At 28.8% G+C, this 72,089-nt stretch overlaps 3 protein-coding genes and 1 pseudogene across 3 annotated transcripts; all 4 read left to right on the top strand.

Annotated features, from left to right (window-relative positions):
- Positions 1-19,761: 19,761 nt before the first annotated feature.
- Positions 19,762-21,103, top strand: LOC122723859 (receptor-like protein 15; the record flags this gene model as incomplete). The annotated part of the gene is made up of 1 exon (XM_043957755.1): positions 19,762-21,103. A coding segment is annotated over one exon (1,269 nt), but the record flags the coding sequence as incomplete, so codon positions are not given.
- Positions 21,104-38,998: 17,895 nt separating this feature from the next.
- On the top strand, positions 38,999-39,979 carry LOC110617153 (receptor-like protein 9a). Its single transcript, XM_021759764.2, has 4 exons — positions 38,999-39,332; positions 39,428-39,583; positions 39,673-39,747; positions 39,822-39,979. Exons 1-4 carry the CDS (start codon positions 38,999-39,001, stop codon positions 39,977-39,979), a joined length of 723 nt encoding a protein of 240 aa, XP_021615456.2.
- Positions 39,980-43,922: 3,943 nt separating this feature from the next.
- On the top strand, positions 43,923-45,707 carry LOC110617152 (receptor-like protein 15; the record flags this gene model as incomplete). Its single annotated transcript, XM_021759763.2, has 1 exon — positions 43,923-45,707. A coding segment is annotated over one exon (1,701 nt), but the record flags the coding sequence as incomplete, so codon positions are not given.
- A 3,780-nt stretch (positions 45,708-49,487) lies between these two features.
- Positions 49,488-65,293, top strand: LOC122723858 (annotated as a pseudogene).
- Positions 65,294-72,089: the final 6,796 nt, after the last annotated feature.

Raw genomic sequence — 72,089 nt, 5'->3', positions numbered from 1 at the left:
CTAACATGCCCCCCTAAACTATCCAATGTTCGGCGGCCGAACCTGGAAATGCCTCCTTGGTCTTTTTCATTCAAAACTTAATTTCTTTCTTGCTTAAAACCATAAAATATATTAAAACATTTTATAAAAACATAATTTTACTCTTCTAGGGGTCTCCGACATCCGAGATTCCACCGGACGGTAGGAATTCTGATACCGGAGTCTAGCCGGGTATTACATACACCTGAAACTTTGGTCCCATCTTGTGTCGCTCCATGTCCCCAACTTCCATCCACTACCATCGCACCACCCAACTAGAATCATGTCACCACCTAGTCTCAAAATAATATTTTTAAGCCTAAAAAGATTGTTGATTAATTGGCTGTTGTTCACCCACCCATCATTTCTACCAATTGCTTAGCTATCAAATTTTCACAATTGCAACTATCTATAATTAGCCTGCAAATCGCTTCTCCCACTTGACACTTCGCTTGAAAAATCTTTCTCCTTTGTGTCTCATCCTCCTATTTCGTCGAACATAGAATTTTCTTCACCACATAGGTAACCTCCTCATCTTCAGAACCAGTAATAGACCCATCATCTTTATCCATTTTCTCCTCAGATTCAACCACCTCCTCAACCATATTAACCTATCGACGATCATTATTAACTCCTTTGTGTTCTGGACAATTATTCGATCGATGTCCAGGTTGCCTGCAACGATAACATATGTCCCTAGATTATTTTTTATAAGGATTGATTTTGCCTCCTTTGTCTGATGTATTGATGACTGCCTTTCCCTTACTGTCTCTCCTTTCTTCTACAGTATTATAATGATTGTCAGAATTTACAACCTTAGAAGGTTGTCTGCTGTAATTACCTCTATACTGTTGAGTTCCTGTCAAATTAGAATTTCTATAATTAAATTTTTAATTAGACTGATGTTGAGGCTGCCATGCAACACATTCTTTTGCTCTTTTCGCCATCTCAATGACATCTGCTAAAGTGAAAATCACAGCTACTCTTATCATACAATGAATTTTGTGATTCAGTCCCCTCTGATAGTGAGCAACCTGCTAGGCTTCATTCTCACAGTTATCACACCTTATCTGCAACCTCAAAAACTCATCTGTATATTCATTCACCCTTCGACTCTCTTGAATACAGTCATGATATTGGTTATACAAAACCTAGGCGTGATCACTAGGCAAGAACCAATGTTTAATCATCTGTTTCATCACAGCAAGTTTTGTATAGGTTCAAACCTATTGCGATGGCATTCGTTTTGAATAGAATTCTTCCATGTTGCTGCACCACCCTTTAATTTATAAGCCACAATCGAACCTTTCAATCATTCTCTACGTTCATAACTTTAAAAAATCGATCAACCTCCACTAACCAATCAAGGACATATTCTACATCTAACGAACTAAAAAAGTTTTGAAGATCTATCTTTATCTTGTAATCTTCGTGATAATCCTATAGGGATTTGTGACCACTGAATTTGAAACTGGCTGTGGGCGTTCGACTGCAGCGGATTGATTGTTACCAAATTGTAGAGCTAGTTGTATGATCATCTCCCTTAATTCTGCTAAGGATGCCTCAAGCAGCGAGTCGCGCCTCTTGGTTGTCGGCCATGGATGAACTTTGCTTTGATACCAACTAAAATAGGACTGTTTAGACTCCATCACGAGTTTTAATCAATAACGTTTGATTAAGATGAAATTCAAAAAATAAAAGGTTAGAAGTCGAAATTTCTTATTAAATTCTCGAAGATTGAAAAGTGTCTCAAACAGGCAAGAAAATGACTATTTATAATAACAAAAACTCTAATATGAAAAATTATGAAAAAATCCAAAAAAATAATAAAAATATAAAATTGATCCTCTAAACGATTGAATTTGGGTCTTGAACTTTGTGACAGGCCTATAGCTCTTGTCATATTTTTAAAAGTCGTCCATCTTAAAATTTCCTTTCCGAAAAGCTATTGTGGACCTTCGACGGGTATCGACAGCAGAAGTTAAATCCGGTCCAAATCTTCTATAAATTCTAAGGCTAATTGCTCCACATCAATATGTAATACCATTCTCGGCACACCTAAAATATCTAATAATTTACCTTGAAAAGAGTCACTTTAGTCTTCAACATGCCCTAATGAGTGTAAAGTAACCCTAGCATGCCCAAGGTCGTGTTTGCGTCTAAAGGCATTCCAAAGCCACATTTTGAAGGGTCTTTCACCTTCAAAAAAAACTTCCTAATTAGCCCTAAAGATCCTAAAATACATAGATAAATGTTTATTTACCAGGAGAATTTTGGACTGAGATTCAAGGATTCCCATTTAATCAAAGAGATTTTTAGAGAGAGAAATCAAGAGTTTTAAGCCCTAAAGTTTCCATTAAAGAAGCTCTAGCAAAAGTTGTTTTCACTCTTTCTTTCCTTAATTCCTTTATGTCTTAGCTGGTGTTTATTCATTGATTAATTTATTTTTTAAATTTTTTAAATTTATTTTAATTGAGATTATGTGCAACTAAACTCTCTCCAATTTGGCTATGATTTTATTTTGATTTAATTTTGGATAAATTATTACTTTTTCCATTCCATAATTTTTTTCACTTTATTTTTTTATATATATTAAGAAATAATTTTTTTATTAATTTTGTGATTATATCTATATTGAAAATATTAAATTTTACTCCATCTATCCTATAATTTTTATTCACTTTACTTTTTCACATATATTAAAAAATATAATTTCTTTTATTAACTTTTCAATTATACCCATCTTAATTACATTAAATTTTATTAAATATTAAGAGACATTTAGAGTAGTTTCTTGAAAATAAAACAAAATTAAATAGGCCCATAATAGTTCATTTATATGTTACTATAATCTAAAAAAAGAAAGTAGACAATAATTTTGAAACAACTGAAAAAAGAAAAATGAATAAAAATTATAGGACGGAGGGAGTATTAAATACTAATAGATGTTTTGAGAGATTTTTTGTAAATAAAATAAAATTAAATAGGATTATAATAGTTAGTTTATATATTATTATGATAAAAAAAATGAAGAATAATTTTTAAATAACTAAAAAAGAAAAGATAAATAAAAATTATAAGGTGAAAATAGGATTATGATTCATTGTGTTCTATACATAATACTTGCTTTATGTTAGATCCTACAATTGCATATCAAATGATGAATTAAAAAAAAATCAAGACTTTATACCTAGATTCTTAATCTAGAGATGGACAAAAACTCTTTGTGGAGGTTCATAGAATAATCAAAGAGGTTAATGTGTTTTAGTCAAACCAATTCCGTAAAAATATTTAACTAGCTTGAGTTTCGAGAGAAGACAATAAAATAAAATATTTAGGATTGTTCTTTCTTTAAAAAGTAATTTATCCTTAATTAAGTGAGTGAATTAATTCACATGCAATAGTCAAATTGATTTTATGAACTCCGATCTCTAGAGGCTTTCTCCATTCTTAATTTGTTGATTCTTTGCACTAAATTGATTAGTAGTGGTTCATAATTTAGCTTTGAATTCTTATTTTTCGTTTAGTAGATAAGTTTATTAATCTAAATAATTATATTTTTTACAATTTTATTAATAAATTATTTTGACATGCAATTAAATTGAGTAATTAAGAAATAATAACTGAATAATTATTTTTTATAAAATACAAACTTAGAAATAATTAACCCCAAAGTAATTTCAGACCACAAAAAAAAATATTTTTAATCAAAATTGACCAGTTATTAATACAGCAGAATAAAAATTAAGAATCCATTTGAGAATTTACCTGAACATGATTTTTATAATTCGATTTGAAATTTTAATTTTTATCTTAAAATGCTATCCAAGATTATGTACACGATCTAATATCTATCAGATAAAATCTTATCACAAATTAGGTTCACTATTCAGTTCTAATTAAAAAAATAATTAAATTTATTAATTAAGTAATTTCATTTGACTTTTAATAATTTAAATTAATTTTTAAATATTCATTTAATAAAATTAATTATTTCAATTTAATTTAATTTTTATAAAAATAAAATAATGTAATTGAACTAAAACAAAATTCTCTAGAAATTTTTTTTAAAAATTAATTTCCATATCAAATTATATTTTATTCAATTACATTCCGAAGACATTGGAAAAATAAAAAAGTAAAAGATAATTCTAAGATTGATTGAGTTGACTTCCAGTCAAAAGTTTGTATTTAAGGAAAAAAACAAATAATATTAATTATTCTAATAAATTAACGCGTTTTCATGAAAAATTAAAAGATGATAAATTAAAAGTCTCAATCAATATGACTAAATATGCATCTGAATGGCCAACAATTCTGCAACATTTGAATCTTCTTCGCTTCATTTTTTTTTTCCTTTTTCTCAAATTCTTTTAATAGTTATTGTTGAATTTCACAAATTTCAAACTAATTAATTTGAATTTACATTGAGTGAGTCTATTAAGAGGTTAAAAGACTTCTTTCTAAATTTTAAAATACTTCATACTTAATAAAAACCGGAGACCACTAAGCAACAGGAAAAAGAATATAAACGTGGCCTCCTATCTCACATTTAAAAATATAAAAGAATTTTTTTTTTTTAATAGTGAAAGGTGAATATATCCTAATCATGAGTATATGCAACACCACTCTAATCATGCAAAGGCCACGAAGAAACATTCTCCAGGTTATTAAAAAATGAAGCCTAAAAGGAAGACCTTGAACAAAAGATGCCATTCAATCAACTATAAAATTGGTCTCTCCATAAGTGTGCTTTACTCAACAATCTTATGAATTATTTGAATTTGCATAGTTTTAAATTTTATGCAAAACTATTAGCCATTTTCAACCAATTTGAAAACTAGATTTTATAAACAATTAAATCAGTTGATTTATTTTTATTTTTCAATTGCTATACTTGGAATGAAAAATCAAAAATTTTTTTAATTTAAAAAATTTGCTTTAAAAGAAATAATAATTTAATTGGACTTTTTATTTTGTATTTTTTTAAAATAAACAAAATGTAGAATAGCGTCTAATCAACTTGGTGGATGAGGTCTAAACAGAAAGTTTCTCAACTTGTGGAAAATGATGCCATTTGCTTGTGGAAGAAGTAGGCTTGCCACAGAAAGTGATATCATCTAATCAACACGGTACTCATTGATATTTGTTTCTGACTCATTCAATTTTAAAATTAAATTATACTCATAATATTTTGTTATTATTGTAACAGCCCGGAAACCGAACTGCCACCGGCACTAGGATCCAGATCGACTTAAGGTCGCCGGGACCCGTAGTAAGCCTGCTATCCTGTCTGTATACCTGTGAAATCCCATACATGATCATACATTTTCTGTAAAACATAAAACTTTTCTTCATTCCAAGGCTTAACCTGTGCATGCACTCTCTCTGTTCTCTACTAATCCCTACTAGAGCTCCTCATGACTCTAGGCGGATCAAACTCAGAATGTTAAGCCTGGTGTTTCCATATATACAACACATATATGTAAACATAAACTGGGATTACAACTCTTATAGTCAAGCACCATTTTATACACTATACATAAACCTTATCTCTTTACATTTACATGTCCACACTAGCTATTACAATACTCTGTACTCTTCCTGTACCCTGCTGAGTTCTCTCTGACCTCTGAACCTGCACAACTGGAGTTAGGGGAGAGGGATGAGCTACTATAGCCCAGTGAGTAGAATAGTACTAAAATAACAAGTGATAAAACATGCTCTCATGGAATGCATCACATCACAAGTAATCACATCACCTCGGCCGGACGGATCAAAACTCCCTCTATCTCATCTGGGGTACCGGAGTACCATGTGCCTGGTCCCCGTAGGGCTGTTCCAGGTCTTTGTGCCTGGTCCCCGTAGGGCTGTTCCAGGTCTTTCCTCTGAGGGCTAATGAATCCTCACGAAGTCCGTGCCGTCTCATAGAAACAATGTACAAGGAGCAGTGCCAAGTACAAGGATAAATGCAATGCATCATCTTTGTGTACACTAATGCACTCACCCTATAGCATATGCATGATGCATGAAGCATGATAAAAGATTCAGTTCTCATATTAAAACATTAAGTTAAGTTCCACTCACCTGTAGGTCTCTCTGAACTGACTCTGCAGGTTCTGATACTGGACTCACTGCTGACCTCCCTGATTCCTCTGGTCCGTACCTACACAGGTGGACTCAAATGAGGGACCAAACTCACTCAAGAATATCTCTCAGAAACTCCCCAAAACCCCTCTAAACAATCCTAAAACCATCATAGAAAACATGCTAAAGAAAGCTGGACAGGGCACTTTCGGCGGCAAGTTCGGCGGCCGAAACCCCTCTCCAGAGACAAAACTCATGCATGTTCGGCGGCACCTTCGGCGGCCGAAGGTCTCGTCCAGAGACGAAACTCACACACTTTCGGCGGCCGAACTCCCTCTTTCGGCGGCCGAAGTCTGTGTCTAAACCGACAGCCTAGCTTTCGGGGGCAACCTTTGGCAGCCGAAACTGCCTCCACAAGGGGTTCGGCGGCCGAACCTTCCTTCGGAGGCCGAACCTGGTTTTGCCCGAAGGGCAGAACCCTGCTCTGTTTCATGCAAACTTTGCCCAAAAACCTACAAACATGCATATCAACTACTCCCAACGAGCATATACACATATATATGCACAAGGGGTCTAAAACTACCCTAAAACCCCAAACAAACATAACACATAACACTTAAACATGTTTGAACACCACAAATCACCAAAAACCTCACCTAAACCTAAACATGCATACTACCCATACAAACTTCCTAAAACCTTTCAAAATCATCAAAGAAGCTCAGGATCTTCACTTACCTCTTACACAACTTGAGGAATAAGGATCCTAACGTGGAGATATGAAGAAAAGCTCTTCCAAAGCTCCAAGCTTCAAAACTTAGTTCTTTTGCTCAAAACCTTCATAAGTCACCAAAACTCTTAAAACTCTTGAAAGCTTTGATGAAAATCATGGAAAACATGAAAGTCAACGTGGGAGAGGCTGAAACTCACCTCTGGCTGCAAGTGGAGGAGAAATAACCTCCTTCCACCGACCCTTGGCCCTTTTATAGGTGGCTGGCCAGACCACCTTCGGCAGCCGAACGTGAAGCCGCAACCATGCAATGTTCGGCGGCTGAAAGTGACCTTCGGCGGCCGAACCTTTGCAGTTCTCCCTTGTTGCTTTTCTTTCAAAACTCAAGTCTTTTAACACTTCAAAACATGAAAACAAGTGAAAATACCTTGGAAAACATAGGCATTACCCTTCTCGAGGGTTCCGACACCCGAGATTCCACCGGACGACAGGAATGCCGATGCCGGACTCGAGCCGGGTATTACATTCTCCCCCCCTTAAGAACATTCGTCCCCGAATGTCCCTAACACAACATAAACACATAGAAAAGGGGAAAACTAACCTTAAAATAGATATGGGTATTGCTGGAGCATGGACTCCCGAGTCTCCCAAGTGCACTCTTCTAGGTTGTGGTGGTACCACAACACTTTCACCATTGGTATCTCCTTGTTTCTCAGCTTTCTGATCTGGGTGTCAAGGATCCGCACTGGCTGCTCTACATAGGTGAGATCACTTAAGATTTCCACCTCAGGTTCACTAAGAACCTTCTCTGGATCTGACACAAACTTTCTCAACATAGAAACATGGAATACCGGGTGAATTCTTTCCATAGAAGCCGGTAAATCTAGCTTATACGACACAGGTCCGATCTTCTGCAAGATCTCAAAGGGACCAATGTACCGTGGGGCCAGTTTACCCTTCTTCCCAAACCGAACCACTCCTTTCATCGGAGACACCTTGAGCAATACCATATCCCCCTCCTGGAATTCTATCTGCTTCCTACGGATGTCTGCATAGCTTTTCTGTCTGCTTACAGCTGTTCTGATCCGCTCTCTGATGATAGGCACTAACTTGTTGGTTAGCTCAACTAACTCTGGCCCTGCAAGAGTTTTCTCTCCTACCTCTTCCCAGCAAACAGGTGTTCGGCACTTCCTCCCATACAAAGCTTCATAAGGGGCCATCCCTATGCTAGCATGATGGCTGTTGTTGTAGGCAAACTCCACCAGAGGTAGATGCTGCCTCCAAGAACCGCCAAAGTCTAACACACACATTCTCAGCATATCTTCAATGGTCTGGATGGTTCTCTCTGACTGACCGTCTGTCTGTGGATGGAAAGCAGTGCTGAAATCCAACCTTGTGCCCATTTCATGCTGCAGACTCCGCCAAAACCTGGAGGTGAACTGAGGTCCTCGATCTGATACTATCGACACTGGAACTCCATGCAACCTTACTATCTCGTCTACATACACCTGCGCCAACTTGTCCACAGAGTAGTTACTCCTGACTGGAATGAAGTGAGCAGATTTAGTGAGTCTATCCACAATCACCCATATGGAGTCTAATCTGTTAGACGTCGCCGGTAACCCTACTACAAAATCCATCGCTATGTTCTCCCATTTCCATTCTGGAATCGGCAGTGGGTTAAGCATTCCAGCCGGCTTCTGGTGCTCTAGCTTCACCCTTTGACATGTCTCGCAGGCTGACACGAACTGTGCCACTTCTCTCTTCATTGCTGGCCACCAATACACCCTTCTCAGATCTTGATACATCTTGGTGGCTCCCGGGTGAATGCTATACCGCGCATTATGAGCTTCCCTCATAATGTCTGCCTTCAAACTGCTATCATCTGGTACACATAACCTCTTACCGTGCCGAAGAATCCCCTCACCGTCAAATCTGAACTCTGCACTGTTGCCAGACTGAACAGTCCTGGCAATCTTCACTAACTCGAGGTCTTCGTGCTGTTTCAGCGCCACTTGCTCTAGAAACACTGGTGTCACTCTCATCTGTGCGATCAAAGCACCTGTACCAGATAACTGCAACTGTAACCCTTCTTCCACGAGCTTGTAGAAATCCTTCACCACCGGTCTTCTCTCTACTGCAATGTGGGATAAACTGCCAAGTGACTTCCGGCTTAAGGCATCAGCGACAACATTAGCCTTGCCCGGATGATACTGGATCTTACAATCGTAATCACTGAGCAATTCTACCCACCGTCTCTGCCTCAAGTTTAACTCTCTCTGACTTAAGATGTGCTGCAGGCTCTTATGATCCGTATAGATCTCACACTTTACCCCATAGAGGTAATGCCTCCACATCTTAAGTGCAAAGATAACAGCTGCCATCTCCAGATCGTGTGTCGGGTAATTGCGCTCGTGCTTCGTCAGCTGTCTAGAAGCATAAGCTATCACTCTGTCATTCTGCATCAACACACAACCTAATCCCACTCGGGATGCATCACAGAACACTGTGAAATCTTCATCACTGATCGGCAGCGCTAACACCGGTGCTGAAGTTAACCGTCTCTTCAACTCTGCAAAACTCTCCTCACATTCCTCTGACCACACAAACTTCTGATTCTTTCTGGTCAGTCTGGTCATAGGAGCAGCTATCTTCGAGAAGTCCTGAACAAACCTCCGATGGTAGCCTGCCAAACCCAGAAAACTCTTGATTTCTGTCACTGTAGTGGGTGTAAGCCAGTTGGCTACTGCCTCTACCTTTTTGGGATCTACTGCTATGCCTTCCTCTGATACAACATGTCCCAAAAAGGAAATGCTCCTTAGCCAGAACTCGCACTTGGAGAACTTGGCATACAAGCCATGCTCTCTCAAGGTTTGCAGCACTATCCGCAGATGCGGGGCATGGTCCTCTGCATTCCTGGAGTACACCAAGATATCATCAATAAAGACGATCACAAAACGATCCAAGTACTCCCTGAAAACCCTGTTCATGAGATCCATGAATGCTGCAGGGGCGTTAGTCAACCCGAACGGCATCACAAGGAACTCATAATGCCCATATCTGGTTCTGAAAGCAGTCTTGGATACATCTCCTTCCCTGATCTTCAACTGATGGTATCCGGATCTCAGATCTATTTTAGAAAAACAACCTGCTCCTGCCAGCTGGTCGAATAGATCATCGATCCTGGGTAAAGGATACTTGTTTTTGATAGTGACTTTGTTCAACTGTCTGTAGTCGACACAAAGTCTAAGAGGTCCATCCTTCTTTCTGACAAATAATACTGGAGCACCCCAGGGTGAGGTACTCGGGCGGATGAAACCCTTAGCTACCAAATCCTGTAACTGCTGTTTCAACTCTCGCAACTCTGCTGGTGCCATCCTGTAGGGAGGAATAGAGATCGGTCTGGCATTGGGCATCAACTCAATCTCGAACTCTATTTCCCTATCCGGTGGTAGTCCTGGAAGCTCTTCAGGAAACACGTCTGGGAAGTCTCTAACAACTGGTACTGAGGATGGTTCCCCAACCTGACTGTCTAGCTCTCTCACATAAGCTAGGAACCCCTGACACCCCTTCCTTAACATCCTACGAGCCTGGAGGGCTGATATCAAACCCCTAGGTGTCCCTCTCCTGTCTCCTCTGAAAACACACTCTGACCCATCCTGGTCTCTGACACTGACTACCTTGTCTCTGCAGTTCAGGGTTGCATCATACGTAGATAACCAGTCCATCCCTAGAATGACATCAAAATCTGTCAACTCTAGAACCACCAGGTCAGCTGGAAGGTATCTATCCTCTATGCACACTGGACTGAACCGACAGACTGACTCTGCCAAAGATGGATCACATTTGGGTCCACTGACCCATAGAGGACACTCTAACTCAGACACCCTCAGACCCAACCTCTCGGCAGCTCTAGAAGAAATGAAAGAGTGAGAAGCACCGGGGTCCATTAAAGCATACACCTCTGAACACCCAATGATGAGAGTACCTGACACCACCGTGTTCGACGTGTCTGCCTCCTGCTGAGTCAGGGTGAAAATCCATGCTGGGGCTGACGGACCTGCACCTCGGGAACCCATCCCTGATGAAGAGGCTGCCCCTCTTCCTCTTCCTCTGCCACTGCTTGGTGGTATGGCTGAAGCTACGGGCTGTACTACACTGCCCGCACTCATCTGCTGGGATGGTGCAACCAAAGTTGCCTGAGGACATTCCCGTGCATAATGTCTCTCCTGCCCACATCTATAGCAGGCTGTGGATCCCAACTGACAAGCTCCTCTATGCTGTTTGCCACACCTCTTGCACACTGGAAAATCTGCGCCAAAACTGGAGCCACTACTCATTCCCAGACCCGACTTAAGCCTGGTCCAAAACTTGCCTCTCTTTCCTCTGAATTTCTCCCATCTCTTCTTACTTGCACTTGCTGTACTCTGTGAGGAGGAACCTGGTTTAACACTAGAAGACTGTGCCTTGACTACACCTTGACTTATGGCACTGGCCTCCATCTTTCTAGCAGCATCCACAATAGAGTGGAAACTTTCCTTCTCCGCATGAAGAATCAAAGAGAAATACCTGGGATGAAGCCTTGTGGCATATCTCTTTGCCGTCTTCTGATCTGTATCATATGCCTGACCGACATATGGCAACAAGTCCAGGAACTTATCTGTATATTCATCAACGCTCATCTCCTCCGTCTGTCGCAACTGCTCAAACCCCACAACCTTTAGTTCCCTGGAACTGTCAGGAAAAGCCCATCCAGCAAGTTCGTTGGCGAACTCTTCCCATGTCATACGCTCAAGTCTCGGGTCTACATAGTTCTTGAACCATTCTCTAGCTTTTTTACACTTTAAAGTGAACCCTGCCATCTCAATAGCTCTACCATCATCTGCTCCCAACTCACTTGTTATCATTCTGACTGCACTGAGATACTCAAAGGGATCATCTCCTGTATTGAATTTAGGAGCATCCAACTTTAAGTACTCGGTCATCTTCACCTTACTTCCCCCTGAAGAACTGGGTTGCTGTGCTTCCACAACAGGGGCTACTGGTTCAGGAGGTGGTGGTGGAGGAACTGGTTCCTTCACTTCCGGCTGTAATGGACTTGGATAAACAGGTGGGGGTGGATACATGTGATATGGTGGATAAAAGGAAGGATAGGGCATATATGGCATGTAGGGTGGATATGGGGCAAAGCTGGAGTAATCTGACGTGCCTCCCATCGGATACCCTGGGCCCTGTGGAAAGGGTGGATAGCCAAACCCCGAGGCCTGAACGCCTCCCTGGGACTCCCCCATACCTTCTTCTGACCTTCCTACACCCATGCTTACATCTCTACTCTGATCCTCTTCCATCACACCTCTTTCTTCTACTGACCTTCCCCCTCTGCTTACTCCTCTCCTGCTCTCGTCAGAAGACCGTCTAGGGTCTCGTGACGTTCCTTCCTTGCATGACCTGTGCGATCGTGTCCTTGGCAAGGCAGGTGGACGAGCAGCTGTACCCTCACGTACAGGTGGGACTCCAGTCAATCTCGCGGATCGACGAGTTCCTCGCATCTTCACTCTCTGGAAAACAACAAATCACATAACACATCAGCAACACATCAAAAACATACACATGCATAACTCATGGCATTGCACATCAGCATAACATCCTATCCTCATGGACATGTTTGCCTATGATGCTTGACCTGCTAAACCTCTCTATGAGCCCAACTCTCTTTCTATAGGTCCGACCATATGAACCTAGGGCTCTGATACCAATCTGTAACAGCCCGGAAACCGAACTGCCACCGGCACTAGGATCCAGATCGACTTAAGGTCGCCGGGACCCGTAGTAAGCCTGCTATCCTGTCTGTATACCTGTGAAATCCCATACATGATCATACATTTTCTGTAAAACATAAAACTTTTCTTCATTCCAAGGCTTAACCTGTGCATGCACTCTCTCTGTTCTCTACTAATCCCTACTAGAGCTCCTCATGACTCTAGGCGGATCAAACTCAGAATGTTAAGCCTGGTGTTTCCATATATACAACACATATATGTAAACATAAACTGGGATTACAACTCTTATAGTTAAGCACCATTCTATACACTATACATAAACCTTATCTCTTTACATTTACATGTCCACACTAGCTATTACAATACTCTGTACTCTTCCTGTACCCTGCTGAGTTCTCTCTGACCTCTGAACCTGCACAACTGGAGTTAGGGGAGAGGGATGAGCTACTATAGCCCAGTGAGTAGAATAGTACTAAAATAACAGGTGATAAAACATGCTCTCATGGAATGCATCACATCACAAGTAATCACATCACCTCGGCCGGACGGATCAAAACTCCCTCTATCTCATCTGGGGTACCGGAGTACCATGTGCCTGGTCCCCGTAGGGCTGTTCCAGGTCTTTGTGCCTGGTCCCCGTAGGGCTGTTCCAGGTCTTTCCTCTGAGGGCTAATGAATCCTCACGAAGTCTGTGCCGTCTCAAGAAACAATGTACAAGGAGCAGTGCCAAGTACAAGGATAAATGCAATGCATCATCTTTGTGTACACTAATGCACTCACCCTATAGCATATGCATGATGCATGAAGCATGATAAAAGATTCAGTTCTCATATTAAAACATTAAGTTAAGTTCCACTCACCTGTAGGTCTCTCTGAACTGACTCTGCAGGTTCTGACACTGGACTCACTGCTGACCTCCCTGATTCCTCTGGTCCGTACCTACACAGGTGGACTCAAATGAGGGACCAAACTCACTCAAGAATATCTCTCAGAAACTCCCCAAAACCCCTCTAAACAATCCTAAAACCATCACAGAAAACATGCTAAAGAAAGCTGGACAGGGCACTTTCGACGGCAAGTTCGGCGGCCGAAACCCCTCTCCAGAGACGAAACTCATGCATGTTCGGCGGCACCTTCGGCGGCCGAAGGTCTCGTCCAGAGACGAAACTCACACACTTTCGGCGGCCGAACTCCCTCTTTCGGCGGCCGAAAGTCTCTGTCTAAACCGACAGCCTAGCTTTCGGGGGCAACCTTTGGCAGCCGAAACTGCCTCCACAAGGGGTTCGGCGGCCGAACCTTCCTTCGGCGGCCGAACCTGGTTTTGCCCGAAGGGCAGAACCCTGCTCTGTTTCATGCAAACTTTGCCCAAAAACCTACAAACATGCATATCAACTACTCCCAACGAGCATATACACATATATATGCACAAGGGGTCTAAAACTACCCTAAAACCCCAAACAAACATAGCACATAACACTTAAACATGTTTGAACACCACAAATCACCAAAAACCTCACCTAAACCTAAACATGCATACTACCCATACAAACTTCCTAAAACCTTTCAAAATCATCAAAGAAGCTCAGGATCTTCACTTACCTCTTACACAACTTGAGGATGAAGGATCCTAACGTGGAGATATGAAGAAAAGCTCTTCCAAAGCTCCAAGCTTCAAAACTTGGTTCTTTTGCTCAAAACCTTCATAAGTCACCAAAACTCTTAAAACTCTTGAAAGCTTTGATGAAAATCATGGAAAACATGAAAGTCAACGTGGGAGAGGCTGAAACTCACCTCTGGCTGCAAGTGGAGGAGAAATAACCTCCTTCCACCGACCCTTGGCCCTTTTATAGGTGGCTGGCCAGACCACCTTCGGCAGCCGAACGTGAAGCCGCAACCATGCAATGTTCGGCGGCCGAAAGTGACCTTCGGCGGCCGAACCTTTGCAGTTCTCCCTTGTTGCTTTTCTTTCAAAACTCAAGTCTTTTAACACTTCAAAACATGAAAACAAGTGAAAATACCTTGGAAAACATAGGCATTACCCTTCTCGAGGGTTCCGACACCCGAGATTCCACCGGACGACAGGAATGCCGATGCCGGACTCGAGCCGGGTATTACAATTATAATCATAGAATATTAAATTTAATTGACTATTTAAATAGCATATTATAACTACATTATATTATAAACAAAATTAATGCAAAATTATACATATAAAAAATAAATAATAAATATATAAAATGAGTAGGATTGCCAAAAATATTTTTATTATTTATATAATTTCAATTATATTAATTTATTACTTAAATTACACTTTAAAGTTAATAATTTAACTCTGTTTAACTTTTATTTAAAATCACAAATTCAATATTGATATACATTAAGATACCAAGCAGGTTGAGATTAAAAAAAAAAGTATATTAAAAGATCCCTAATTAATAATTAATTCCTCATATGAGCATTAACTTTTATTTCCTTTTTCTTAATATTTTGATGATTATTGTATCTTATGATAGAGAAGTTTTGCAACTTGCATAATTGACTCAGAGGAAATGATAGAACGAATTGATTCAAAATTAATTCATGACTTGTAATTAAAACCAAACAATACGGAATGGTTCCCATTGGGCTGGGATCTGCCTATAAAAGGTTAAAGCATTTATGTATTGGGATGCAAGAGATCATAATGAAGGAGTGTTGGATAATGGTGATGATGATTTTATTATTAAAAGAGAGTTGGTGCTCTGATGGATGTTTGGAGAATGAGAGAATTGCTCTGTTGCAAATCAAATCTCATTTCAATTCTTCTTCTTCTTCTTTTATGTCTGCTTGGGGTATAACTCCACCACAGGGCATGTTGTCAAACTCTATTTTGATGGTGTAAGAAGCTCAGAAGGAGATTATTGGTATTTAAATGCTTCTTTGTTTCTTCCCTTCCAGCAATTGAATTATCTTTCCCTGTGGGGAAATAATATAGCTGGTTGCATCAAGAATGAAGGTTTGGAATTCAATTGGAATTCAATTGAAATTCACTTAATTAGCCTTTTTTTTCACTTTTATTTATTTAATAAATTTGTTAAATGTTTCAACTACATCCTTTTTGCAGGTTTTGAAAGGTTATCAGCACTTGACAATTTGGAGGTTCTTTATTTAGATTACAACAGTTTCACAAAAGTATCTTATCATCTCTAAGTGGTCTTTCATCTTTAAAATTATTATCTCTAGAAGCAAATAAATTGAAAGGGATAATTAACATTGAAGGTAACAGAGCTTGATTTTCTACCCTCCTTATTCATTGCTGTCATCATCATTATCTCATACAAAAATGCCATTTCTATATTATTCAACAGAGCTCAATCATGCAATTGAAGGCTTGTATCTTGAAATGGTAGGAATTTATCTTTTACTTCTTTCATCATTATTTTTCTTAAATTAGGTATAAGCAAATAATAACTTGTACAGGTAATGAAGAAGTACTGAAACTGAGCAATTTGGAGTACCTTTCTTTAAGTTCTAATCATGTTAATATCAGCATTTTATCACCATTCACTAGACTTCCATCTCTCAGATATTTAGATTTAGGATATAATCAATTGGAAGGACCATTCAATTTCAAAGGTTAGATATTATTTTTATTTTTCAATTTTTTTTTACTATTTGATCCTAAAAATTTTATAGTTATATAATTATTTTTGCTTTCTTATTAAATTAGAATTGGACAAAAGCAAGCTAGTGGCAATAACATTACAGAATTTGTAGACTCAAGAGGTATGTTGATTACTTATATAGTGTTTGGTTCAATTCTATCTTACAAAATTATATAAAATTCAATTAAATTCTAAATAAAATTCATTTAAAATGAATTTTATTATTTAATATGATATAATTTAAAGTATAGAATTCAATTAAATTCCACATAACTTATCTTTTCATTTTCTAAATTACCCTTTAGAGTAAAATTAAAAAGTTACACTCTATCAACAAATTTTATATTTAATAAGTTTATAACAATTAATAAAAAAAATAAGCTCATTAAAAATGTATTAATAAATTTAAAATAAATTTTCTTGATTTGATGGTTTACATAATAAAATAAATAGCCTTACTGATTTGAGAAAATAAACTTAAATATTATAAAATTAAAAAATATATATAGTATATAATTATCAATATATAAGTTTATAACCAATTCCATAGAATTGAATTTTAATTCTTATTCAAATTAAATGCATAAAATATAAAACATTAAATCAATGAAGGGTAATTACAGATTTAAAATCCAGTTAGATCAAAGTCAGACTTAACAAGTATATACTATTACATAAATATTTATTTATATATTATAAAATTAAAACTCTCTTAAAACTCATAATAATATATTATCATAATTAGTAGTTCGATATTTTTATAAGTAATTAAATTTTAATACGTAACATTTTTAAAAAATTATTTTGAAATATTTAAATAAAATTAAAATAATAATATTTTATAATAAAATTTCATAATAATAAATTTAAATAAATAGAAACTTCATATATTTTTATAATATAAAAATAGCTAAATTTTGCCTACCGTCAATATCAGTTTAAGTGTTTGTTTCATTATTATGCTTCAATTTATAATTTATATATATATATAAAGCGTCGGTTTTATCATGATCTTATTTAGTTATTTACAATTAAATTTAAATTTTAAAATAAATAATTATTTTATTATTTAAATAATTTTAAATTAATAATTATTCATATATATCGTACAAAATTATTTTAAATTTTTATCATTTAGAATTAATGCATGTTTAAATTTTTTATTTATAAATTTAATTAATTTTATTTAATAAATATGTAGGATAATTATTAAAATTAATAATTTTGATAATATTTAAAATAATTTTTTTGAGATAAGGCTATTAAAATAATAAGTTTAAATATTAAAATAATTATCGTCATATCATATTATTAATTGTTAATTTTTTGAGTTTAATTAATTTTATTTGATAATTAATTATTATTTAAATATATTTTAATAATTATTATTTTAAAAATTTTTAACCTTGATATATTTTAATAATTATTATTTTATATTTTTTAACACATTTATCATTAAATTTATAAGCTTTGATATATATATATATATATATGATAATTAAAAAAATTAAATTTTCATATACGATTATTAAAATAACAAACATAAATATTATTTAAAAATATTAAAAATAATTATCATAATATTAAAATATTAAATAATAAATTCAAATTTACAAAATACAAATTGAAATGTTTATCAACAAATTAATAATTTAAAAAAAAAAAGATACTAAAGAGGTTATTTTAATTTAAATATTAGTAATTTTATTATTATTTAAATACTTAAAAAATATTTAAATGAATAATCTTATTAAAAAATGTATGAAAGAATTTCAAATAAATTATTTTTTTATAAAAAAAATATTTGAAAATTTAAATTTAAAAATATTTAAATAAAATATTAAAATTATTATGATAATAAATAATTATTATCGAATTAAATTATAATTGAAGTAATTAAGTTTCATTCAGAAAAACTCTTTAATGGTTGTTAAAATTATAAATTTAGAGTTTTGTCCAAAAGCAGTCAAGTGGTTGAACTGACTCTTTATTTTTATATATACGCTTATTTTATTTCTTTTATTATTAAAAAATTTTATATTACCGAATATGTATATATATAAATACAATATTTTTACTTATAAAAATTAATTTAATTTTTTTAATATTAAAATAATTTTATCTGACAAATAACACCATATTACGCAATATAATAACTAAATCAGCTGTAATTGAACCAAAATAAATAATATTTTTAATTTCTAATTAAATTTTATTTATATTACGTTGATTAAAAAATATTTTTTAAATAAATTAAAAATAATATAAATATTAATATAGTTATGATTTTTATATATTTTATTTCATAATATATGATATTTAATAATTATAAAATTAATTTATTTAATATTATAAAATTTTTTTATTACAATCTTTATTTAAAGTAAAAAAATATTTATAATATTGTACAAGTGAATATGTTATTAATTTTAAATTTAATAGAATTAAATTACTTATTATATTAAAAATAATTTATTAAGTTTAATAAATTTTAATATTTAAAAATTTCAATTATAAATATATATTATATAGTATACATTTATCTAATTAGTTACAAGTATATAATTAAAATTTAAGGAGACAATGATTTTATTATTTAAATTAATTGAAAGTTAATAAAATTAAAGTTTATATATATTTAAATTTATAAGTGCATGGTAATTTTATAATTAAAATTAATTTTAAAGTAGATATTAACTTCATTATTTAAATTAATTTATCATTTACAAATTTTTGAATTTTGAATCATATATAAATAATAAAAAGTTAAATTTATGGCATAAAATTATTAAAAAAAAGTAATTATAACATTATTAAATAATTATATTTTAATTTTCATTCACATGTTTTAAATTCTTAATTTTTGGATTTTGCTTTTATTGTTGGCTATCAATGAAATGGATTATTTTTTTTTTGTAATTACTTGCAGAAATAAGGGCTTCAAACAATATAAGTGAGCTGTATCTAGATGATATCACCATAGCAAAAGGAAGCAAGTTATTGGAATCATTGGGAGCATTTAGCCACCTTAAAAATCTATCTCTGCAGTCATGTAAATTCGAAGGAGCAATACTCCATCAAGGTAAGCTAATTACTTTATTATTATAATTATTTTTCACTATTTATTTTCAAAGGTTTACTCTACATTTTTTAAATTTAATGTAGACATTAGGTACAATCCTAGCAAATTAGAAATATTTGGCTTTATTAATTATATAATTTTTTTTTTCGAAATGCATTTTTTTAATTATATTTTTATGTTAAATTTTAATAAATAATTAGTTTTGCACTTTTTTATTTAACCTTGATGAAGATTACCAAAATATTATATTTCATATTTTCTCTATTTGATAGGCTTGCCTCATCTGGAGGATTTGGAAGATTTAAAATTGGATTTTTCTATCATCAATAACAACTTTCTACGAAAAATTGGAGTAATGTCTTCTCTTAAGAAATTATCATTGTATGGTTGCAGTGGACTTAAAGACACAGAGTTATTTAAGTGCTTTACTTAAATAACAATTCCCTCTCAGGGCCTCTTCAATTACCGTTTCATTCCTATTTCAATTTGTCATTGTTAGATATCTCAGATAATCTCTTCCACGGAATTATTCCACCAGATATTGGAACACATTTTCCGAGATTGGAATTTGTAGACTTGTCTAAAAATGATTTCAATGGTAGCATTCCTTCTTCATTTCGAAATATGAGCCTATTGAAAATTTTAGACTTATCCAACAATGATATTTCTGGAAGTCTACCCTCTGATTTTAGCTGTTCAAATATGATAGGAGTTCATTTGTCTAGAAATCAGCTTCAAGGATCATTAGAAGATGCATTTTTCGATTGCCTTCGATTGGTTGTGTTAGATCTTAGCCACAATAATATGACTGGAAGCATTCCATCATGGTTTGAAAGATTTTATCAATTGGGCTATATGATTTTGGGTCATAATAATATTGAAGGGGAAATCCCAATTCAGTTGTGCAATTTGACCCAATTAAGCTTGATTGACCTTTCACATAATAATCTGTCTGGTCATATTCCCCCTTGTCTAAGATCTACAAGCAATTTTGCTTCCTTGTCTTTGTCTAGTGGTGAAGAGATAGAATTCACAACGAAGAGAAATATCTATTCTTACCAAACAAGCATGCTGGATTACTTCTCAGGAATTGATCTCTCATGCAACAAGCTGATAGGCCAAATTCCTATCCAAATTGGTTACCTCAATGAGATCCATGTACCAAATTTATCCCACAACAATTTGAATGGAAAAATCCCAGCATCATTTTCTAACTTGAGTCAAATTGAAAGCTTGGATCTTTCACACAACAACTTGCAAGGGAACATTCCTTCTCAACTCACTGAGTTGGATTTTTTGGAAGTCTTCAATGTATCATGCAATGATTTATCTGGTAAAACACCGGAAAAGGTTAAACAGTTTGCAACATTTGATGAAAGCAGCTATCGAGATAACCCTCTTCTTTGTGGATGGCCATTGCAAAAAGATTGTGCTACAATGGAATCTTCTCCATCAATCTCAAGAAATTCAAATGATACTGAAGAAAGTAATTGCTTCATTGACATGGAAGGTTTTTATGTGAGTTTTGGGGTGGCTTACGTTATGGTGTTGTTGACAATTGCTGGAGTTTTATTCATAAATCCATATTGGAGGCAAGTTTGGTTTTACTTCGTTGAGGTTAGTATAGACAAGTGCTACTATTTTCTAATAGACAATCTTGGTTGTTTGTCCAAGTTTAAATTATTTTGATGGTGAAATCAATATCAAGAATTATGTATTTATATACTTTTACTTTCAACATCAATAAATAATGTAAAATGTGCATTTCCTTTACTATATTTGCCTCCAAATTGAGCTTGCAAAAACTTTCTTAATAAAATCCCTGCATATTTCTTCAGTAACATGTAATATTAAAAAAATATCTTAATTCTTTTTATATTTCACAGTTCAGAATTTGTAAAATGTATTAAAACTTAGTTTAAACAGCTTTTATATGAAATAGGATTTAAATAGCTCTTTATGAAATAGGGTTAGGTGAGTAAGTTATTTAAAGAGTTTTAATTTAAAAAAAAATAAATTAAAATTTTATTTATTTACAGAAAATAACTTATATTTAGAAAATTATTGAATTAACTCCTAATTGAATTCTCAATTTTATTCAAATTTGGTTATTTTTAAATTTTATATAAAATAAAATAATTAATAGTCCCTTTTAGTAGGATGGAATCTCGTCGCATAGAGAAGTCTTACAACTTGCATAATTGACTCAAAGAAAATGATAGTAGTAATTGATTCAAAATTAATTCATGACTTAGCTAAATGATTTAACTAAAGTAAAAAATGGTTTTAATTTTATTTATAAAATAAAATATTTTAATGTACATTAACCATAAACTTAAAAATCAAAATATCTCAACGGTGACTATAATTACTATCAGTATTTTAATTTAAATTAAATTTAACATATTAAAATAAATAAAATAATAAGCTAGTTATAATATTTTAATTTGTAAATTAAGGTCATTCCTAATAAATATATTAAAATTTAATTATATATTTGGAGATGACTGGATTAATATTTTGAGATCAATCATATAAAATTATTGAATTCTCAATTTTATTCAAATTTGATTATTTTTATAAAATAAAATAATTAATAGTCCCTTTTAATAGGATGGAATCTCTTCGCATAGAGAAGTCTTGCAATTTGCATAATTGACTAAGAGAAAATGATAGTAATAATTGATCCAAAATTAATTCATGACTTGTAATTATCCAACACTTCTAGGAATGGTTCTCATTGGGCTGGGATCTGCCTATAAAAGGTGAAAGCATTTATGTATTGGGAAGCAAGAGATCATAATGAAGGAGTGTTGGATAATGGTGATGATGATTTCATTATTAAAAGAGAGTTGGTGCTCTGATGGATGTTTGGAGAATGAGAGAATTGCTCTGTTGCAAATCAAATCTCATTTCAATTCTTCTTCTTCTTTTTTTATAGGTGGGTAGGCGTATAATGCAACTCCAGCAATTGAATTATCTTACCCTTGGGATAAATAATATAGCTGGTTGCATCAAGAATGAAGGTTTGGAATTCAATTGAAATTCACTTAATTAGCCTTTTTTTTTCCCTTTATTTATCTAATAAATTTGTTACATCAAGGTTATCAGCACTTGGCAATTTGGAGGTTCTTGATTTAGGTGACAACAGTTTCCACAAAAGCATCTTATCATCTCTAAGTGGTCTTTCATCTTTAAAAATTTTAAGTCTATATGAAAATAGATTGAAAGGGATAATTAAAATTGAAGGTAACAGAGCTTGATTTTCTACCCTCCTTATTCATTGCTGTCATCATCATTATCTCATACAAAAATGTCTTTCTATATTATTCAACAGAGTTCAATCATCTAATAAGTTTGAAAAAGTTGAATTTTTAATTTAATGCAAATGAAGGCTTCATATCTTGTTTTAAGAATTTATCTTTTACTTCTTTCATTATTTTTTTCTTAAATTAGTTATAAGTAAATAATAACTTGTACAGGTAGCGAGGAATTACTGAAACTGAACAGTTTAGAGTAACTTTGTTTGAGTTATAATCATGTTAATATCAGTCTTATCACCACTCGCTAGACTTCCATATCTCAAATATTTAGATTTAGAATATAATCAATTGGAAGAACTATTTAATTTCAAAGGTTAGCTATTATTTTTTATTTTTCTATTCCCTTCCTTTTTATTTTTTCACAATTTCATCGTAAAAGACTTTCTTATTAAATTAGAATTGGGCGTAAACAACTTAGAGACGTTGGTATTGAGTGGCAATAACATTACAGAATTTGTAGACTCAAGAGGTATGTTGATTACCTATATAGTGTTCGGTTCAATTGTCTTGTGGAATTTCATTAAATTTTAAATAAAATTCATTTGAAATGAATTATGACACAATTTAAAATACCAAATTCAATTAAATTTTATATGACTTATTTTTTTATTTTCTAAATTACTCTTAAGAGTAAAATTAAAAAATTATACTCTATCAACAAATTTTATATTTAATAAATTTGTAACAATTAACAAAAATATAAACTCATTAAAAATATATTAATAAATTTTCATGACTTGGTGTTTACATAATAAAATAAATAGTGTTATTAATAAGAGAAAATTAACTTAAATATTATAAAATTAAAAAAATACTCTATCAACAAATTTTATATTTAATAAATTTGTAACAATTAACAAAAATATAAACTCATTAAAAATATATTATTATGTAAATTTTGTGAAATTATTTCAAATTCCATCAAATTTAATAGGAATTGATTTTAATTCGAACCAATTCCATAGAATTAAATTTTAATTTTTATTCAAACTAAATACACAAAATATAAAATTCAATTGAATTACATAAAAATTTAAGAATTGGAATTAAATGCAGTGCTAATCTTTTCTTTTTCTGTTTACTATTTTTAATAATATATAATATAATTTTTTAAAATAATATATATATATATATAAGAAAATTAAATTTAAAAGTAAAGAATTATGAAAAATAAAATTAAATTTCATCGCAATTGTCTTTTATTTTTTGTTTGTCATGTGAATATTGATATAAAGTATTTACATTTTACCAAGGGTTATAACTCGGCTTGAACATTAAATCAATGAAAAATAGATCAAAGTCAGGCTTAACAAGTATATACTATTACATAAATATTAATTTATATATTATAAAATTAAAAATCATAATAATATATTATCATAATTAGTAGTTTGATATTTTTATAAGTAATTAAATTTTAAAAAATTATTTTGAAATATTTAAATACAATTAAAATAATAATATTTTATAATAAAATTTCATAATAATAACAACTTTATTTACATGCATCAATAGAAGATAAATTTCAATAAATAGAAAATTTTCTACGTGTTTATGATATAAAAATAGCTAAATTTTGCCTACCGTCAATATCAACTTAAGTGTTTGTTTCATTATTATGCTTCAATTTATAATTTAAGTAAATGTAAATTCATTACACATTTAAAATATGCACACAACTTAACATTTTGTTTACCGTTTGTTATTTTTAATAATATAATATTATTTTTCAAAATAATATTTACTTAGGAAAATAAAATTTAAAATAAAAGAATTATGAAAAATAAGATTAAATTTCATTATAATTTTCTTTTATCCGAGAATATCAATATGAAGTATTTAATTTTTATTAAGGTTTTTGTTTTAACTTGGCTTGATACTAAATTAATAAAAATAGAGATTCAAGGACTTAACATTCATTTAGAATTAAGATAGAAGTTTTTTTCAAATTTAAAAACACACATATACATACCAAATGTTGAATTGGGACTTAATCGATAATACAAGTAAATTAATAATAATATTTTACTGTAATTAATAATTTTATAAATAATCATTAAAGTAAGTTTAGTTATACTTTAAAATAATTTTTAATATAATAATAAATCCATTCATACAAATAATGATATTTGGAAATATGAGCTTATTGTGAATTTTAGACTTATCCAATAATGATATTTCTGGAAGCCTACCCTCTGATTTTAGCTGTTCACATATGATAAAAGTTCATTTATCCAGAAATCAGCTTCAAGGATCATTGGAAGATACATTTTTCGATTGCCTTCCATTTGTTGTGTTAGATCTTAGCCACAATAATATGACTGGAAGCATTCCATCATGGTTTGAAAGATTTTATCAATTGGACTATATGATTTTGGGTCATAATAATATGAAAGGGGAAATTCCAATTCAGTTGTGCAATTTGACCCGATTAAGCTTGATTGACCTTTCACATAATAATCTATCTGGTCATATTCCCCCTTGTCTAAGATTTACAAGCAATTTGGCTTTCTTTATGTGAGTTTTGGGGTGGCTTACGTTATGGTGTTATTGACAATTGCTGGAGTTTTATTCATAAATCCATATTGGAGGCCAGTTTGGTTTTACTTCGTTCAGGTTAGTATAGACAAGTGCTACTATTTTCTAATAGACAATCTTGATTGTTTGTTCTAAGTTTAAGTTATTTTGATGGTGAAATCAATATCAAGAATTATGTATTTATATACTTTTACTTTCAACATCAATAAATAATGTAAAATGTGCATCTCCTTTACTATATTTAATTTAAAAAAAAATAAATTAAAATTTTATTTATATACGGAAAATAACTTATATTTAGAAAATAATTTTTTTAAAAAAATTAAGCCTTCAATATCAACACCGTTGAATTATATTTATTGACATTAATTAATGAAAAATTAATGAAAAATTATTGACATTAATTAATGAAAAATTAATGAAAAATTAAGCAGATATAGATCCAAATTTCTTAAAGCAACGATTTCCTCTCTTACTCTCTCTATATGTTGTAAAGTAGATGTTAATGAAAGTTTCGCAAATCAAACTTGGTATAAAACTTCAATATCAACACCGTTGAATTATATTTATTGACATTAATTAATGAAAAATTAAAACTAAATACTACAAAAATCTATCAAAATAGTAACAGATATTAATAACAGATTTTATATTTCATTACTAATTTTTATCATTTAGTAATGGATTAATAAATTTATCACTAAATCTGCTACTTAATAAAATTATTTATAAATTTAATAATTCATTTTAAAATCCGTTACAAATCTCTTACTAAATTAGTAATCCGTTAATAAATTCGATACTAAATCGGTTACAAAATAAATAAATTACTTAAATAGTAAATGAATAAAAGTAACGAATTTAATAACAGAATGCAATCTATTAAAAAATTAGTAACGGATTTAATAATGAATTTAATCCGTTATTATTTTTTGACAAAAAATTGACTTTTTATTTTTAGAAATTCCATACTTTCTTTTTAATTTAGTTATGGATATAATTCGTTACTAATTTGAAAATTAGTAACAAATTTCGTTATACGTTACTAGATTTTAGAGACAAAATGTTGCGCTTTTAATTAAAAATCTTGTTTTTTTAAATTTAATAGCGAAAACAAAATCTGTTACTGAATCCGTTACTAATCTAAAAATTAGTAACGGATTAAGATATCTGTTACTAAAATTTGGAGAATAATACCGCCCTTTTATTTTAATTTGCCCGCGTTTTTTTTTAAAATTTAGTAACGGATTCAATCCGTTACTAAATCCATTACTAATTTGCGTATTTATACACTCACCCATTTTATCTGCCTTCATTTTATTCACTTTCTTTCTCCTCTTCTCTCCTCATTCCTTCATTTTCCCCTTATCTTATTTTCTTATCTCATCTCCCTTCATTTCTTTCATTTCTTTCATTTCTTTTTTCCTCATTCCTCTATTTTTCCCTTATGTTATTTTCTTCTCTCAATTATTTTCTTTCATTTTCTCTTCAATTTTCTTTCAATTTTAACCTTCCTTTTATCTCTTAATTTTTGTTTCATTTTCTTTATTTTCTCTCATATTGTTTTTTCTTTCATTTTCTTCCATTTTTTTTTATTTTCTCTCCCACTTTCTATCATTTTTCCCTTCCTTCTTCTTTCATTATTCATTCATTTACTTTCTTTTCTCTCATATATATACTCTAACTTTTTTCTTTCATTCTTTTCTATATCTTCATTTTCTATTTATTTTTCTTCATTTTTTCTTCATCTTTCTCTCATTTTCTTTTCTTTTTCTCTATTTTTTCTTCCTTTTTTCTCTTTTTATTTAATTTCCCCCTTTTCCTTATTCTCTCTTTATTTTTATCACTATTTTTTAAATTTTTTTTTCTTATTTTTTCTTTTGTATCTCTTTTTTTTCCCATTCTCTCACACTTTTTCATTTTTTAGATTTTTCTCATGTAATTTTGTAAGAATTTTCTTATAAAATTAATAAAATTTAAAATATTAAAGTTAATATTTAATGTAAAATACAATGAAAAAATTAATAGTTTACCATAATTAAATTATTATTTAATGTAAAATATAATGAAATAAATTAATAACTTAATATAATTTTTTAAATATTTTTTAAAAATTAACCACAAATTTAATAATGGAATATAAATTTAATATATTTTTTATTTTTTATTTTCTCAAATTAGTAACGGATTAGTAACAGATTTTTATCCGTTACTAAATTTAGTAACTGATTTAATTTATATATATTTATATATTTTTCAAAATTTTTATTAAATTAGTAACAGATTTTGAATCCGTTACTAAATTTCATTACAAATCCGTTACTAAATCCGTTACAAAATTAGTAACGGATTGCTAATCGGTTACTATTGCATTAGCAACGAGGTTTATAGTAACGGATATAAATCCGTTACTAAACATATTAGTAACGAAATTTTCATTGATTAGTAACAGAAAAATCCGTTACTAATCCGGAAAAATCTTGTGGTGACTGATGTCGAGGTTGCCATGCAGCACATTCTTTCGCACTTTTTACCATCTTAATGATATTTGTCAAAGTGAAAATCATAGTTACTCCCATCATACAATGAATTTTGTGATTCAGTCCCCTTTGATAGTGAGCAATCTGCTAGACTTCATTCTCATAGTTATCACACCTTGCCTACAACCTCAAAAACTCCTCTGTATATTTATTCACTCTTCGACTCCCTTGAATACAGTCATGATATCGGTTATACAAAATCTGAGCGTGATCGCTAGACAATAACCGATAGTCAATCATCTGTTTCATCACAACAAGTTTTGTATAGGTTCAAACCTCTTGCAATAGCATTCGTTTTGAACAGAATTCTACCATGCTACTGTATCACCCTTTAATTTATAAGCCACAATCGAACCTTTCGATCCTCATCCACATTCATAACTTCAAAAAATCGATCAACCTCCACTAACTAATCAATGATAGATTCTACATTCAACGAACCAAAAAAGTTTTAAAAATCTATTTTTATCTTGTAACCTTCGTGATAATCTTATTGGAGATTTGTGACCACTGAATATGAAACTGGCTGTGGGCATTTGGCTGCAGCGGATTGGTTGTTACCCCATTGTAGGACTAGTTTTCCGATCATCTCCCTCAATTTTGCTAAGGATGCCTCAATTGCAGCAAGTCGCGCCTCTTGGTTATCGGCCATGGATAAACTTCGCTTTGATACCAACTAAAATAGGACTGTTTAGACTCCATCAAGAGTTTTAATCAATAACGTTTGATTAAGACGAAATTCAGAAAATAAAAGGCTAGAAGCCGAAATTTCTTATTGAATTCTCGAAGATTGAAAAGTGTCTCAAACAAGCAAGAAAATGACTATTTATAATAACAAAAACTCTAGTGTGAAAAATTATGAAAAAATCCAAAAAAATAATAAAAATACAAAATTAATCCCCTAAACGATTGAATTTGGGTCTGAACTTTGTGACAGGCCTATGGCTTTTATCACATTTTTAAAAGTCGTTCGTCTTGAAATTCCATTTCCGAAAAGCTATTATGGGCCTTCAACGAATATCGGTAGCAATAATTAAGTCTGGTGCAAGTTTTTCATAAATTCTAAGGCTAATTGTTCCACATCAATATGTAATACCATTTTCAGCATACCTGAAGTATCTAATAATTTACCTTGAAAAGAGTCTCTTTATTCTTCAACATGCCCTAGTGAGCGTAAAGTAACCTTATCGTGCCAAGGTCATGTTTGCATTTAAAGGCATTCTAAAGCCACATTTTGAAGGGTTTTCGACTTCCAAAAAACTTCCTAATTAGCCCTAAAGGTCCTAAAATTTATATATAAATATTTATTTATTTGAAAAATTTTGGACTGAGATTCAAGAATTCCCATTTAATCACATAGATTTTTAGAGAGAGAAATCAAGAGTTTTAAGCCCTAAATTTTCCATCGAATAAGCTCTAGCAAAAAGAGTTAGTTTTCATTAGGGCTGTAAATGAGCCAAGCTATTCGTGAGCTACTCGAGACTCGACTCGATAAAAGTTCGACCGAGTTCGGCTCGTTTTTTTAAACGAGCCAAGCTCGAGCTCAATTTTGAGGCTCGTCACTTAAACGAGCTGAGCTTGAGCTCCATAGTATTCGGCTCGTTAAGGCTTGCGAGCTGGCTCGTTTTTAGGCTTGCGAGCTAGCTCGTTTTTAGGCTCGCAAGCTGGCTCGTTGAGAAGGCTCGCGAGCAGGCTCGTTGAGAAGGCTCACGAGCAGACTCGTTAAATAGGCTCGTGAGTAATATTGTTTGAATAAATTGGTGAACCAATTCGTTAAATAAATTTATGAACAAGTTCATATATTATTAAAAAAATAAAAATAACTATAAAGTTATAAAATTTAAACTATTATAAATACTTGAAAATTATAGTATTGAGAATTACAAATAATTAAGATTAATTATTATAATTAATATTCTTTAAAATTAAATTATAAAAATCTTTTGTATATAATTATTATAATAAGATTCCATAAAATTAATGTATAATCACAAATAATTAATATTAATTATTATAATAAGTATTCTTTAAAATTATAGTACTACATGATAAATTGAGTTGTAAAAATTATATACATTTTAAAATTAAAGTATAATTATAAAAAAAATTTTGTATATAATTAAGCATACAATATAAAAGATGATAATAATTATCAAAGTATATTAATAATAATTAATTAAGGTTATATGGATGTTGAAGTTGAAATTCAAGTTAACTAATTGAACAAGCATGAAGATGATTATGAAGATAATTAAATTATATTAGCTTGTTTCAACTGTTGGAAGTTGGAATCAACTTTATTCGTTTGATATTAAACTTTGTGTGTAATCTAATTTTATTATGTTGTTGAATTTATATTTATTTGTATTATTTTAGTTATAAATTGTGTTACGTAATTATTTTTTATATACACTATCTTTTTTTATATTATTTAAATTAATAATGATTAAAAACTTATTAAAGTGTAATTATTAATTCGAGCTCGAGTCTGAACTTGAGCTCAAACCAAACTTTTTAATTTTGAGCTCGGTCTCGAGTTTTTTTAACGAGTTTCTTAATCGAGCTTTCCGAGTTCGAGCTCGAGTTTTATTAACGAGCTTCTTAATCGAGCTTTTCGAGCTCGAGCTCGAATTAGGCTCGTTATTAAATCGAACGAGCCTTTCACGAGTCGAGCTCGAATCGAGCTTGATTATAATATTTAATTCTCGAGCCGAGCTCGAATCAAATATTAGAGCTCGAGTCGAGCTCGAGCTCGAGCTCGAGCTCGAGCTTCCAAACTTTTTTTAATAAACGAGTTTGAACTTTACAAAACTCAGCTTGGCTCGGCTCGATTACATCCCTTGTTTTCATTCTTTCTTTTCTTAATTCTTTTGTCCCTTATCTGGTGTTTATTCATTGATTAATTTGTTTTTTTAATTTCTTTAATTTATTTTAATTGAGATTATGTGCAACTAAACTCTCTCTCCAATTTAGCTATGATTTTATTTTAATTTAATTCTGAATAAATTATTATTTCCTCCATTCCATAATTTTTTCTACTTTATTTTTTTACATATATTAAGAAATAATTTTTTTTTAACTTTGTGATTATATCTATATTAAAAATATTAAATTTTATTCCATTCATTCTATAATTTTTATTCACTTTACTTTTTCACATATATTAAAAAAAAGACTTTGAATAAAAAGAAGACTTTTAATTGAGTACTCAATGTTATGAATTATTTGAATTTGCATAGTTTTAAATTTTATGCAAAACTATTAGCCACTTTCAACCAACTTGAAAACTAGATTTTATAAACAATTAAATCAGCTGATTTATTTTTATTTTTTTCTATACTTGGAATGAAAATTTTTTTTTTTTAATTTAAAAAATTTACTTTAAAAGAAATACAAATCTATTTGGTTGTATGAGAATTTAATTGAATTTTTTATTTTTTTTTTACAAAAAACATGTAGAATAACATTTAATTAACTTGGAGTATGAGGCCTTAAAAAAAAGTCTCAACTTGTGGAAAATGATGTCATTTGGTTGTTAAAATCTTGACAGTGTTTAAACTGTATCTTATTTTTTATAATATAATAATAATTATACCGATTGAATCAATTAACTCGATTTGATATATTTATTATACATGTTACATGTCGATATATAATCGCGAACTCGTTTTAATTCATAATTCTTAATTATATTATTAAAAAAATATATTATTCAATATAAATATTAATTTTTTTAAATATTTTCTTTTTATTTATTAAAAATTTATTTAATATATATATTTATATAATATTATATTATCTGGTAAATTTTTTATTAAAATATTAATTTATTAAATATTAAACTATCTTTAATATTAAATAATTAAATTTTATATTTTAATATATTACTAAATTTATGAATGTTAAAAATAAATATATAAATATTAAATTTATATATATCAAATAAGTAATATTGAGTAGTATTAAAATATATTAAATGTATTAAATTATATTAAATCATATTAATAAATTTATGGTGTCAAATCGCATTAATAGGTTTATTCGTATCAAATCGTATTAAATAAATAGTGTCGTATTAATTTAAAATAATTAAATTAATTTTATTATATTGCATAACAAATATAATAAAAGAGTCATATTAGTATTTAGATTTTTGATACGATTCAATAATTATATTGCGTTTGTATCGATATTTTGTATTGAATTTGTATCAACAGCGAATTCAAATTGTCACTCCTAAAATTAACTAAATAAATTGTATCATCTATCTTTCAACTTTAAGTGTAATTTTATACTTATCACTCAATCTCATTTTATCACTAAAATATATCCCTCAACTTTAAAAATAGTCTTATTACTAAAATATTCATCAACTTTAAAGATAATTTTATTTCCATCCTTCAACTGCATTTGTCATCAAAATATCTTTCAAGTTTAATTTTATCTCAACAAAAACTCTCTTATCTATAACGTAAGTTTGCAGGTGAAAAAGATTGAAATTACATTTTTCTTCTTTTCCTTTTATTTTTCTCTTATTGTATAATATTTATTTATTTATGTAATTTTTTAATTAAGGGTATTAATGTTAATTTATTTAAAATATTAAAAATCTTAATTAAAATATTTCATAAAGAAATAAATATTAAGAATTTCATTATTTTGAAAAATATTCATAATTAATATAAGAGCTACAATATTTATTTTGATATTAAAAATAATAATTAATTTTATTAGTAAATATAATAAAATATAATATAAAATTTTATCTTTTTAATTGTAAAAATAAAGAAAAGATAATGTCAATATTTCTGACTCGGAAACCTGCCATTGCAAGTGAGGAAGACTTTTGTTTAAACAAAATTAAAAAAGCAATGCACTGTAGCCCGCTCATCCACTGAAGGGGAATATTGCGCTGTGGCTGCTGCAGTAGCCTAGACAAATTGGTTGAGGAATTTACTTGGTGAATTACATGTTAAATTGTCTTTGGTCCCTAACATTTATTGTGAGAACATAGACACTACTTATCTTTGTCAACATCCAATCTTTCATAGTCGGATGAAGCACATTGCTATTGATTTTTATTTTGTTAGAGATCAAGTTCAGCACCACAAACTCAAAATCCATTGGTATATAATTTATATTAATTGATGAAGGTTTTGATAAAAAGCTCAACAATATTATTTACATTCAAGAGTGCTAAGATTGGCTCTCACAGAGTCATTCCAAGGATTTGTTTATTTTTTATTTTTTTATGGCTATAGCAAGTTATTCCAAGGATTTGACTTGTTATTTATGTATTTTTATTTTGAACTTTGGAATGAATCTTATATGGTTATTTTTTATATCTGGATTTTGCTTCATCATTAAAAGGCTAATTGAAAAAGCTACAAAATGGGAATCCATGGATACTAGAAACATACACCCTTGAATCTATTTAAAACCACTTATAAAGTTGATTATTATCGGAGAAATTGTAGAGATTCTGCAATAGATAGAATGGGTGGTAATGTCGCGTATCTTTTAAGTTTGTAAGACCTATAAAGTAAACAATAATTGACCAGAACTTATATGACTTTTTGAAAATTTTTTATGAATTCAAAAAGACGTTTGCCGTAGTTAGTGATTCAAAGTCTCGATTTAATTCAAGCCATAGTAAGGAAACTACTATTAAAATGGAGAGAAACTAAGATATAAAGAGTATAAACAATTCATAGAAGACCTTACCAGAGGTGGTTTTAGTTTCAAACTCTAAGGCAAGGGATTAACCGAACACAATTGATGAGCCTATATTTTACATGATAATAAGGTCACTTTTGCATATATTTAATTAGGACTTATGTTTTGATTCATTATATTTAGTAATATTTTAGTTAGCTTTCATTTTATTTGTTATTTTTGTTAGTTAATCTCAATTTTAGCTAATTTGGAATGAAATAGATCCAAAAACTCTCTAGAATGGAATTATATGATAAAGCATGAAGATAAACTATGGAGAAATTAAGAGCACGAAAAGAGCATGTCAAGAAGAGCGGACCACACCCTAGGGTGAATAGGAAGAGCTGCAGACACCCAAAGGTGTGCTGTAGTCAGGATGGCAATGGGTATGTGAAATATGACTGTTTAGATTCCGTCAGCAGTTTTAATCAATAATGTTTGATTAAGATGAAATTTAGAAAATAAAAAGCTAAAAGCCAAAATTTCTTATTGAATTCTCCAAAATTAAAAAATATCTCAAACAGTTAAGAAAATGGCTATTTATAATAAAAAACACTAATGTGGAAAATTATAAAAAAAATCTAAAAAATTAATAAAAATATAAAATTAATTCACTAAATGATTAAATTTGGGCCTTGAACTTTGTGATTGACTTTTGGCTTTTGTCACACTTTTGAAAGTAGCTCGTCTTGAAAAGCTATTATGAGTTTTCAACGAATGTCGACAGTATATATTAAGTTCGATCCAAGTCTTCCCTACAATTTATGGTTAATTGCTCCACATCAATATGTAATACCATTCTCAGCACACCTGAAATATCTAATATTTTATCTTGAAAAAAAATCTCTTTAGTCTTCAACATGCACCAGTGAATGTATAGTAATCCTAGCATGCCTCAGTGAATGTATAGTAATCCTAGCATGCCTGAGATTCTGTTTGCGTCTAAAGGCATTCCAAAGACACATTTTGAAGAGTCTTCCACATTTAATCAAAGAGATTTTTAGAGAGAGAAATCAAGAGTTTGAACCCTAAAGTTTCCATTAAAGAAGCTCCAGCAAAAGAGTTGTTCATTCTTTCTTTCCTTAGCGGGTGTTTATTTATTGATTAATTTATTTTAATTAAGATTATGCGCAACTAAACTCTCTCTCCAATTTAGCAATGCTTTTATTTTGATTTAATTCTGGATATTTTATTACTTCCTCCTTTTCATAATTTTTTTCACTTTAATTTTTCACATATATTAAGAAATAAATTTTTTTTATTAACTTTATGATTATATCTATTTTAAAAATATTAAATTTTACTCTCCCCGTTGTATAATTTTTATTCACGGTAGTTTTTTACGTATATTAAAAATATAATTTTTTTAATTAATTTTCAATTATACTCATCTTAAATGCATTAAATTTTATTAAACACCAAGAGACATTTAGAGTAGTTTTTTGAAAATAAAACAAAATTAAATAGAGTTATAATAGTTAATTCATATGTTACTATAATCTAAAGAATAAAAGTAAATAATAATTTTAAGACAACTAAAAAAATGATAAAAATTATAGAACGGATGGAACATTAAATACTAATATATGTTTAGTGAGATTTTTTATAAATAAGATAAAATTAAATAGAATTATAATAGTTAATTTTAAAAAAAGTGAACAATAATTTTTGAATAGCTAAAAAAGAAAAAATAGATAAAAATTATAAAAGGAAAAGAATATTATGATTCATTGTGTTTTGTACATAATACTTGCTTTGTGATTTGTACATAATACTTGCTTTATGTTTGGATCGTACAATTGCATGATTATATATATCAAATGATGAATTAAAAAAAAATGATGTTGTGATGTAGGAAAAGAATATACCTAGATTCTTAACTAGAGATGGACAAAAACTCTTTGCCGAGGTTCATAGAATAATCAAAGAGGTTAATAGGTTTTAGTCAAACCAATTCCGTGAGAATAGGTAACTAGCTTGATTAGAAAATAATTTATGAGTTTCGAGAGAAGACATTAAAATAAAATATTAAGATTGTTCTTTCTTTAAAAAGTAATTTATCCCTAATTAAGTGAGTGAATTAATTCATATGCAATAGTTAAATTGATTTTATGAACTCCGATCCCTAGAGGCTTTCTCCGTTCTTCATTTGTTAACTCTTTGCACTAAATTGATTAGTAGTAGTTCATAATTTATCTTTGAATTCTTATTCTTCGTTTAATGGATAAGTTTATTTGTCTAAATAAGTATAGTTTCTACATTTTTGTTAATAAATTATAGAGACGTACAATTAAATTAAGTAATTAAGAAATAATAACTAAATAATTATTTTTCATAAAATACAAATTTAGAAATAATTAACCCCCAAAGTAATTTCAGACCACAAGAAAAATTGTCTTTAATCAAAATTGACCAGTTATTAATATATAGCAGAATAAAAATTAAGAATCCATTTGAGAATTTACCTGAATATGATTTCTATAATTCGATTTGAAATTTTAATTTTTATCTTAAAATGCTATCCAAGTACATTAGGTAATATCTATTGGATAAAACCTTATCACAAACTAGGCTCACTATTCAGTTCTAATTAAAATAAATAAATTTATTAATTAATTAATTCAGTTTGATTTTTAATAATTTAAATTAATTTTTAAGTATTCATTTAATAAAATCAATTATTTTGATTTAATTTAATTTTTATAAAAATAAAATAATATAATTGAACCGAAACAAAATTCTCTAAAAATCTTTTTTAAGAATCAATTTCCATATCAAATTATATTTTATTCAATTACATAGCAAGAAATTAGAAAAAATAGAAAAATAAAGGATAATTCTAAAATTAATTAAGTTGACTTCCGGTCAAAGTTTCTACTTAAAAAAAATAAATAACATGGTTTATTCTAGTAAATTAACGCGTTTTCATAGAAAATTAAAAGATAATAAGCTAAAAGTTAAAACTGAAAATAAAAGATAACAAGTTAAAAGTCTCAATGAATGAAGATTGAAGATGCATATGAGTGGCCAATAGTTCTGAAAAAAAAAAAAAAATTGTAGGATAGCATCTAATCAACTTGGAGGATGAGGTCTAAAAAGAAAGTCTCTCAACTTGTGGAAAATGATGCCATTTGCTTGTGGAAGAAGTAGACTTGTCACAGAAAGTGATAGCATAAATAAAGTTATGACAGTTAAAACCAAACAACACGTACTCATGGATATTTGTTTCTGACTCATTCAATTTTAAAATTAAATTATACTCATAATATTTTATTTTTATAATCATATTTAAATAGCATATTATAACCCATCTAAAAAAAAGAAAAAAGCATATTATAACCACATTATATTATAAACAAAATTAATGCAAAATTGTACCTATGAAAAATAAATCTTGTCGACGGACATTTTGTGAATAATCAATATTGCCTTTAAAAAAAATTAATTTCTATATGATATTATTTTTTATATTTACATGCAAATGACATTATGTATTGAAAATGTATTTATAATAAATAATTTATTAAACATGATAAATTCATTATCTTTAATTTATTAATTATTTAAATCAAATAGAAGATAATTTTAAATATGATCTATAAACATAACAAGGTAATTTTAAATATGATTTATAAACATAACATGAAAATGACACGAAAAATTAAATATTATGATTAAATTTATTCGTACCCGTATCAAAATTATGTCAACTCGTTTATAGTACGATAATAATTATACTGTGTCACATGTCACAGGTTGATTTGATAACTCAATTTGACACATTTTATTATTTGTGTCACATATTAAATCTGACACCCGCAAACTCTTAATTATATTATTAAAAAAATATATTATTTAATATAAATATTAATTTTTTTAATAAATGGTTTCTATTTTGTTTATTAAAAATTTATTTAATATATATGTTTATATAATATTATATTATCTGGTAAATTTTTTATTAAAATATTAATTTATTAAATATTAAACTTTCAATTAAGCTTCATATTTTGATATATTCCTAAATGTATAAATATTAAAAATAAATATATAAATTTTATATAATATATTATTTTAAAAATATTAAAATATTAAATTTATATTAACATATAAATCAAATAAATAATATTGAGTTTTGTCAAAATATATTAAATATAGTGAATTATATCAAATTATGTTAATAGATTTATCGTTTATTCGTGTCAAATCGTATTAAATAGATCGTATCATATAATGTTAGCCCAATATGATTAAATTAATTATATTATTTCGTATAATAGATATAATAAAGGAGTCTTGTTAATATTTAGATTTTTTAACCGATTTAATAATTATATCGTATTTATATCGATTTTTAATTATATTTGTATTAAATTCGTATCGACGTAAATATTAACCGCAAACTCAAATTATCACTCCTAAAATTAATTCCATATATAAATTGTATCATCTATCTCTCAACGTTAAAAGTAATTTCATTATTTGTCTCTCAATTTTATTTTATTACCAAAACTAGTTTTATTTTCAACTTTATGTGTCATTAAAATATCTTTGAACTTTAATTTTACCTCAACAAAAACTCTTTTATCTGTAAAGCAAGTTCGCAGTGAAAAAGTTTGAAATTACCTTTTTCTTCTCTTTCCTTTTATCTTTTTATTATTGTATAATATTTATTTATGTAATCTTTTAATGAAGGTTGTTAATATTAATTTATTTAAAATATTAAAAATCTTAATTAAAATATTACATAAATAAATAAATATTGAGAATTTCATTATTTTGAAAAAAATTCATAAATTAATATAAAAGCTACAATATTTATTTTGATATTAAAAATAATAATTAATTTTATTAGTAAATATAATAAAATATAATATAAAATTTTATCTATTTAATTGTAAAAATAAGAAAAAATACAAATAATAAGGAAAAAAAAAAAAAGAAGATAATGTCAATATTTCTAACTCAGAAACCTGCCATTGCAAGTGAGGAAAACTTTTGTTTAAACTAAATTAAAGTTGAAAGATATTTTGCCGAAAAAATAGAATTGAGGAATAAATATGAACTCCTAATTGAATTGAATTGATGGATAAATATGAAAAAATAAAATTGAGGGATAAATATGAACACCTGATAAATTGAGATCATTCCTAATAAATATATTAAATTTAATTATATATTTTGAGATGACTGAAGTAATATTTTGAGATAATTTTATAAAATTATTGAATTTACTCCTAATTGAATTCTTAATTTTATTTAAATTTAGTTATTTTTAAATTTTATATAAAATAAAATAATTAATAGTCCCTTTTAGTAGGATGGAATTTTGTCGCAAAGAGAAGTCTTGCAACTTGCATAATTGACTCATGGAAAATGATAGTACTAATTGATTCAAAATTAATTAATTCATGACTTATAATTAAAACCAAACAATACGGTATCCTAGGCTTGGTCCTCATTGGGCTGGGATCTGGCTATAAAAGGTGAAAGCATTTATGTATTGGGATGCAAGAGATCATAATGAAGGAGTGTTGGATAATGGTGATGATGATTTTATTATTAAAAGAGAGTTGGTGCTCTGATGGATGTTTGGAGAATGAGAGAATTGCTCTGTTGCAAATCAAATCTCATTTCAATTCTTCTTCTTCTTCTTTTTTTATGTCTGCTTTGGATATAACTGCTGACTGTTGTAATTGGAAACGCGTAGACTGCAACGCCACCACAGGGCATGTTGTCCAACTCTCTCTTGATGGTGTAAGAAGCACAGAAGGAGATTATTGGTATCTAAATGCTTCTTTGTTTCTTCCCTTCCAGCAATTGAATTCTCTTTCCCTGTTGGGAAATAATATAGCTGGTTGCATCAAGAATGAAGGTTTGGAATTCAATTGAAATTCACTTAATTAGCATTTTTTTTCCTTTATTTATTTAATAAATTTGTTAAATGTTTTAACTACATCCTTTTTGCAGGTTTTGAAAGGTTATCAGCACTTGGCAATTTGGAGGTTCTTAATTTAGGTGACAACAGTTTCCACAAAAGCATCTTATCATCTCTAAGTGGTCTTTCATCTTTAAAATATTTATATCTATATGGAAATAGATTGAAAGGGATAATTAACATTGAAGGTAACAGAGCTTGATTTTCTACCCTCCTTATTCATTGCTGTCAGCATCATTATCTCATACAAAAATGCCATTTCTATATTATTCAACAGAGTTCAATCATCTAATAAGTTTGAAGGATTTGAGTTTATCGGATAATGCAATTGAAGGCTTTATATCTTCAAATGGTAGGAATTTATCTTTTACTTCTTTCATCATTATTTTTCTTAAATTAGGTATAAGCAAATAATAACTTGTACAGGTAATGAAGAACTGAAACTGAGCAATTTGGAGTACCTTTCTTTAAGTTCTAATCATGTTAATATCAGCCTTTTATCACCACTCACTAGACTTCCATCTCTCAAATATTTAGATTTAGAATATAATCAACTGGAAGGACCATTCAATTTCAAAGGTTAGATATTATTTTTTATTTTTCAATTTTTTTTTACTATTTGATCTAAAAAATTTTATAATTATATAATTATTTTTGCTTTCTCATTAAATTAGAATTGGGCAAAAGCAAGCTAGTGACATTGAACTTGAGTGGCAATAACATTACAAAATTTGTAGACTCAAGAGGTATGTTTAATAAGTGTTTGGTTCAATTCTATCTTACAAAATTATATAAAATTCAATTAAATTCTAAATAAAATTCATTTAAAATGAATTTTATTATTTAGTATGACATAATTTAAAATATAAAATTCAATTAAATTCCACATAACTTATCTTTTCATTTTCTAAATTACCCTTTAGAGTAAAATTAAAAAGTTACACTCTATCAACAAATTTTATATTTAATAAGTTTATAACAATTAATAAAAAAATAAGCTCATTAAAAATGTATTAATAAATTTAAAATAAATTTTCTTGATTTGATGGTTTACATAATAAAATAAATAGCCTTACTGATTTGAGAAAATAAACTTAAATATTATAAAATTAAGAAAAATATATAGTATATAATTATCAATATATAAGTTTATAACCAATTCCATAGAATTGAATTTTAATTCTTATTCAAATTAAATGCATAAAATATAAAACATTAAATCAATGAAAAATAAAGGGTAAATTTATAAAATATATACTATTACATAAATATTTATTTATATATTATAAAATTAAAACTCTCTTAAAACTCATAATAATATATTATCATAATTAGTAGTTCGATATTTTTATAAGTAATTAAATTTTAATACGTAGCATTTTTAAAAAATTATTTTGAAATATTTAAATAAAATTAAAATAATAATATAAAAATAGCTAAATTTTGCCTACCGTCAATATCAGTTTAAGTGTTTGTTTCATTATTATGCTTCAATTTATAATTTATATATATAGAAAGCGTCGGTTTTATCATGATCTTATTTAGTTATTTACAATTAAATTTAAATTTTAAAATAAATAATTATTTTATTATTTAAATAATTTTAAATTAATAATTATTCATATATATCGTACAAAATGATTTTAAATTTTTATCATTTAGAATTAATGCATGTTTAAATTTTTTATTTATAAATTTAATTAATTTTATTTAATAAATATGTAGGATAATTATTAAAATTAATAATTTTGATAATATTTAAAATAATTTTTTTGAGATAAGGCTATTAAAATAATAAGTTTAAATATTAAAATAATTATCGTCATATCATATTATTAATTGTTAATTTTTTGAGTTTAATTAATTTTATTTGATAATTAATTATTATTTAAATATATTTTAATAATTATTATTTTATATTTTTTAACACATTTATCATTAAATTTATAGGCTTTGATATATATATATATATATATATATATGATAATTAAAAAAATTAAATTTTCATATACGATTATTAAAATAACAAACATAAATATTATTTAAAAATATTAAAAATAATTATCATAATATTAAAATATTAAATAATAAATTCAAATTTACAAAATACAAATTGAAATGTTTATCAACAAATTAATAATTTAAAAAAAATAAGATACTAAAGAGGTTATTTTAATTTAAATATTAGTAATTTTATTATTATTTAAATACTTAAAAAATATTTAAATGAATAATCTTATTAAAAAATGGATGAAAAAATTTCAAATAAATTATTTTTTATAAAAAAATAATTTGAAAATTTAAATTTAAAAATATTTAAATAAAATATTAAAATTATTATGATAATAAATAATTATTATCGAATTAAATTATAATTGAAGTAATTAAGTTTCATTCAGAAAAACTCTTTAATGGTTGTTAAAATTATAAATTTAGAGTTTTGTCCAAAAGCAGTCAAGTGGTTGAACTGACTCTTTATTTTTATATGTACGCTTATTTTATTTATTTTATTATTAAAAAATTTTATATTACCGAATATGTATATATATAAATACAATATTTTTATTTATAAAAAATAATTTTATTTTTTTAATATTAAAATAATTTTATCTCACAAATAACACCATATTACGCAATATAACAACTAAATCAGCTGTAATTGAACCAAAATAAATAATATTTTTAATTTCTAATTAAATTTTATTTATATTACGTTAATTAAAAAATATTTTTTAAATAAATTAAAAATAATATAAATATTAATATAGTTATGATTTTTACATATTTTATTTCATAATATATGATATTTAATAATTATAAAATTAATTTATTTAATATTATAAAATTTTTTATTACAATCTTTATTTAAAGTAAAAAAATATTTATAATATTGTACAAGTGAATATGTTATTAATTTTAAATTTAATAGAATTAAATTACTTATTATATTAAAAATAATTTATTAAGATTATTTTTCATATTATAATTCACATTTAATAATATAATATTATTTTTCAAAATAATATTTATTTAGGAAAAATAAGATTTAAAATAAAAGAATTATGAAAAATAAGATTAAATTTCATTATAATTTTTTTTATTTCTTTTATCCGCTAATATCAATATGAAGTATACATTTCACAATTAATATATTTACATAACTTAACCTTTTGTTTATTGTTTGTTAAATATTATTCAAAATAATATTTATTTAGGAAAAAGAAAATTTAAAATAAAAGAATTATGAAAAATAAGATTAAATTTCATTATAATTTTTTTTATTTCTTTTATCCGTTAATATCAATATGAAGTATTTAATTTTTATTAATTCTTTTTTTAACTTGGCTTGATATTAAATTAATAGAGATTCAAAGATGAAAGAAAAATAATAATAATAATGTTGAATCGGGACTAACATAAGAAAAATAATAATAATATTTTACTGCAACTAATAATTTTATATATTTTATAAATAATTATTAAAGTAAGTTTAGTTAACTTTAATATTAATATTAATATTCGAAAATACTTAAAAATAATTTTAATATATTAAAATTATATAAAAAATTTTATCGTGTATTTTTTTTATTCTGTAACATATAATAAAATAAAGAATCATTTAATTTAATGTATACATAATAAATTTTACTATTAATTATTCAACACAAACTTTTATTTTATTTTTTAATTTTCATTCACATGTTTTAAATTCTTAATTTTTGGATTTTGCTTTTATTGTTGGCTATCAATGAAATGGATGGTTTTTTTTTTGTAATTACTTGCAGAAATAAGGGCTTCAAACAATATAAGTGAGCTGTATTTAGATGATATCACCATAACAAAAGGAAGCAAGTTATTGGAATCATTGGTAGCATTTAGCCACCTTAAAAGTCTATCTCTGGAGTCATGCAAATTCGAAGGAGCAATACTCAATCAAGGTAAGCTAATTACTTTATTATTATAATTATTTTTCACTATTTATTTTCAAAAGATATATTTCATTAAAACTCTAAATGTTTATGTTCACATATTTAAATTTTGAAGTTATAGATTCTATCAAAAACAAAGGATTACATCATAATTTACTCTGCATTTTTTAAATTTAATGTAGACATTAGGTATAATTCTAGCAAATTAGAAATATTTGGCTTTATTAATTATATTTCGTTTTAACAAATATCTAACTCTGCATTTTAACAAATAATTAGTTTTGCGTTTTTTATTTAAACTTGATGAAGATTACCAAAAGATTATATTTCGTATTTTCCCTATTTGATAGGCTTGCCTCATCTGAAGGATTTGGAAGATTTAAAATTGGATTTTTCTATCATCAATGACAACTTTCTACAAAAAGTTGAAGTAATGTCGTCTCTTAAGAAATTATCATTGCATGGTTGCAGTGGACTTAATGATACGAAGTTTCTAAACCAAGGTAAAATTAATATTAATCTCTCTTTATTTGAGATTTATTTCATTTTGGAGATTCTGGCTAAAACTTTTGCAAATGAATTTACAGGTGTGTGCAAATTAAAGCAACTTCAAGAGTTAGATATTTCCAGTAATTATATCATTGGTAACTTACCTTCATGTCTGGCTAATATGACATTTCTTCAATCGTTAGATCTCTCTTCCAATAATTTTGTCGGAAATATCTCTTTATCTCCACTTACGGATTTAACAAATCTCGAACATTTGGATCTCTCACACAATCTTTTCCAAATTCCAATTTCGTTGGGTCTATTTTTCAACCATTCAAAGTTCAAACACTTTAAAAGTCAGGGTAACAATGAAATATATGGAGAAAAAACTGAACAAAATTTGACCCCAATGTTTCAACTAGAGACTCTTTATATCGATAGTTATGCATGTATTGAAGCATTTCCCAAATTCCTTTATTATCAGCATAACTTACGAGTAGCCAGTCTGCAAAGCTTGAAATTGAGAGGAAGATTTCCATATTGGTTGTTACAAAACAACACAAAACTAGAAGAACTTTACTTAAATAACAATTCTCTCTCAGGGCCTCTTCAATTACCGCTTCATTCCCATTTGAATTTGTCATTCTTAGATATCTCAGATAATCTCTTCCATGGAATTATTCCACCAGATATTGGAACACATTTGTCGAGATTGGAACTTGTAGACTTGTCTAAAAATGATTTCAATGGTAGCATTCCTTCATTTCGAAATATGAGCCTATTGCAAATTTTAGACTTATCCAATAATGATATTTCTGGAAGCTTACCCTCTGATTTTAGCTGTTCACATATGATAGAAGTTCATTTGTCCAGAAATCAGCTTCAAGGATCATTAGAAGATGCATTTTTCGATTGCCTTCAATTGGTTGTGTTAGATCTTAGCCACAATAATATGACTGGAAGCATTCCATCATGGTTTGAAAGGTTTTATCAATTGGCCTATATGATTTTGGGTCATAATAATATTGAAGGGGAAATCCCAATTCAGTTGTGCAATTTGACCCAATTAAGCTTGATTGACCTTTCACATAATAATCTGTCTGGTCATATTCCCCCTTGTCTAAGATCTACAAGCAATTTTGCTCGCTTGTCTGATCATGAAAAGATAGAGTTCACAACGAAGAGGAATATCTATTCTTACCAACCAAGCATGCTGTATTACTTCTCAGGAATTGATCTCTCATGCAACAAGCTGATAGGCCAAATTCCTATCCAAATTGGTAACCTCAATGAGATCCATGTACTAAATTTATCCCACAACAATTTGAATGGAAAAATTCCAGCATCATTTTCTAACTTGAGTCAAATTGAGAGCTTGGATCTTTCACACAACAACTTGCAAGGGAACATTCCTTCTCAACTCACTGAGTTGGATTTTTTGGAAGTCTTCAATGTGTCATGCAATAATTTATCTGGTAGAACACCGGAAAAGGTTAAACAGTTTGCAACATTTGATGAAAGCAGTTATCGAGATAACCATCTTCTTTGTGGATGGCCATTGCAAAAAGATTGTGATCCTCCATCAATCTCAAGAAGTTCAAATGATGCTGAAGAAAGTAATTGCTTCATTGACATGGAAGATTTTTATGTGAGTTTTGGGGTGGCTTACGTTATGGTGTTGTTGACAATTGCTGGAGTTTTATTCATAAATCCATATTGGAGGCAAGTTTGGTTTTACTTCGTTGAGGTTAGTATAGACAAGTGCTACTATTTTCTAATAGACAATCTTGGTAAGTTTAAATTATTTTGATGGTGAAATCAATATCAAGAATTATGTATTTATGTACTTTTACTTTCAACATCAATAAATAATGTAAAATATGCATTTCCTTTACCATGTTTGCCTCCAGCGACCTGTAATATTAAAAAAAAAATCTTAATTCTTTTTATATTTCACAATTTAGAAATTGTAAAATATATTAAAGATTAGTTTAAATAGGTTTTATATGAAATAGAGTTTAAACAACTTTTTTATGAAGTAGGGTTCGGTGAGTATGTTATTTAAAGAGTCTTGATTTTTTTAAAAAAATAAATTTAAATTTTATTTATTTACGGAAAATAATTTATATTTAAAAAATAATTTTTTTTAAAAAAATACTTTGTAATTAACTTTTTTTTATTGTTGGCAAAAGGTCTTTTTAAACTCCTGGTAAATTTTAAAAAATTTACTTAAAAAATTTACTTTTACTTTCAACATCAATGAATAATGTAAATTGTGCATTTCCTTTACTATATTTGCCTCCAAATTCAGCTTGCGAAAACTTTCTTAATAAAATCCCTACATATTTCTTCAGTAACATGTAATATTAAAAAAATATCTTAATTCTTTTTATATTTCACAGTTTAGAATTTATAAAATATATTAAAACTTAGTTTAAACAGCTTTTATATGAAATAGGATTTAAACAGCTTTTTTATGAAATTGGGTTAGGTGAGTAAGTTATTTAAAGAGTTTTGATTTAAAAATAAATAAATTAAAATTTTATTTATTTACGGAAAATAACTTATATTTAAAAAATTATTGAATTAACTCCTAATTGAATTCTCAATTTTATTCAAATTTGGTTATTTTTAAAAGATTATATAAAATAAAATAATTAACAGTCCCTTTTAGTAGGATGGAATCTCGTCGCATAGAGAAGTCTTACAACTTGCATAATTGATTCAAAAAAAATGATAGTACTAATTGATTCAAAATTAATTCATGACTTATAATTAAAACCAAACAATACGGTATCCTAGGCATGGTCCTCACTGGGCTGGGATCTACCTATAAAAGGTGAAAGCATTTATGTATTGGGATGCAAGAGATCATAATGAAGGAGTGTTGGATAATGGTGATGATGATTTTATTATTAAAAGAGAGTTGGTGCTCTGATGGATGTTTGGAGAATGAGAGTATTGCTCTGTTGCAAATCAAATCTCATTTCAATTCTTCTTCTTCTTCTTTTATGTCTGCTTGGGGTATAACTGCTGACTGTTGTAGTTGGGTATGCGTATACTGCAACTCCACCACAGGGCATGTTGTCCAACTCTCTCTTGATGGTGTAAGAAGCACAGAAGGAGATTATTGGTATCTAAATGCTTCTTTGTTTCTTCCCTTCCAGCAATTGAGTTATCTTTCCTTGGTGGGAAATAATATAGCTGGTTGCATCAAGAATGAAGGGATAAATTTGTTAGCGTTTTTTTTTTTCCTTTATTTATTTAATAAATTTATTAAATGTTTAAACTACATTCTTTTGCAGGTTTTGAAAGATTATCAGCACTTGGCAATTTGGAGTTTCTTGATTTAACTAACAACAGTTTCCACAAAAGCATCTTATCATCTCTAAGTGGTCTTTCATCTTTAAAATACTTAAATCTGAATGCAAATAGATTGAAAGGGATAATTAACATTGAGGATAAGAGCTTGATTTTCTACCCTCCTTATTCATTGCTGTCATCATCATTATCTCATACAAAAATGTCATTTCTATATTATTCAACAGAGTTCAATCATCTAATAAGTTTGAAGAAGTTGCATTTTTCATTTAATGCAAATGAAGGCTTCATATCTTCAAATGGTAGGAATTTATCTTTTACTTCTTTCATTATTTTTTTCTTAAATTAGTTATAAGTAAATAATAACTTGTACAGGTAGCGAGGAATTACTGAAACTGAACAGTTTAGAGTAACTTTGTTTGAGTTATAATCATGTTAATATCAGTCTTATCACCACTCGCTAGACTTCCATATCTCAAATATTTAGATTTAGAATATAATCAATTGGAAGAACTATTTAATTTCAAAGGTTAGCTATTATTTTTTATTTTTCTATTCCCTTCCTTTTTATTTTTTCACAATTTCATCGTAAAAGACTTTCTTATTAAATTAGAATTGGGCGTAAACAACTTAGAGACGTTGGTATTGAGTGGCAATAACATTACAGAATTTGTAGACTCAAGAGGTATGTTGATTACCTATATAGTGTTCGGTTCAATTGTCTTGTGGAATTTCATTAAATTTTAAATAAAATTCATTTGAAATGAATTATGACACAATTTAAAATACCAAATTCAATTAAATTTTATATGACTTATTTTTTTATTTTCTAAATTACTCTTAAGAGTAAAATTAAAAAATTATACTCTATCAACAAATTTTATATTTAATAAATTTGTAACAATTAACAAAAATATAAACTCATTAAAAATATATTAATAAATTTTCATGACTTGGTGTTTACATAATAAAATAAATAGTGTTATTAATAAGAGAAAATTAACTTAAATATTATAAAATTAAAAAAATACTCTATCAACAAATTTTATATTTAATAAATTTGTAACAATTAACAAAAATATAAACTCATTAAAAATATATTATTATGTAAATTTTGTGAAATTATTTCAAATTCCATCAAATTTAATAGGAATTGATTTTAATTGGAACCAATTCCATAGAATTAAATTTTAATTTTTATTCAAACTAAATACACAAAATATAAAATTCAATTGAATTACATAAAAATTTAAGAATTGGAATTAAATGCAGTGCTAAACTTTTCTTTTTCTGTTTATTATTTTTAATAATATATAGAATATAATTTTTTAAAATAATATATATATATATAAGAAAATTAAATTTAAAAGTAAAGAATTATGAAAAATAAAATTAAATTTCATCGCAATTGTCTTTTATTTTTTGTTTGTCATGTGAATATTGATATAAAGTATTTACATTTTACCAAGGGTTATAACTCGGCTTGAACATTAAATCAATGAAAAATAGATCAAAGTCAGGCTTAACAAGTATATACTATTACATAAATATTAATTTATATATTATAAAATTAAAAATCATAATAATATATTATCATAATTAGTAGTTTGATATTTTTATAAGTAATTAAATTTTAAAAAATTATTTTGAAATATTTAAATACAATTAAAATAATAATATTTTATAATAAAATTTCATAATAATAACAACTTTATTTACATGCATCAATAGAAGATAAATTTCAATAAATAGAAAATTTTCTACGTGTTTATGATATAAAAATAGCTAAATTTTGCCTACCGTCAATATCAACTTAAGTGTTTGTTTCATTATTATGCTTCAATTTATAATTTAAGTAAATGTAAAATCATTACACATTTAAAATATGCACACAACTTAACATTTTGTTTACCGTTTGTTATTTTTAATAATATAATATTATTTTTCAAAATAATATTTACTTAGGAAAATAAAATTTAAAATAAAAGAATTATGAAAAATAAGATTAAATTTCATTATAATTTTCTTTTATCCGAGAATATCAATATGAAGTATTTAATTTTTATTAAGGTTTTTGTTTTAACTTGGCTTGATACTAAATTAATAAAAATAGAGATTCAAGGACTTAACATTCATTTAGAATTAAGATATAAGTTTTTTTAAAATTTAAAAACACACATATACATACCAAATGTTGAATTGGGACTTAATCGATAATACAAGTAAATTAATAATAATATTTTACTGTAATTTATAATTTTATAAATAATTATTAAAGTAAGTTTAGTTATACTTTAAAGTAATTTTTAATATAATAATAAATTCATTCATATAAATAATGATATTTGGAAATATGAGCTTATTGTGGATTTTAGACTTATCCAATAATGATATTTTTGGAAGCCTACCCTCTGATTTTAGCCGTTAACATATGATAGAAGTTCATTTGTCCAGAAATTAGCTCCAAGGATCATTAGAAGATGCATTTTTCGATTGCCTTCAATTGGTTGTGTTAGATCTTAGCCACAATAATATGACTGGAAGTATTCCATCATGGTTTGAAAGATTTTATCAATTGGACTATATGATTTTGGGTCATAATAATATTAAAGGGGAAATCCCAATTCAGTTGTGCAATTTGACCCAATTAAGCTTGATTGACCTTTCACATAATAATCTATCTGGTCATATTCCCCCTTGTCTAAGATCTACAAGCAATTTGGCTTTCTTTATGTGAGTTTTGGGGTGGCTTATGTTATGGTGTTATTGACAATTGCTGGAGTTTTATTCATAAATCCATATTGGAGGGAAGTTTGGTTTTACTTAGTTGAGGTTAGTATAGACAAGTGCTACTATTTTCTAATAGACAATCTTGGTTGTTTGTCCAAGTTTAAATTATTTTGATGGTGAAATCAATATCAAGAATTATGTATTTATATACTTTTACTTTCAACATCAATAAATAATGTAAAATGTGCATTTCCTTTACTATATTTGCCTCCAAATTGAGCTTGCGAAAACGTTTTTAATAAAATTGCTACATATTTCTTCACTAACCTGTAATATTAAAAAATAAATTAATTCTTTTTATATTTCACAGTTGTATTTGTAAAATGTATTAAAACTTAGTTTAAACAGCTTTTATATGAAATAGGATTTAAACAGCTCTTTTATGAAATAGGGTTAGGTGAGTAAGTTATTTAAAGAGTTTTGATTTTAAAAAAAAAATAAATTAAAATTTTATTTATTTACGGAAAATAAATTATATTTAGAAAATAATTTTTTTTTTAAAAAAATACTTTGTAACTTATTTTTACTGATAAATTTTAAAAAATTCACTTAAATCCTCAATAAAACTTTTGATCCATTAAATCCCTAAACTAAATAATAGTGACAAATTAAACCATAAATTAACTAAAAAATACCTAACTTAAGCAGATATAGATCATGTGGCTAATAGACATTAAGGAACATTCAAATTTCTTAAAGCAACGATTTCCTCTCTTACTCTCTCTATATGTTGTAAAGTAGATGTTAATGAAAGTTTCACAAATCAAACTTGGTATAAAACTTCAATATCAACAACGTTGAATTATATTTGTTGACATTAATTAATGAAAAATTAAAACCAAATACTACAAAAATCTATCTTAATAGTAACGGATATTAATAACTATTTTATATTTCATTACTAATTTTTATCATTTAGTAATGAATTAATAAATTTATTACTAAATCTGCTACTTAATAAAATTATTTGTAAATTTAATAATTTATTTTAAAATCTGTTACAAATCTCTTACTAAATTAGTAAAAATTTAATAATGGATCCCAATCCATTAATAAATTCGATACTAAATCGGTTACTAAATAAATAAATTACTTAAATAGTAAATGATTAAAAATAACGAATTTAATAACAGAATGCAATCTATTAAAAAATTAGTAACAGATTTAATAATGAATTTAATCTGTTATTATTTTTTGACAAAAAATTGACTTTTTATTTTTAGAAATTCCATATTTTCTTTTTAATTTAGTTATGGATATAATTCGTTATTAATTTGAAAATGTTAGAATTTGCTATTTGTTTCAGTCAATAAATCTCTATTGCTAAGGGATTCTCAAGTTGTTTTGATTTACTAAATTATTTTACAGATTTTTAGTTTTTGCTGTTTTTGTAAGGCTATATAAAGCCAGCTACTGCAATTCAATAAGATATATTTTTCTCTCATCTGTTTTCTATATTTCTTTCTTTGTTCTTTAAACATTTTGGTATCAGAGCCTCCTTGAGAGGTGAGAAGTAGCAATCTTCTGAGATTTTATTTTTTCTTTCAACATGACGGAATCCTCTTCTTTTGTCCAACTAGCCATTCCAAAATTTGATGGGCATTATGATCACTGGTCAATGCTCATGGAGAATTTTCTACGCTCAAAGGAGTACTGGAGTTTGGTGGAGAATGGAGTCCCTGCAGCAGCAGAAGGAGAGACTCTGACAGATGTACAAAGAAGTCCATCGACGATCAAAAGTTGAAAGATTTGAAGGCAAAGAATTTTCTGTTTCAAGCATTTGATCGTTCTGTTCTGGAAACAATTCTGGAAAAGGATACAGCAAAGGACATATGGGACTCAATGAAGCAGAAATGTCAAGGTACAACTCGGGTTAAGCGAGCACAGTTGCAAGCTCTTCGCAAAGAGTTTAAAGTTCTCCAAATGAAAAGTGGAGAAACAGTAAATGAATACATTGCCCGAACTCTTTCCATTGCTAATAAAATGAAAGCAAATGGCGAAGACAAGGGAGATGTTGCTGTAGTTGAGAAAATTTTAAGGTCCATGACTCCTAAATTTAATTATGTTGTTTGTTCCATTGAAGAGTCCAATGATACAAGCAAATTAACCATTGATGAGCTGCAAAGTAGCTTGCTTGTACATGAACAGCGTATGAGCATGCAAATTGAAGAGGAACATGCCTTAAAAATTTCTTATGGAGATCAATATGGAGGACGAGGTCGCGGTAGTGGACGAGGTGGTCGCAGAAGAGGACGAGGCCGACAAAATTTTGACAAGTCAACAGTAGAATGCTTCCGGTGTCACAAGCTTGGACATTTTCAATGGGAATGTTTGCAGAAGGAAGCTAATTTTGTCTAGGGACAAGAAGAATTATTGTTGATGGCATATACAGCTACAGGTATTGCCAACAATGAAGACATATGGTTTCTTGAATCCCGGTGCAGTAATCACATGTGTGGGAAGAAAGAATATTTCTTTGATTTTGATGCAAATTTCAGAGATTCTGTGAAACTTGGCAACAATTCCAGCTTGCTTGTCAAAGGCAAGGGTAACATACGGTTAGTAATGCATGGAATAGCACAAATAATCACAAGTGTGTTTTTTGTTCCTGAACTGAAAAATAATCTGCTGAGCATTGGACAACTACAAGAGAAGGGTCTTGCCATTCTATTTCAACATAACAAATGCAAGGTTTACCACTCTGAAAAAGGCCTAATTATGGACACAACAATGTGCTCCAATCGAATGTTTCTTTTGAATGCAGTCTCTCAACCTATAGACTCTGCTTGTTTCAACACAATTACAGAGGATACAACACAACTTTGGCATCATCGATATGGGCACCTAAGCTTTCAAGGCTTGAATCTTCTTCAACAAAAAGACATGGTTCATGGCTTACCACAGCTCAAAACTCCTTTAAGGCTATGCAAAGATTGTCTAGTGGGCAAGCAACACAGAGATCCATTTCCGAAAAGGAGCAATTGGAGAGCTTCCCGAATTCTACAACTAGTCCATGCTGATATTTGTGGGCCAATCACGCTAATTTTTAACAGCAACAAGAGGTATTTGCTCACTTTTATTGATGATTTCAGCAGAAAATTATGGGTGTATTTTTTGATTGAAAAGTCAGAAGCTCTTGATGTTTTTAAGAAATTTAAAGCTAAGGTTGAAAAAGAAACAAATCAGTTTCTTCAAGGCTTGCGCATTGACCGTGGTGGGGAATTTACATCACAAGATTTCACTAATTTTTGTGATGTAAATGGTATGAATAGACAATTGACAGCTGCATACTCGCCGCAACAAAATGGAGTCGCTGAACGGAAGAATAGGACCATCATGAACATGGTTCGCAATATGCTTTCAGGAAAGGATATTCCAAAGACCTTCTGGCCTGAAGCTGTTAATTGGGCAGCACATGTTTTGAACCGGAGTCCAACCTTAATAGTGAAAGATCAAACACCCGAGGAAGCATGGAGTGGGGTGAAACCTTCAATTGATTATTTTAGAGTTTTTGGTTGCATTTCACATGTTCATGTTGCAGATAATAAAAGAACTAAGCTGGACAACAAGAGTTTGCCTTGGGTTTTGTTAGGTGTAAGTGAAGAATCAAAGGCTTACCGCCTTTATGATCCTACTTCAAATAAAATCATTGTACGCCGTGATGTTGTGTTTGAAGAAGACAAAAGCTGGGAATGGAACAAGAAAAATGAAAAAATTGTTGTACGTGATTTGGAATGAGGTGTTGATGAAGAGGAGCTCAATGATGACACAGAAGCTGATCCTATTGTCAACACTACAGAAGGAAGTGAATCTGATCCTAATGAAGCAGATCTTCTCTCTGATTCAGATCAAGCAAGAACAAGGGTCCCACCAATCTGGATGAGAGATTATGAAACGGGTGAAGGACTTTCTAAAGGAGAAGCTGATATGGTCATATTTACAAGTTCCAATAGCGTTGACCCAATCCATTTTGATGATGCTGTACAAAATGAGAATTGGAAACAAGCTATGGATGCAGAAATGGCAGCAATTAAAAGGAATGATATGTGGGAATTAATAGATTTACCGAAAGGAGCAAAAACAATTGGGGTTAAATGGGTCTATAAGATAAAATTTGATGAAAAATGGAGAAGTGAATAAATACAAGGCCAGACTCGTCGTGAAAGGCTATGCCCAACAACACGGAGTAGATTATAATGAAGTATTTGCACCTGTGGCACGAATGGAGACGATTCGATTGATCCTGGCACTTGCAGCTCAAAAAGGGTGGCCCATTTATCAGCTGGACGTGAAATCGGCATTTCTACATGGTGAGTTAAATGAGAATGTCTTTGTAGATCAACCTTGTGGGTATGTGCTGAAGGGAGCTGAACAGAAGGTGTAAAAGCTGAAGAAGGCTCTTTACGGGCTAAAACAGGCGCCACGTGCCTGGTACAGTCGAGTAGAAGCTTATTTTTTGAAAGAAGGCTTTGCTAAATATGATTATGAACACACTCTGTTCGTCAAAAGGGAGACTAATGGTAAAGTATTGATTGTCAGTTTGTACGTGGATGATCTTATTTTTACCGGAAATGATGACATGATGTTTGAAAATTTCAAAAAATCCATGAAACAAGAGTTTGATATGATAGATCTTGGGAAGATGAGCTATTTTCTTGGTTTGGAAATTTCACAAAGCTCAAGAGGAATTTTCATTAATCAGAGGAAATACGCTCTGGACATTTTACAGAAATTTGGTATGTGTGATAGCAATTCTGTTCTTAATCCCATTGTTCCTGGTTCTAAACTTGTGAAAGATGACGATGGCATCAAAGTGGACAAGACTTACTACAAACAGATTGTCGGTAGTCTTATGTACCTCACAGCGACTCGACCTGATATGATGTTTATAGTTAGTCTAATTAGCAGGTTCATGGAGAATCCTACACAGCTCCACTTACAAGCTGCAAAGAGGGTGCTGAGATATTTGAAGGGGACAACTGATTTTGGGATTTTTTATAGAAAGAGAGGAGATGATGAGCTTATTGGTTATAGTGACAGCGATTATGCAGGAGACTTGGAAGACAGAAAAAGCACTTCAGGTTATGTTTTTTTATTGAGTTCAGGGGCTGTGTCTTGGTCCTCAAAGAAACAACCTGTTGTCAGTTTATCTACTACCGAAGCGGAATTTATTGCAGCTGCATCTTGTGCTTGCCAAGCTGTCTGGTTGAAAAGAGTGTTGAAAAATTTGGATTTGGTTCAAGGTAGAACTATTATTGTTCGTTGTGACAATAGTTCTGCAATCAAGCTCTCAAAAAATCCAGTAATGCATGGGCGAAGTAAGCACATTGATGTGCGTTTTTATTTTTTGAGAGAGCTTACTAAAGAAGGCACGGTGAAGCTGGTTCATTGTGTTTCAAAAGAACAATTGGCTGATTTAATGACTAAGCCACTCAAGATAGATGCTTTCTTGAAGCTACGTGAGCTCTTAGGAGTTTGCTCCAAGTCTGATATAAACTGTAAGCTGTAAGCTTTCAGTTTAAGGGAGGAATTGTTAGAATTTGCTATTTGTTTCAGTCAATAAATCCCTATTGCTAAGAAATTCTCAAGTTATTTTGATTTACTGAATTATTTTACAGATTTTTAGTTTTTGCTATTTTTGTAAGGCTATATAAAGCCAGCTACTGCAATTCAATAAGATATCTTTTCTCTCATCTGTTTTCTATATTTCTTTTCTTTGTTCTTTAAATAGAAAATTAGTAACAAATTTTGTAATACGTTACAAGATTTTAGAGACAAAATATTGTGCTTTTAATTTAAAATCTTGCTTTTTTTAATTTAATAACAGAAAAAAATCGTTATTGAATTTGTTACTAATCTAAAAATTAGAATTTAGAGAATAATGCCGCCTTTTTATTTTTATCCATACGCGTTTTTCTTTTAAATTTAGTAACGGATTTAATCTGTTATTAATTGGCTTATTTACACACTCACAAACCTTATCTCCCTTCACCATTTCATTCATTTTCTTTCTACTCTTCTCTTCTCATTCATTCATTTTTCTTTTATTTTATTTTCTTCTCCTCATTACTATATATATTTTTTTCATTTTCTCCAAATTTCTCAACTGCGTCTGATAGCCTTTTCACTCCCGTAAAAACAGCAACAACAGTTTTCCCTTTCACTTTAGAAAGTTTCATAGAACCAGAAGGCAAAGTAGTAACATTCTTCCTATTCCACGTAAACATATACAAATTCTCCTTCCTCCTATGCAAAGCATCAATATTAAACTGCCAAGGATGGCCTAACAAACTTCTATAGTAATCCATACCCATAACGTCACAATTAACAGATTCAGTATAAGATTTACCAATAGAAATAGGTGCACTGCAAATTCTGTTGACTTCAATTGTCAGACCTTTGTTAATCCACCTAACTTTTATGGCGAAAGGTGAGGCTGTGTCGGCAGATGCAGTTTTTCCACCAATTACTTAGCAATCAGATTTTCACAACTACAACTATCTATAATTAGCCTGCAAATTGCTTCTCCCACTCGACACTTCGCTTGAAAAATCTTCCTCCTTTGTGTCCCATCCTCCTATTTCGTTGAACATAGATATTTCTTCACCACATAAGTAACCTCCTTATCTTTAGAACCAGCAATAGACCCACCATCTTCATCCATTTTCTCCTCATATTCAACCACCTCCTCAACCACATTAACCAATTGATGATCATTATTAACTCCTCTGTGTTCTGGACAATTATTCGATCGATGTCTAGGTTGCCTGCAATGATGACATATGTCCTAGTTTATTTTTTATAAGAATTGGTTTTGCCTCCTTTATCTGATGTATTGATGACTGCCTTTCCCTTACTGTCTCTGCTTTCTTCTAAAGTATTCTGATGATTGTCAAAATTTATAACCCTAGAAGGTTGTCTGCTGTAATTACTTTTATACTACTGAGTTCCTGTCGAATCAGAATTTCTATACTTAAAATTTTGATTTGACTGATGTCGAGGTTGCCATGCAACACATTCTTTCGCACTTTTTACCATCTCAATGACATCTGTCAAAGTGAAAATCACAGTTACTCCCATCATACAATGAATTTTGTGATTCAGTCCCCTCTGATAGTGAGCAACTTGCCAGACTTCATTCTCACAGTTATCACACCTTGCCTACAACCTCAAAAACTCCTCTGTATATTTATTCACTCTTCGACTCCCTTGAATACAGTCATGATATCGGTTATACAAAATCTGAGCGTGATCACTAGGCAAGAACCGATATTCAATCATCTGTTTCATTACAACAAGTTTTGTATAGGTTTAAACCTCTTGCGATAGCATTCGTTTTGAACAAAATTCTACCATGCTACTGCATCACCCTTTAATATATAAGCCACAATCGAACCTTTCGATCCTCTTCCACATTCATAACTTCAAAAAATCGATCAACCTCTACTAACCAATCAATGACAGATTCTACATTCAACGAACCAAAAAAGTTTTAAAGATCTATTTTTATCTTGTAACCTTAGTGATAATCCTATTGGAGATTTGCGACTACTGAATTTGAAACTGGCTGTGGGCATTTGGCTGTAGCAGGTTGATTGTTACCCCATTGTAGGATTAGTTGTCCGATCATCTCCCTCAATTCTGCTAAGGATGCCTCAATTGCAGTGAGTCGCGTCTCTTGGTTGTCGACCATGGATAAACTTCGCTCTGATACCAACTAAAATAGGACTGTTTCAACTCCATCAAAAGTTTTAATCAATAACGTTTGATTAAGACGAAATTCAGAAAATAAAAGGCTAGAAGCTGAAATTTCTTATTTAATTCTCGAAGATTGAAAAGTGTTTCAAACAGGCAAGAAAATGGCTATTTATAATAACAAAAACTCTAGTGTGAAAAATTATGAAAAAATCCAAAAAAATAATAAAAATACAAAATTAATCCCCTAAACGATTGAATTTGGGTCTCGAACTTTGTGACAGGCCTATGGCTTTTATCAATTTTTTAAAGTCGTTCATCTTGAAATTTCATTTCCAAAAAGCTATTGTGGGCCTTCAATGGATATCGGCAGCAAAAATTAAGTCTGGTCTAAGTTTTTCATAAATTCTAAGGCTAATTGTTCCAGATCAATATATAATACCATTCTTAGCACACCTGAAGTATCTGATAATTTACCTTGAAAAGAGTCTCTTTAGTCTTCAACATGCCCTAATGAGCGTAAAGTAACCTTATCGTGCCCAAGGTCATGTTTGCATTTAAAGGCATTCTAAAGCCACATTTTGAAGGGTTTTCGACTTCCAAAAAACTTTATAATTAGCCCTAAAGGTCCTAAAATTTATAGATAAATGTTTATTTATTTGGAAAATTTTGGACTGAAATTTAAGAATTCCCATTTAATCACAGAGATTTTTAGAGAGAGAAATCAAGAGTTTTAAGCCCTAAAGTTTCCATCGAAGAAGCTCCAGCAAAAAGAGTTAGTTTTCATTCTTTCTTTTCTTAATTCTTTTGTCTCTTATGTGGTGTTTATTCATTGATTAATTTGTTTTTTTAATTTCTTTAATTTATTTTAATTGAGATTATGTGCAACTAAACTCTCTCTCCAATTTAGCTATGATTTTATTTTAATTTAATTCTGGATAAATTATTACTTCCTCCATTTCATAATTTTTTCTACTTTATTTTTTACATATATTAAGAAATAATTTTTTTATTAACTTTGTGATTATATCTATATTAAAAATATTAAATTTTACTCCATTCGTTCTATTATTTTTATTCACTTTACTTTTTTACGTATATTAAAAAATATATTTTTTTATTAACTTTTCAATTATACTTGTCTTAAATACATTAAATTTTATTAAATATCAAGAGATATTTGAAATAGTTTCTTGAAAATAAGACAAAATTAAATAGGGGTAAAATAGTTAATTCATATGTTACTATAATTTAAAAAAGGAAAGTAGACAATATTTTTGAGAGATTTTTAATAAATAAAATAAAATTAAATAGGGTTATAATAGTTAATTTATATATTATTATGGTGAAAAAAGAAAACAAATAATATGAATAGAACTGTGTTTAAACTGTTGGAGGATGAGGCCTTAAAAAAAAGTCTCAACTTGTGGAAAATGATGTCATTTGGTTGTTAAAATCTTGACCGTGTTTAAACTGTATCTTATTATTTATAATATAATAATAATTATACCGATTGAATCAATTAACTCGATTTGATATATTTATTATACATGTTACATGTCGATATATAATCGCCAACTCATTTTAATTCATAATTCTTAATTATATTATTAAAAAAATATATTATTCAATATAAATATTAATTTTTTTAAATAGTTTCTTTTTATTTATTAAAATTTTATTTAATATATATATTTATATAATATTATATTATCGGGTAAATTTTTTATTAAAATATTAATTTATTAAATATTAAACTATCTTTAATATTAAATAATTAAGTTTTATATTTTAATATATTACTAAATTTATGAATGTTAAAAATAAATAGATAAATATTAAATTTATATAAGTCAAATAAGTAATATTGAGTAGTATTAAAATATATTAAATGTATTGAATTATATTAAATCATATTAATAAATTTATCATGTCAAATCACATTAATAGATTTATTTGTGTCAAATCGTATTAAATAAATAGTGTCGTGTTAATTTAATACAATTAAATTAATTGTATTATATTGCATAACAAATATAATAAAAGAGTCAAATTAGTATTTAGATTTTTGATATGATTCAATAATTATATTGCGTTTGTATCGATCATTTGTATTGAATTCGTATCAACAGCGAATTCGAATCGTCACTCCTAAAATTAACTAAATAAATTGTATCATCTATCTATCAACTTTAAACGTAATTTTATACTTATCACTCAATTTCATTTTATCACTAAAATATATTTCAACTTTAAGAGTAATTGTATATTTATTCCTTGTTTATCTTGTCACTAAAACATCCCTCAACTTTAAGAGTAATTTTATGTTCATTTCTTAACTTTATTTTATTACTAAAATATTCTTAAACTGCATTTGTCATAAAAATATCTTTCAAGTTTAATTTTATCTCAACAAAAACTCTCTTATCTGTAAAGTAAGTTTGCAGGTGAAAAAGATTGAAATTACATTTTTTTTCTTTTTCCTTTTATTTTTCTCTTATTGTATAATATTTATTTATTTATGTAATTTTTTAATTAAGATTATTAATGTTAATTTATTTAAAATATTAAAAATCTTAATTAAAATATTTCATAAAGAAATAAATATTGAGAATTTCATTATTTTGAAAAATATTCATAATTAATATAAGAGCTACAATATTTATTTTGATATTAAAAATAATAATTAATTTTATTAGTAAATATAATAAAATTTAATATAAAATTTTATCTTTTTAATTATAAAAATAAAGAAAAGATAATGTCAATATTCACTTGGCTGTGGCTGTGAAGGGGAATATTGCGCTGTGGCTGCTGCAGTAATATTTACTTGGTGAATTACATGTTAAATTGTCTCTGGTCCCTAACATTTATTGTGACAACATAGACACTACTTATCTTTGTCAACATCCAATCTTTCATATGAAAGTCGGATGAAGCACATTGCTATTAATTTTTATTTTGTTAGAGAACAAGTTCAGCGCCACAAACTCAAAATCCATCATATTCACTTGGCAGATCAGCTGGCAGATTCACTCACCAAAGCACATTCCAAGGACTTTTTTCTTCATCATCTTCTCAAGTTAGGAGTTATTGAGCTGCCTCCTAATTTAGGGGAGCGTAATAACGTACTTTTATCAAAATCTCAGCATGATTAACCACATCTCATATCTTCTAGCAGTAAACTATAACTAGAAATCCTATCAGTATTTATATTTAAACTCTTCCTTATATCCCTTCTGGTATATAATTTATATTAATTGATGAAGATTGGCTCTCACAGAGTCATTCCAAGGATTTATTTATTTTTTATTTTTTTATGGCTATAGCAAGTTATTCCAAGGATTTGACTTGTTATTTATGTATTTTGATTTTGAACTTTGGAATGAATCTTATATGGTTTTTTTTATATCTGGATTTTGCTTCATCATTAAAAGGCTAATTGAAAAGCTACAAAATGGGAATCCATGGATACTAGAAACATACACCCTTGGATCTATTTAAAACCACTTATAAAGTTGATTATTATCGGAGAAATTGTAGAGATTCTGCAATTGATAGAATGGGTGGTAATGTCGCGACCTTTTAAGTTTGTAAGACCTATAAAGTAAACAATAATTGACCAGAACTTATATGACTTTTTGAAAATTTTTCATGAATTCAAAAAGACGTTTGCCGTAGTTAGTGATTCAAAGACTCAATTTAATTCAAGCCATAGTTAGTGATTCAAAGACTCAATTTAATTCAAGCCATAGTAAGGAAACTACTATTAAAATGGAGAGAAACTAAGATATAAAGAGTATAAACAATTCATAGAAGACCTTACCAGAGGTGGTTTTAGTTTCAAACTCTAAGGCAAGGGATTAACCGAACAATTGATGAGCCTATATTTTACATGATAATAAGGTCACTTTTGCATATATTTAATTAGGACTTATATTTTGATTCATTATATTTAGTAATATTTTATTTAGCTTTCATTTTATTTGTTGTTTTTGTTAGTTAATCTCAATTTTAGCTAATTTGGAATGAAATAGATCCAAAAACTCTCTAGAATGGAATTATATGATAAAGCATGAAGATAAACTATGGAGAAATTAAGAGCACGAAAAGAGCATGTCAAGAAGAGCGGACCACACCCTAGGGTGAATAGGAAGAGCTCCAGACACCCAAAGGTGAGCTATAGTAAGGATGGCCAAAGAAAATATTATCATATACCGAACTCATCTATGGGTATGTGAAATAGGACTGTTTAGATTCCATCAGGAATTTTAATCAATAACGTTTGATTAAAATGAAATTTGGAAAATAAAAAGCTACAAGCCAAAATTTCTTATTGAATTCTCCAAAATTAAAAAGTATTTCAAAAAGTTAAGAAAATGGCTATTTATAATAAAAAAACACTAATGTGGAAAATTATAAAAAGAATCTAAAAAAATAATAAAAGTATAAAATTAATTCACTAAATGATTGAATTTGGGCCTCGAACTTTGTGATTGACTTTTGGCTTTTGTCACACTTTTAAAAGTAGCTCGTCTCAAAATTTCTTTTTCGAAAAGCTATTGTGAGTTTTCAACGAACGTTGACAGTATATATTAAGTTCGATCCAAGTCTTCCCTAAAATTTATGGTTAATTGCTCCACATCAATATGTAATACCATTCTCAGCACACCTGAAGTATCTAATATTTTATCTTGAAAAAAAATCTCTTTAGTCTTCAACATGCTCCAGTGAATCTATGGTAATCCTAGCATGCCTAAGATTCTGTTTGCGTCTAAAGGCATTCCAAAGACACATTTTGGAATTATAATCGATACAAGTGGAGAGATATTGTAGTCATCATTAATCATCTAAATTAAGACCTTCTTGTACTCCACATAACACAGTCATATTAATTCAACATTGTCTGAAATTGATAGCAAACCCTGACTTCCAAACACTATTCATGTTACAGATAAATTTTCCTGCAGTAATTTTCTCTGTATGTCCATTTCGAGCATTAACTTTTTTAATTTTTTTATGTTATAATTCAAGTTAATTTATGAACTTGAGATCGAATTTTATAAACTACTAATTTAACTTTTAATTGAGTACTCAATTTTATGAATTATTTGAATTTGTATAGTTTTAAATTTTATGCAAAACTATTAGCCATTTTCAACCAATTTGAAAACTAGATTTTATAAACAATTAAATCAGTTGATTTATTTTTATTTTTCAATTGCTATACTTGGAATGAAAAATCAATTTTTTTTTAATTTAAAAAATTTACTTTTAAAAAATAATAATTTAATTGGACTTTTTATTTTGTATTTTTTTTTTTAAAAAAAAAAAACAAAATGTAGGATAGGATCTAAGGGCTTTTTTTTTTTTTTGTAATTACTTGCAGAAATAAGGGCTTCAAACAATATAAGTGAGCTGTATTTAGATTATATCAACATAACAAAAGGAAGCAAGTTATTGGAATCATTGGGAGCATTTAGCCACCTTAAAAATCTATCTCTGGAGTCATGTAAATTCGAAGGAGCAATACCTCATCTGCAAATAATTGGAGCAATGTCTTCTCCTAAGAAATTATCATTGGGTAGTTGTGGACTTAATGACACAGAGTTTCTAAACCAAGGTAAAATTAATATTAATCCCTCTTTATTTGAGATTTGTTTCATCTTGAAGATTTAGGCTAAACCTTTTGCAAATGAATTTACAGGTGTGTTCAAATTAAAACAACTTCAAGAGTTAGATATTTCCTATAATGACATAAGTGGTAGCTTGCCTTCATGTCTGGCTAACATGACATCTCTTCAATCGTTACATCTCTCTTCCAATAATTTTGTTGGAAACATCTCTCTATATCCATTTAATAGATTAACAAATCTCGAATATTTGGATCTTTCACACAATCTTTTCCAAATTCCAGTCTCGTTGGGTCTATTTTTACCAACCAAGCATGCTGTATTACTTCTCAGGAATTGATCTCTCATGCAACAAGCTGATAGGCCAAATTCCTATCCAAATTGGTTACCTCAATGAGATCCATGTACTAAATTTATCCCACAACAATTTGAATGGGAAAATCCCAGCATCATTTTCTAACTTGAGTCAAATTGAAAGCTTGGATCTTTCACACAACAACTTGCAAGGGAACATTCCTTCTCAACTCACTGAGTTGGATTTTTTGGAAGTCTTCAATGTATCATGCAATGATTTATCTGGTAAAACACCGGAAAAGGTTAAACAGTTTGCAACATTTGATGAAAGCAGCTATCGAGATAACCCTCTTCTTTGTGGATGGCCATTGCAAAAAGATTGTGCTACAATGGAATCTTCTCCATCAATCTCAAGAAGTTCAAATGATACTGAAGAAAGTAATTGTTTTGGGGTAGATTTTTATGTGAGTTTTGGGGTAGCTTACGCTATGGTGTTGTTGACAATTGCTGGAGTTTTATTCATAAATCCATATTGGAGGCAAGTTTGGTTTTACTTTGTTGAGATTAGTATAGACAATCTTGGTTGTTTGTCCAAGTTTAAATTATTTTGATGGTGAAATCAATATCAAGAATTATGTATTTATATACTTTTACTTTCAACATCAATAAATAATGTAAAATGTGCATTTCCTTTACTATATTTGCCTCCAAATTAAGCTTGCGAAAACTTTCTTAATAAAATCCCTACATATATCTTCAGTAACATGTAATATTAAAAAAATATCTTAATTCTTTTTACATTTCACAGTTCAGAATTTGTAAAATGTATTAAAACTTAATTTAAACAGGTTTTATATGAAATAGGATTTAAACAGCTCTTTTATGAAATAGGGTTAGGTGAGTAAGTTATTTAAAGAGTTTTGATTTAAAAAAAAATAAATTAAAATTTTATTTATTTATAGAAAATAACTTATATTTAAAAAAATTATTGAATTAACTCCTAATTGAATTCTCAATTTTATTCAAATTTAGTTATTTTTAAACTTTTATATAAAATAAAATAATTAACAGTCCCTTTTAGTAGGATGGAATCTCGTCGCAAAGAGAAGTCTTACAACTTGCATATCAAATCTCATTTCATTTCTTCTTCTTCTTCCTTTATGTCTGCTTGGGGTGTAACTGCTGACTGTTGTAGTTGGGTAAACATAGACTGCAACGCCACCTCAGGGCATGTTGTCAAACTCTCTCTTTATGGTGTAAGAAGCACCTAAGGAGATTATTGGTATCTAAATGCTTCTTTGTTACAATTGAGTTATCTTTCCTTGTTGGAAAATAATATAGATGGTTGCATCAAGAATGAAAGTTTGGAATTCAACTGAAATTCACTTAATTAGCTTTTTTTTTCCTTTATTTATTTAATAAATTTGTTAAATGTTTTAACTACAAATGTTTTTTGTTTTTCCTTTATTTATCAGCACTCGGCAATATGGAGTTTCTTGATTTAAGTGACAACAGTTTCCACAAAAACATCTTATCATCTCTAAGTGGTCTTTCATCTTTAAAAATTTTAAGTCTATATGGAAATAGATTGAAAGGGATAATTAACATTGAAGTAACAGAGCTTGATTTTCTACCCTCCTTATTCATTGCTGTCATCATCATTATCTCATACAAAAATACCATTTCTATATTATTCAACAGAGCTCAATCATCTAATAAGTTTGGAGGACTTGGGTTTATGAAATAATGCAATTGAAGGCTTCATATCTTCAAATGGTAGGAATTTATCGTTTACTTCTTTCATAATTTTTTTTTTTAAATTAGCTATAAGCAAATAATAACTTTTATAGATAGTGAGGAATTACTGAAACTGAGCAATTTGGAGTACCTTGATTTAGATTATAATCATATTAATATCAGTCTTTTATCATCACTCGCTAGACTTTCATCTCTCAAATATTTAGATTTAAAATATAATCAATTGAAAGGACCATAAAATTTCAAAGGTTATATATTATTTTTTATTTTTTTATTTTTTTCTTTTTATTTTTTCACAATTTGATCTTAAAAATTTTGTAGTTATATAATTATTTTTGCCTTCTTATTAAATTAGAATTGAACAAAAGCAAGCCAGTGGCATTGGACTTGAGTGGCAATAACATTACAGAATTTGTAGACACAAGAAGTATGTTGATTACTTATATAGTGTTTGATTCAATTCTATTTTATAAAATTATATGAAATTTAATTAAATTCTAAATAAAATTAAACCAAACTTATATTTAGAAAATATTTTTTATAAAAAAAATACTTTATAACTTATTTTTTATTGTTGGCAAAAGACCTCTTTCAACTCCTGACGAATTTTGAAAAATTCACTTAAATCCTTAATAAAATTTTTGGTCCATTGAATCTCTTAACAAAAATTAAACCATAAATCAACTAAAAAATGATCAAGTTAAGCAGATATAGATCATGTTACTAACAGACATTAAGGAATATCCAAATTTCTTAAAGCAACAATTCTCTCTGTAGATGTTAATAAAAGCCTCACAAATCAAATTTGGTATATAATTTCAATATCAACAATGTTGAATTTTGTTTATTGATATTAATTAATGAAAAGCTAAAACCAAAATAGTATATATGTTGACAGTATCCCTTATTCTATATTATTTCATACTGTGCAAATTTGCCTTTTTTTTTTATCTTGTTATAATGGATTGTTCTTAGTAGAAAAGCATGCAAAAATTGTAGCTCTTAAAATGAAGCTCCTTGTCCATGGGCTAAAAATTACCAATTTCCTCATATATTATAAATTATTATATTAAGCTTTTTCTTCGATAATAGTTTTCCATTATTATTCGCTAAGTTCTATTGTTAACTGAGGTATGTCAAAAATGAAGGAAAAAAAATGAAGAAAGAAAGTGAAAGAAAAAGAGAAAAAGAAAAAAAATAAAAAATAATAGAATCTCAGCATTTTCCTTAGCTCCCCTGTTTCTTGAATTTATGAATACTTTATTTTGTATCCTAGTGAAAACTCCTAGGAAGATGAGGTGGGAATTTAAAGAAAGAAAAAGAGTCAATAGGAAGAGAGAGGCAGATTGTGCACTTTAAATGCATAGAAAATGTAGATTGTAAAACAAAGGTTTTTATGAGAAGTGAAAGAGAGAGGGAAGGAAGAAGAGGAAAGAGAGGTGAATGAGAGAAATTTCAAAAAAAATTGGAGCAACCCATAATCAATCTTGTAATTATAGATAGAAAAATGGTTACAGAGGACAAAGCAATTAAAATAGATTATGCTTTTATTTGGGATGGAAATGAGAAGAATTTCTTTCCATTTAACGGAAGAGTAAATGACAATTAACTTTTTAAATTAATTGATTAATATTATTTACTTTAAGTGGTTCAATGGACCAAAAATTTTATTGAGGATTTAAGTAAACTTTTCAAAGTCTTTAAGCCAACTAGGTTTTATTAGTTGCCTAGTGGATCTTCTTTGTGTGTGGTGGAATGGTTGAAGCTCTTATTGAGTAGGGAGACATTTTTTATGAGCAAGAATAACCCAATAAAATAGATTTTATTCCCCTTTGATCCATTTTATTTTTATTAGATGCAACATTATAAGCATAAGATAAGCACCTAATCACTCTCAAATGATCATATTTAGATTTTCTTTTATGCAACATTTCATAAGGGGTAAACCAGTTTAATTTTTTTGCAGGCAATCTATTAATAACATATGTGGCAAGAAGCACACATTCTCTATCAACATTATAAGCATGAATTTTTTGAGTAATTGAGCATGAAATTTGAATGCTCTATCAACTTCTAATAAACACCTATGTTTTCTTTTAACTACTCTATTTTATCGTGGAGTATATGGACAGTAAGTTTGGTGAATTATCCCCTTTTCTATAGATAAATTCTCACATTGTATGTTAAGAAACTCTCTACCATTATAACTTCTAATAACCTTAACTACTATTTCAAATTAATTATGCACCATGACAAGAATTTTTCTATTAGATTAGAATATTGAGATTTATGTTGCATCATGAAAGTCTAGGTAATTTTACTATAATCATCTATCATAGTTAAGTATTTAGTCCTAGTGACAAACTGAACTTGATATGGGCCCCATAGGTCCATATGAACCAATCCAAAGGCTGTAGTAGTGTGAATTTATGAAAGATGAAAAGACAATCTATGTTACTTAGCTAAAGGACAAATTAAGCATTAAAAACTATTTTCCATATCAACATTCAATTTTGAAATATGTAACATTTTGTGAACTAAAGTATGTTCTAGTTTAGCATGTAGAGTAGAGAAAAAAGAGTTTGAAGTAAGACTTTCTTTATTAGTAGAATGATTAAAACACATGGTATTTACAATTGGTATAGAAGTTTTGTGTAAAAACTGACCAACATACACATTATTTAAGTTTTGCAGATTTTGATTTATGAAAAAGGATAAGAAGCTCAACTTATCCATTCTATATAGATCTACTTCGTCCTTTCCAACTGCTATAATATTATCAATATGTTGGTTCTGGAAGACACAACATGTGGGATAAAAATGAGTTGAAACTGAGTATTTTTTAGGAGTTTACTAACTGATAGTAAGCTATACTAAAAGTTAAGAATTTATAGAACATTTTGTAGAGTGAGGTTTCAATTCAAAGTTATGTTTCCATTATGAGAAACCTTAGTGGTTATGCCATTAGGTAAATGAATAAGAGTAGGAGTGAGCAAGAAAGTCAAAGAGTCAAAACAGTATTTAGTGGGTGACATGTAATCTGTAGCACCAGTATCTATAATCCATAAATTGATATCATAAATAGTAGCAACAAGAATACTAATAGAATGAGAATTATCAGCAAAATCATGTATGTTTGTGAACAGTCCTTTAATGGATCCCACACAAGCAATACTCTTGCTCTTGACCATCCTACTGAATTCAGTTTGAAGAGTATTCAATAGAATGCCAAATTCTTTCAGCCTACCATTCTCTAGAGGGAAATCAAATAGATTTCACAATGTGTACAATGACCGAATCTTTCTTATGCTCTCTTTTATAGCTTGAAAAATTAGGCTGTGTCTTATTGAAAAGAGCCACAGATTCAAAACTCCCAAAAAAGGTGGATGAAATTTGCTTCTGAGCTTCAAATTTCATCACTATGGAATAAGCCTTACTAACTGATGGTAAGGGACCCATCATCAGCACTCGGTCCTTCACCGACTCAAAAGTATTATTAAGCCCCATCAAGAATCGCATAACCTTCTGCTTATTATAGATCCCATCCATTATCTTTGAAACGTCACAAGTACAAGGTGGTAAAACCTCCATAGTACTCAACTCATCCCATATCTGCTTTAATCTGGTAAAATACATGGATATAAAAGTATTTTCTTGCGAGATGGCGGCTATTCTCCTTTGGATTTCATAAATCATAAGTTCGTTGCACTCATTATATCGCTTAGTGATTTCTAGCCACAGTTCTCTGTCAGAGGTGGTGATTTAAATCCTTCTATCAGGTCTTTGGATATCATATTCAATATCCACAATGTGACCATATAGTCACACCATTGCTAGACCTTGTAGGTTTCAAACTCTATTTCTGATACTTTCACCGTACCATCTACAAACCTAACTTCTGTTTAGCGCCTAAAGCAATCCTCATCGCTCTTGACCAGGATTAATAATTCGTTTCAACTAGACATGCGGAGACTAGAATCATACTTGGATGATCGGAGTGGTGCAATTTTATCAGATCTCCATCCATTAGCTCTTCTCGTACAGTAAAACTATTATCTTTTCCTCGAATTCATTTGAGATGAAGATTCTTCCATCTATTCCTTGATTCAAGTGCTTCATTCTCTAAAGGGTCATCGATGATTAAGGGAGATATAGATCAGATCTAGGGTTTTCTTGGCGATTACCCTCTCTGATACCATGTAGAAAGTATGAAGAAGACTCGAGAGAGAGAGAAAGAGATTTGAAGAAATGTATTCAGATGATATTATTGAGTTTTAGGAGAAAATGAATTTATAGCCTCTGTAATGAGAGCAGTAAAAGCAGTAAAAGAATAACTTATCTATCATTTGCAACTATAATAGAAAATCTAGATAAATAATTTTAATAATGAAAATAACTTCTCTAATATTAATGATGGAATCTGAATTCACCAACATAGCAGGTAAAATACCCGCAGATTTGTAAAATTAAATGTGAATAGCCAAAATACTAAAATCCACAAGTGTATCTTTTGGCAATTCTTTGGATCACCTTAGAAAAGGCATAACCCTTGAGTTTGTCCCTTACTGTTTTCGCACATTAAGCTAAAGACTACATTCACTTGTTAATTTGTTCATCGGCCATAGTTCACTAAAGATTTTAAGTGGGTTCGCTTGGTATTAATGATTTTTTCCATTTCTTTGTAGTTCTTACATTGAGTTGCTTTTGAATCTTATCCTTTTATAGACATCTTTCTTTTTCAAATTAGATTTCTTTTCTCACTCTATGATTTGTGTGAACTACATTTTAGTGTTTAAACGGTAGTATCTTAATAATGATTGTGAAAATTATTATTTTAATATTATTAAGATAATAGTTTAACCGTAATTTAAAATTATTGTAAAACAATTCAACTTTTTTTATAATATATTTTAATAGATTAGTCTTTTTATTTTTAATAAGATTATAATTTTATTCATTTTTTTATCCGCTATAAAAAAAATAAGGAAACCATGACTCTATACTGCAACGGTTGAAGCAATTCAATGGTTATCAAACCGTTACTATTAACTTATAGTTATAATTTAAGTATACAAAGCAACTCCTATAAATACAGAATCCATTATCCATTAGTCAATAAGGTCAGATTTCAATAGAAAATTGACAATCAATCTTATCCTATAACAGTTTATAAAGCAACCCCTATAAATACAAATCCATTATCCATTAGTATATTTATAATATATTGACTTGAGTATTGAAGTAGTTACTAACAAGGCATCAACCATTTCATCTTTACTTCTTTGCAGGTTGGCACACAGTCAAAGAGTCAAAAGAAATCATTCATACACCATCAAATAGAAATTTTATAGTGTTGCTGTTTGAGTTTTAACTATCTTTTGTAAAAATTGCAATGCCAAATTCATGATTTATGTTTTCTTCAAGGCCATGATGAGTGTTTCCATTTCCTCAAAATTAATCTTTTTCTTTTCTTCCAAACTTTAAAAATTAAACTCAATTCTTCGATTCAATTTCATTTTTAATTAAAATTAATTAAACTCTATTTGTGATTGTTACGGTGAAGTTGGTTGTGAATGGAAAAATGGGAAAGTGGTACTGGGATTTTGGAGCCAATATTTTCCTATCAAAGCTAAAGAGAATTGGGTGGAGCTCATTGCATTAGTAGTTGGAATGCAAAAGTGTTTAAGAAGATGATATTAATATTTTTGTTTTTAACTTTAAAAATTAAAGTATTTGAAGTCTGTTTAGCAGTCAGGTTAAGGTCAGATTTTTTTTTTTAGTGTCATTTTAAATACTATTGAAAAAAAATTGCTTTATTTTTTTTATTCTTATAATAAATTATATCAAAATTAATTTTTAATAATTTTTAATTATTATTTTTGAAAAGGTATTTTTCTCATAGAAGTTCCAACGATAATGTTGTTTAAATCTGTAAGCGTTAAAATATAAATAATTATATATTTAGTTAAAATATTAATAATTTATTAATAAGTATGTGATATAACTCAATATTCACAGAAGATGTGTCCTATGGTGTCAACCTTTCATTGGCTCAAGTGGTAACATTTCTATAATCAAAATGCTCCAGGCTGAATCACTCAAAAATATGGAGTCAGATTCTTAAAATTTCTATAATCTAAAATATCCGGTTTTGACAAAGGCTCGCTAAGGAGGGTTTACAGATTCTTAAAATTTTAATTATCTGGAGATTTTTTTATTTATTAACCAGTATAAATTGAATTTTTACATTATAAATTGTATTTCTTACCGTTGAAAGCCGTTATAGATTAATTCTTAAACTTTCAATTATCTGGGGATTTATTATACACTACCTGTATAAAAATCAAATTTTCACATTATGTTTGCTTCAATTTCAATTTTTAAATTTTTGTGGAATTCAATTGAATTTTATATCTTATGTATTTGGTTTAAATAAAAATTAAAATTCAAGAATTTAATTCTATGGAATTAATTATAACTAAACCAATTCATATTAAATTTGAAATAAATTCCACAAAATTTACACAACATTATCTTTTAGACTAAAATACCCTTTTCAATTTTTTTTTTCAATAATTTATCCCAAAAGTTAAAACTATAAAATTAGTTTGCAATTTATCTATTATTATTATTATTATATATAGACAATTATATAATATATTTTCTTTATTTTTCTAATTTTATAATATTTAAATTTATTTTCTCTTATTAATAAGACTGTTTGTTTTATTATGTAAACCTCTAAAAAATTTATTTTAAATTTATTAATATATTGTTATCTACGT

This window comes from Manihot esculenta, chromosome 6 (assembly GCF_001659605.2).
Source record: "Manihot esculenta cultivar AM560-2 chromosome 6, M.esculenta_v8, whole genome shotgun sequence".
Lineage (NCBI taxonomy): Eukaryota > Viridiplantae > Streptophyta > Magnoliopsida > Malpighiales > Euphorbiaceae > Manihot > Manihot esculenta.
Note: the sequence above shows the minus strand (reverse complement) of the source record. Positions and strands in the feature narration are given on the sequence as shown.

Excerpts from the sequence above, each read along its gene's own strand:
- LOC110617153 (XM_021759764.2), top strand. The coding sequence starts at position 38,999 with ATGGTGATGATGATTTTATTATTAAAAGAGAGTTGGTGCTCTGATGGA. Across the intron at positions 39,333-39,427 it reads TGGTTGCATCAAGAATGAAG|GTTTTGAAAGGTTATCAGCA; the intron begins GTTTGGAATTCA and ends TCCTTTTTGCAG. Across the intron at positions 39,584-39,672 it reads AGGGATAATTAACATTGAAG|AGTTCAATCATCTAATAAGT; the intron begins GTAACAGAGCTT and ends ATTATTCAACAG.